General features: G+C 46.2%; 1 protein-coding gene and 2 pseudogenes across 1 annotated transcript; all 3 read right to left on the bottom strand.

Moving 5' to 3' along the window:
* Window positions 1–32,324: 32,324 nt before the first annotated feature.
* Window positions 32,325–32,443, bottom strand: LOC118611544 (annotated as a pseudogene).
* A 1,487-nt stretch (window positions 32,444–33,930) lies between these two features.
* Window positions 33,931–46,890, bottom strand: ARRDC4 (arrestin domain containing 4). The gene is made up of 8 exons (XM_016141832.2): window positions 46,485–46,890; window positions 42,287–42,353; window positions 41,897–42,044; window positions 39,905–40,007; window positions 38,668–38,924; window positions 37,990–38,152; window positions 37,155–37,309; window positions 33,931–36,785 (listed from the first exon to the last, which is right to left on the bottom strand). Exons 1-8 carry the CDS (start codon window positions 46,771–46,773, stop codon window positions 36,729–36,731), a joined length of 1,239 nt encoding a protein of 412 aa, XP_015997318.2. The 5' UTR covers window positions 46,774–46,890; the 3' UTR covers window positions 33,931–36,728.
* A 1,198-nt stretch (window positions 46,891–48,088) lies between these two features.
* Window positions 48,089–48,207, bottom strand: LOC118611555 (annotated as a pseudogene).
* Between the last annotated feature and the right edge of the window lie 23,411 nt (window positions 48,208–71,618).

Genomic DNA, 71,618 nt, shown 5'->3' with positions numbered 1-71,618 from the left:
AATCTACAGAGAACGGAAGGCGTCGCAGAGCCGAGAAATGGTTCCGTACCCCATGAAATCGAATTACAGCTGATATCAGAAAGTGACGCGGAGCGGGAGAACATGAGAAACGAAATGCAGGGCAGAGATTTTTGTCGCCTGGATCAGAGGCAGGCGGGCAATCCATGCTTCTTCCTGAGGGGCCACGCTCCAGATGAAGTCGGTGCTTGCCGGCGTGTGAGCTTTCTTGTTGGCGCGCTCTGATGTGTGAGATGCGGCAGGCCCCAAGGGTGAGCGTGAGAGCAGAAATAATAATTATTTTTTGCAGCCATGTCTTCTCGAGCTTCAAAGACAGGGGCCTCTCTCCTCGCACGCACGTGCAAACATCAGTTTGGGAGCCGAGAAAGGTAATTTTCACATGCAAATGCAGATGAGCTGAGGCGAGCGGAAGGGACGGGCGAGCAGACTGCTAAAGAGACATCGGCCTCCTCCTGGACCCACACAAAGGAGCAGGGGCTGGAGGGAAGCAACAGTCCCTGGGAGGGAGAGAGGGAGAAGCCCAACGAGTGTCTCTGCTCGCACGCTTCGAACACGTCTCTGCTGCTGTGGCTGTCTCTGTTGTCAGAGTCACCTCGGCAAGAAGAAAGGCCATCGACTGCGGTGAGGAGAAGCATGTGGGCGTGGAGTCCCGTGTGACCGCGGAGCCGCCTCCTCCACCTCCTGGCGATGTGGCCTCGTCCCAGGGTGCCATCAGGATAAACAGGAGGTACACTGAGAGGTCCCCCGGGGTTCCCAGTAAACCACAGGCCACAAACCCAGAGGAGAAACAGCAAATACCACTGCATTTCAAAAGCAACAACAACAACAAAAACCCCTGTGATCTTTGCGCTAATCCCTCCTCCATGCATCTTTTAAGGCTCTCCTTCCCCAAGTGGCACCACGACTCCGGAACCCATTATTAGCACAGAGCTGTCTGCCACCAGCTCTGCAGAGCATGCCTGGCCCAGCGCCTCTTCCACTCCAAGTCGCCCTCGGAGCACTGGCGCCTGTCCAGGGTGCCTAGGCCCTGTGTGCCCAGAGGAACGCCCAGCCATTCTTTTTTTTAGCCCGTGCTGTTTATAAACCAAATGATCTCTCCCTCTCCCCTCCCCCTTGCACCAGTTTCCAGAAACTTCTCCTTCTGGTAAGGACACTGCTATTTCCGAATGCCCCAAACTCCCTTGGGGACACATCCCAGGCCACCCACCACAAAGTGCTGCCTGTGCCCTCCTCAGTTCCTCCTGGGAGATATGACCTTAGCCTGGTTGTCCGCTGAGTCAGGAGAGTGACAGGAATGGCAAGAAACATTTAAGCCTCGCCATCGTTAGCAGTTTACCATGACTTCACTCGTCTTCCCGCAGTGTGACGAGACCTGGTCACACACATCACTGGATACTGTCCCTCCCTTCCCTCCCCCACCACTGGTAGTTAAAAAGTTACCCCCAGCCCCACCCGCTCAACTCTGTGATTCTCTGCGTCTGTAAAGAAGGAAGATCATTACATTGCTATTTCGACCTCCTGAACCTTTGTCCCCTCTGCTATGGGGGGGGGGCCGGGGGGGACAATTGCTTTGCATCTGCATAAGTTTTGGTATTGCCCTTTTGCATGGATTAACACAGAGAGGATTTAAAGTGTGCATTTCACCAAAATGTCATGGCAAGATTAGGAGGGGCTGTTGAGAAATATTCACTCTGCAACATTTCCCACATCTTCTGCATGTGGTTGGCCCAAAAATAGCCAAGAGGATTTCTCTAGAATATGGAAAACTCTGACCACAGCAGAAGGAACAGAAATTGCATGAGAAAATCTCTAATCCCTGTGCAGGGCCAGGAGGTCACTCTGATTTTCTGCTTTTGTCACCTGTGACCCATAAAGTGATTACCAGGCGTGGCGAGAACACACAGAACGAGTTGAAGCAAATTTTCTCTTGCCCAAGATAAAGAAACAATTTTGTTTTGTTTTTTTTTTCCTTCAAAGTTCTTCAAACTTGAGACCCTTCTGGTAATGCTCAAGGCCACCGGGTCACTACTCACCCTCCTGGCTCCACACCTGTTGCCTTCAGTACTGGGTACACCCTCTGAAGAAAGGGGGAGCTTGTCTTATTCCCCACTGTATCCTCTAAAACAAACTCTGTGCTCATCACATAGCAGATGCTCAACAAACATTAGTTTCTTGAATAAATAAAATGAACTTGCGCCATCTCTTTTTCAGATTTTGTGCTTTGCCCGAATCCCGATTATCCGTTGAACTGGCCTCACTCTCTCTCCCATTCCTGCCCACACCTGACACCCCGTGTCTGTATCACATTCCACACTTAGGCTAAAAACCAATCTAACCAGCGTCACCTGGCGGTCGGAGGAGGGGCAGTAAAATATGTCCAGTTCGTTGACATTCAATCTTGGTCCTCCCAAACAGGCAAGATGATCTGGTAAGCGATGGAGGAAGTCGTGGGTAAATGAAAACTCACCGAACCCCGGCCGTGTGTTGGGTGGCACATCGGATTTCTATTTCAATTCCCTTAAGGTCTTCCTGCCTCATCGGTCTGTAAGCACAATGAGCGTGCGCCGTCTTGTTCCTCTGCATGGGGACAAGACGGCACACGCGTGTCCATTTTCAGCAAGAAGGAGCCTTAGAGCCATGAAGACGAGCTCCTTCCCAAGGCCACTCAGCAAGGGCAGGCCCCAGGGGCCCTAATTCGGAGTTACCTAATCCCAGGAGGAGATTGCTGGAATATCTCTTAGAACTTTTCCTGACGATAATTTTAGCTCTAGAGAAAGACTAAGACACTGTTTTTTTGACCTTTCCAATGATCTGAGAAGCCCGCTATTTATCAGCGGAGTCAGAATTGAGGACCTCAGGACTGCTTATGCCCCGGACCATCTCCTGATAAAATGCTAAAACCAGACTGTAGCCTTATGAACAAGACTGAAGACGTTACAGTGAGTGCCAACGATGCCTTTGCATCTGGCCCATCCTGCACCTTTCGCAAATCAGAAAGGAACTAATTTGCAAAACCCTCGATGCTGTGACTCAGCAGAGAGAGTCACTGACACGTATGATTAGCGTAAAATGAATTCTTGTTGGGGAAGCGTTATCACAGCCCCTCGTGAGGTTGAAGGGACCGTATGTGAAGGAAGGCGGATGCTGTTCCTGGAACACCAGATGAAGTTTGGGTTGGGGGGCGGGGGATGCAGTTGTCAATGCAAAGATTTATGCGCAGAGATCAGGTGCTCCTGGCTACCGGTGCGAGGCAGGTTTGAGACTGGGAACAATTTCGGACAGTGTCAATGGGTCTCTCTAGTATATTTCCATGTTTTCCTTCCATGGGAAATTCTGTGTGGAAGGGACAGTTATGACAACTTAACCCTTTAAGGGAGGTGTCCTTAACTGAGCTGTAATTTGTATCGTCGGTTCTATGTATAAATTTAAATGGAAAAGAAAAAAGAAAGTCACGTATGGAAATCATTTTTTTCAATCACAGAAAATTAGCCACCTATAACCCTTTTACCTGTGGGTAAAGAGAGTTAACTGAGTTATGTATTTACTTTTAAACTTCTTTTATGCTTATAGCTTTGTTATTTGGCAAAATCACAAAATAAGTGGAAATTTGCATTTTGTTTTCCCATATATATAATAATAATAATAATACAAATATTTTTCTTACTAAAAATTCTTCAAAGGCATCATTTAAATGTTGCCACAATATTGCATTTTATTGATGTGCCATCATTTACTTAACCATAGCCTTAATGTCAGATTTTATGCTTGTTTCCAATCTTTCACTATTATGAAAGATACATTCTGTATACATTCTGCTTTATTTTAATTTTAACTTATTTCTCTTTCTTCTCTACACATGGAATAGCTTAGTCAAAGGAAGTTTTGGATACAGTTTAGGTCCCAATAAATATTGCTAAAGAGATTTTACAAATATAACTGCCAGCCTAGAATTCTAAAGAGGAAAAACATCCTTTAAAAATAAAGAAAAGATAAAGACATTTTCAGAAGAACTGAAACAATTTGTTACTTCAGTCACACACTACAAGGAGTATTGAAGCATTTTCTAAGAGAGAATGCATGGAAACATGGAAATGTAAGAAGAAATAAAGAGAAATGGAAAGTATAAATATGTAGGTAAATTTAAATGAATATTGACTCTACAGAATGATAACAATTTAAAGTATATAAAGAACAGATACATAAAACAACACACACAAAAGATGGGATTGAGGTAATGGAGATAAAATTTGTATAAAGTTCTTGCATTACCTGAGAAGTGATCCAAATACGTTTTATGTTAGACTCTAATAAATCAAGGATGTTTGTTCTAATCACTGTGTAATCATGAAAGGAAAATGAAAGGTGTTATAATTAATGAAGTAAGAGAGAAGGACCTGAAAAATAATTTTTAAATGCTTTATTCAAAAAATTGCGAGAGAGAAATAAAGGAACATAGAACAGGCGTAGTAAGTAATAGACAACAGATAAAACCCCAAATATATCAGCAATTCTATTTTAATGTATAATTATAATACAATATAATGTAGATGAACCGAATCCATTAAAAACAAAAGCTCTCACACTGAATAAATAAAACAAAGAAACACCTTAGATATAAAGACACAAAAGAACCGAAAGTACAAACCCTAATAAAAAAGAACATGGCATAAATATATAAAACAAAATAGACTTGGCAGCAACAGGCTTTCCTGGAGATAAAGATATCATTCATAATGATAATAGCTCAATCTGCCAGAAAGTTTTAATACTTCTCCATTGTATGTACTTAGTAATATAGCATCACAATGTATAAAGTAAAAACTGCAATTTGAAAGAAAAAGAATAAAATTCACGACCATATTGGCTGATTTCAGCATGTTCTCTATCACTAATGGGACAACAAACGAAAACAAATCATTCAAGATCTATAAAATTTGAGCAATGCGATTTACCAACCGTACGGCCAACTTCAGAATTTGCATTATTTTTAGGAGGACGCGGAATATTCAGCAAAATTGATCATGTGTTGGGCCATAAATCAAATCTTAACAAAATTCCGTGTATTAAAATTATACCGCAAAATAAAACTGCAAATCAATAATAAAGTTTACCAGACAACCACTAAATGTTTGGGAATTAAACAATACATGTCTAAATAATCCATGAACAAAAATTAAATCATGGACATTTCAAGTTATTTCAGTTATATAAAAATAAAAATATGGTACATAAAATGTGTGAGAGGCAGTTAGAGTCATCCTTAAAAGGATACATTTATACCTATCAGAAAAGAAGATAAGTTAAATTTAATCATTTATTGATTTTATTGATTGGACCCACAGGAGGAAGTTAAAAAGAATATCAAGTTAAATCCAAAGAAGAAGAAAAGTTATAAGAATAATCATGATAGAAGAAATTAGTCAAATATAAAACAAATATATTTTTGTTTTATATTTTTATAATGTATATTTATATATGAAGCTCAAAGTTCTTTGAGAAATGAAACTCTTAGAAGAATGATAAGAGATAAAAGACACACTAATATCAGAAATGTGAATTACCACAGACCCTACAGACATTTGAAAAACAAGAGGATAATCTGAATAACCTTATTTTAATAAGGTTATGAGAAATTTTAATAAGGACATGAGAAATTTTCTTGGAAAACACAATTTACCAAAATGGAAATGAGGAAAATTTTAAAAATCTAAATAGTTCCATATCGATTGGATAAATAGAATCTGTAATTAACAAAATTCCCACAATTCTCCAGGGACAGGTGATTTCACTGGTAAATTCTTCCAGATATTAAAGAAGAAATAACACCAATCTTATATGACTGCCCAAAAATAAAATAAGGGGGGGAAAAATGAAACCTGGAACAGAGCAGAGAACACGTATTGTCTTGTTTATTTGAGGCCAGTATTACCTTAAAACCACAACGTGCGTGAACAGGTCAGTTCCTGGTGGGAGTTCGGTTATTTTGGCTTGCAGAAGTCCACCTTCTTGCTCTGTCCCCATGTTGGGAAGAGAGGGAGGGAGGGAGGAAGGGGGAGAGAGAGAGAGAGAAAGAGGGAGAGAGAGAGAGAGAGAGAGAGGGAGGAGACAGGTTTCAGTTTCTTTCAGTTGCCTCTCATAAGGACACTAATCCTGTTAGGATTAGGCCTCCACCCTTATGACTTACTTCTTTACTGTAAATACAGTTACACTGGTGGTTAGGCTTTACACATGGATTTTGGAGGGACACAATTCAGTCTGGAGCAATATCTCCCCCACAGCCCGCGTGGGGTCAAGTCCTCTGTGAAGGACCATCCAGGTACACACAGGTGTTCCCTCAAACCATTCGGCCACATGGCTTCACTTAAACTGGTTGTTTTTAAGTCAGAAGTAACACAGAGATGTCCATCTAGGGACTCTGCAGGGCCAGGGGTGAGGAGATGACCCCTCAGAGGACTACGCATGCGAAGAACTAGGGAACGCCCCAAGAAAGAACCCACACCTCGGCTGTAGTGAATAACACCACCGTGAACATCAGGTGCAGAGATCTTTATGAATAAGTGTTTTCAGTTCTTTTTTTTTTCAGGTAGAGACCCAGAAGTGGGATTGCTGGGTCACATGGTGCCTCTACTCTTAGTTTTTTGAGGACCCGCCATACTGTTTTCCACCACGGCCACGTCGGTGTCCATCCCCAGCGGCAGTGCACGAGGGGCCTCTTGCCTGCACCCTCTCTGACGCTGGTGGCTTCTCGTCTCGTAGGTGACAGCCGATCTAACAGGCATGCGACCTCGCTCACAAGTGCAAGGTGGCATCTCACTGAGGCTGTGTTTCGCATGGCCCTGATAGCTAGTGACATTGAGCATCTTTTCATGTGTCTCCTGGCCATCCAGATATCTTCTTGGAGAAAATGTCTGTTCAGGTCGTCTGTTGAGCATTTTTAACTGACTTTCGTTGTTGTCGTCGTCGTTGAGTTGTATGAGTGCTTTTAACATTTGGGATATCAACCCCTTTTCGGAGGTGTCGTTTGCAAATTCCTTCTCCCATTCGGTTGGTTGCCTTCTTGTTTCGTTGATGGGTTTTCTTTCGCTGTGCAGAAGCACACAATGCAGTGTAGAGATGACGCACCATAAAACCGTACACCGAAATTTATAGAATGGTATCAACCAACGTTAGCCCAACGCATTTAACTTAGAAAGAAAAGAAAGAACCCGTAATACAAGAGCATGAGTGGAGAGGGATGGAGTAACTGACTGGAGGACACAGGTCGGGGGCTCAGGGGCGTGGGTGGGGGAAGGAGTCTGAGCTGGGAGCACCCCGCAGCATTTGGGGACCGGGGCCGTGTGAAGAGAGAGAGAGAAGGTGAAGGAGGGGATTTAACAAGTTCCTAAAGCCCTAGGGGCCAAGAGGACTTGCTTGCGGTACTAGTCCCAGAGAGAACAGATGCCCCCTGGGGCCAGTCCCTGGCCCGCCCTCACTGTGAGGCCCAGCGACACTCTGGGCCTCCGGACAAACCAGCCGGGCTTGCCGCTGGGGGTGGGGGGCATCCCTCGTCTGTGCCAGCACAGAATCCATCCCAGGGAGGTGTGGGGGGAGCCTGGAGGCCTCGGTCACCCCTGCTGAGACGCATCCTGGTTGGGAAGAATCTGGAAGGGTGACCCGCTCATGCCCCGCGGGCTGCCGTGGCGGCCTGGGTGGGGGAGGGGAGGGTGTGGGCACCAGCCCTGCACAGCCCCTCTCTTTTCTGCACCACCTGGGCCTATATGGATCGCCCCTGCGATGGCAGCGTTGCCATGGTGATTGCGTCAGGCATAAGGTGTCCTGGACCATTTTCCTCAGTCGTATTTTCCTTTATTGGAGTCGGTGAGATTAAGCTGGCTCGCCTATGAGCACCCATGAGTGAAAAGCACCCTGTGACCTCTGCGGGGCAGGGGATAACACCCTGAGTGTAATTAGCATCCTCCGTTCACCTAAGCAAAGGCTTCCTCCCCCTCTCCCGGGGCCCCCGAGGAAGCCGGGGTGGTGATGGGCTGGTTTTATGAAGCCTCCCCCGGCCCCAGGGCCCTGGCTCTCCCAGTGACACTCAGCGCCCACTCAGATTTAGAAATTCAGCTTGATGAGAGGCTGGCCCTGTGCCGACTCTACTTAGAAAGGGGAGTAGTTATAAAAGGCATTGGGTGACACCTCGTCCCAGTGTGGGCCGCGGAAAGGCTGCGTTGGGTTGTGGGGACGGGGTGCAGGAATGGTCCAGAGAAGGCGCCCAGTGCCCGGTAAGGACAGAAGGAAGGGCCCATCAAGACACCCGTCCTGCTAGTGGTGGCACAGGAGCCCCGAGCACCCAAGGGTGATGGGACAGTGAGTACAGAGGGTGTGTGTTGTCACTGTGCATCAGACCTGCACTCTGGCCCCTGTCAGAGAGCTGGTTCCCTGCTGTGGACCCAGTGTTGTCCCTGGAGTGTCCAGGTGTGGCCTGGAGAGGCTGCGACCACCAGGCGGGGGAGGGCCGCCCATTCTCCTGCGACCACACGGCGTCTGCAGCGGCTCCGCAGGGCACGTGAGGCTCAGTGTGCAGCAGGCAGGTGAAGGAGGCACAGGGCCAGGTCTGGACTGGGGACATCCTCAGAGAGGTTGGGGCTGACACACCGGAGTCAGCGGGGTCACCGAAGCAGCGGGTCAGAGCAGAAGTGGCATTTTGGAGAAGCTGCGACTCTCAACCAGGAACGCGGTTGGGAGCCGGGCAGGTCTGGCTGTGACTGTGGCTGATCCATTAGCTCAGTGTCCCTGGCCGAGTCCTTAAGAGCGGCCTCGGTGTCCACACCCGCAGAAGTATCCCTTAGCACAGTGCCTGGTGCACGGCGATACTTGTCAATATTCATAGGCAATGCTACCGAATCGAAGAAGGAAGACGAACAGATGAAAATACAGAGACAGATCAGGAAAGCAAAGTGTCAGCCACACTGAAAGAAGGTCTTTTGTGATTTAAAACAACAACAACAACAACAACAACAACAACAACAACAACAAAAGCTGCAACCTCTAAAGTTTCACCCGAATGGGCTTTCTAAACCTGCAGCTCTGTCCTCAACCTGGATGCGAACCCGTACAAACCCTCTGTAGCACGACTCCCCTCCAGGGAGCGAAGGCAGTGGGCTGTGCCCCTGACACCAGGCATCAGCAGAAGAGGGGACGTTCCCGCGTGCCCGACCGAGACACTTCCAGGGCTCTTTGGGGCTTCGCTTGACCCCACGGCCTCTCAGTCGCTACTGGCGTCCAGGAGTGGGGTGGGGGACGCACTTCCCTTCATATGGCTCAGGTGCCCCTGGGTCCACGAATTGTTTCTCTAGATGTCATACCAGTGATCGGGCCCTGCCACTCATGTACAAATCCTGTGTTATCCCTATTCCAATTCATATACATTATTAAAATTAAGAAGGGAAAAACACCCCACATCTCTTCACAGCAGCCTTATACCCACTGGGTCTTAGTTTATGACTTGCTCAGCTGTTGGGGTCGCATCTTCTAGATGTTTTGGCTCTTGGACCAAGGTCTGTTTCGAGGAAATGGTATGCGGCCCCATCAAGTCCAAACCAAAGATTTCACGGGGAAGTGGCCGCACCGAGCTCTGGGACTCTTTCAGTCCACGTGATGGGCGGTTTTCAAAGCTGGAAGATGAGAATCAGATTTTAATTGAATTGCTGCAGTGTACTAGTAAGGCTAGTTAAGCATATAATTAATTGTTGTAACTATAGCAACAGGATTAGCTGGTGCTGTTAGGGCGACACCAGGGGTTTGATGAGAGACTCTTAAAAAGACAAGTGGCAGAGACCGCAGAAAATAACTTGTTCTCCTCCAGCGGTCCTCCAGAGGGGCCCACACTCTTTAGCGGCCCCAAATAAATCTATTTAATAACATTTTCTTAGATTCATGCAGCCTCTCTCACCCCCAAAGGGCCCCGAGGTGCTTCCTAAGCCATGAACATAAATATAGATTTGGAATAATAATGTATGGAGACAGATTTTCCTATCGCTTACGCAACTCTCTGGCGGCTTGTTCTGTGCATCTTCAGAAGCCCCATTACCTTCAGGATCCATGGACGCAGTGATTCACTAAGTGGCATCCCGTAGGCCGGGAGCCTGAAGTACCAACAGAGTGTGATCTCAGGGAGGGGCAGATGGGCTCCGGAGAGAGTACTTGTATTTATTTCTCCCCTACCCCATTCCAAACGGTGTCGAGGAGGCTTACAAAACACACACAATTCATCAGGATCGGATACACACAGGATTTTTCAGAAACGTTCGTACAGGAAACACATACAGCAATCTCCTGTAGTCCTATAGAAGTGGGCAGGACTACCGGTTTCAGACCAAACAAAGAGGAAGACAGGACACCGCTGGAAAATGATGCCGCGGCCTCATAGAAACCCTCCATGGGCCTTTCAGACTCTGCCTCTCAGACGGACATGCTCCGGCACGTCTCCCCTGGGAGGAGGGGTACGAGAGCCTTGTCACAGTGAGCTTCTATCAGAGGGGCCACTTGCCCATCCATTCAGCTGACAGCTGTTGAGTGACCATCTAATTTTGTTCCAAGAATCTGTCCTCGTGGGGGAGAATAATTCAGCTTTAAATGCTTTGTGGTGTTCTGGCTTAATTTATAGTTAAAATTTAGTCTTTGAAGCAGAGGTACCAAATTGGTGGCCCACGGGACGGACAATTGCCTACAGATATGTTTTGTCCTGCCCATTCGAGGAGCTTTGCTTTCAAATCAAGGTTTCTAGTTTCTCTTGAAAAATCGGGAGACCTGCAGCAGTGGCCCCCCATCCCATTGACACTGACCCCCAAGACGGGATGCCATTCCACAGTGCCCGCCCGTCTCCACCAGGCACAATGACAGGCAACTTATGCCATCAGCTTATGTCATAGTGGCTTCTTTATTTTATGTGATCTTCCCAGTCTCTCAAGGCATCTAAGTTCATAATCTCTGATCGAGAGCCTGATCCACCAAAGGCTCGTACTGTTTGTCACTGTGAAGTCTGTGTTAAGAATGACACAGTCAAAGGGTATGGCCCTGGATATTTACAAACACTGTTTTTCAAACGTCTTCTCTCAGGACACCCATTCAGAGTTTTCGCTCCATCTGTGTCTTCCGGTAGAATGTCTCCCCAAGTTTTCTGTGCTTGTCGAAATCTCACCCATCATCCAAGCTCGACTCAGGACTCCATCCTGCAACTTCTAGCTCCCTGATCCTTCCACAGGGGCTACTACATCAGGGCACGGTTTTGGTTTATCGTTTCTCCTGTTTGAGTTTTCATCATGCTGTTATGCACTCTGTGTCTTCGATTCATTATGTGATGCCTTTATCTCTGGCCTCCGCACTTAACCAGAGCCCTGGAGTCCTGTCAATCACCAGCTAACCAGCACTTTCAGGCATCTCCTCTGTCCAGGACAGTAGAGAACACAAAAATATAGTCTATAATTTTTTCTGCTGAAGAACATCTATTTTATTTAAGTAAAGATGGCAAGTAAGAGCGAAATTGCAGTAAAAACTGTATTTAAAAGACAGTTAGATACCGTGTGTTTAGAGGTTATTTCTCCAATACAAGTCAGAGCAAGACCAAAAAAAAAATTCTGACCAGATCAGGTTGAAAATAGAGGTGAAACCCATAGGAGAAAAACAAGAACAAAAAGCAAGCCTTTACGCAAAGCTTATCTATCCACAGTTTAAAAATAATATTAACGAGTTCTCTCTCTGTTATCACAATCAAGGCAATACTAGAAGTAGAGAATTATAAAGGAGACAAGAAATTAACATCTCTCTGTAGAAAATGCCTTCTTAACAGCGAGGAAGGAGATTAAAACGGAAAAGAAGCGAGGGCAAAGCATTCGGGGCTGCGCGGGGCAAGGCTGGATGCGACATGATCATCCCTTGGAGCAGAGCAAGCTCGTTAGAATTAGCGTTCATCAAAATAAACTCACGAGATTGTGTTTGCTCTGTTTACCAAGGCAGAAAAGTGTGAAATGCTTTTAGAAAGACGCCCCTCAAAAATTTATTTTAATTTGAAATTAAAACTGGGACGAATGATGGAAGTTAAAGTCTAATTGGAAAATCCTGACAATGGAACACGTTCCCATATGGTCCCCAGGCTCATTTGCATGTAATTCCCAGGTAAACAGTGTACTTTAGGCTGGTGGTCCCCAATTTTTTGGCACCAGGGACTGGTGCTCCCGTGAGAATCCAGTGCCTGAGGATCTGAAGTGGAGCTGAGGCGGCGATGCTGGCGCTGGGGAGCGGCTGCAGATACAGGTGAAGCATTGATGGCTCAAAGCCTCTCACCTCCTGCTGTGCAGCCCGGTTCCTAACAGGCCACAGATGGCCGGGAGGTTGGGGACCCATTTCCCTGCCCCACCTGGTCCAGGCCTGTTCGAACCATCAGCCGGCAGCTTATGGGCTGCTGAATCCTTTGAAAGCACCTTGCTACTATCTGCAGTGGCCGAATAAATTAAGTGGGCTGTCCCTGTCTGCACCTGATGTGGTGTGTGCCAGCAGTGGCCCTTGTGATTTCTGCTAGTGATGACGAGATTACAAGTCCTTGAGCAATCGCCCAGGGGCAGACAGGTCACCTAGCCCAGAGTCCAGGCAAAAGGGATTTTCCAGAGAGGCCGGCAAATAGGGAGATAAGCATCTCTGCACGTCAAAGAAAAGGAAATGAAGCATCTTTAAAAAGTGTTAAATGATAGAAAAAATGTGGAATGCAAATAAAGTTAGCAGAAATCATATGTAATGGTGAACACTTGACGTTTTGCTGTGTGGCCTTTACCAGTTTTTTTTCTTCTTCTTTTTCTTTATTTATGTAGTTTCTACTAGTTTCTGTGTGTGTGTGTGTGTGTGTGTGTGTGTGTGTGTGTTTGTGTGTATGAGAGAGAGAGAGAGAGAGTGTGTGTGTGTTAAATGTTGACCTGATTTCTACCGCGTTTGCTTCATGAGCAATTTCCTTGTAAACATTATAATGGGGAAAATAGTTCCTCAGAATGTTAAACATAGAATGACCATGTGACCAATTTAACTCTTTGGTAATACTCAGTTCGGAAAGGTTAAAAGCAGGATCTTGAATGTTTTTCTTCGTGTGCCCATGTTCATAGCAGCATTATTCACAATGGCCAAAAGGTGGAAAAACCCTAATGCCCATCAGTGAATGAAGGGATGGGTGAAGAAAATGTGGTATAAACATACAGTGGAATAGTATTCAGCCATAAAATGGAACGAAGTGCTGCCATAGGCTACTACGTGGGTGAACCTTACGCACGTGCTCAGGGAAAGATGCCAAGGATAAAGGCGCACGTGTGGCATGATTCCCCTCCTACGAACTTATCCAGAATAGGCAAATCTATACAGAGAGAACGAGTCTTAATGGTTGCCAGGGGCTAGGTGGGGAGAGAAGCGGGGAACGCCTGCTTAATAGTGTAGAATTACCTTTTTTGGGTGATGAAGATGTTTTGGAACTGGCTAGACATTCTTGTTGCATGACATTGTGAGTGTCCTAAATGCCACCGAATTGTATACTTCGAATGGTTAGTTTTACATTATGTGGATTTGACCTCAATTAAAAAAAAAATCTATGGTGGTATTTCAAGCACCCAAGCACAGGTTTTAAAAACAGTTCCGAAGAATACATTTCTGAAATGCTGTACACGCACGTTCAGACACATACAGATGTAGACAGAGAAGTCCCAGCAAGGAATGCTAACATGCATTGGCCACATGTGATGGTTAATTTTATGTCAGCTTGACCGGGCCATGGGATGCCCAGATAATTGCTCGGGCACTATACTGGATACTTGAGAGTGTTTCAGATGAGATTAACATTTAAATCAGTAGATTGAATAAAGCAAGTTTTCTCTCTAATGTAGGTGGGCCTCATCCAATCAGTTGAAGGTCTGCATAGAACAATAATGAATCTATTTTTGTCTCTGTCTCTGTATCTGTCTCTCTCTTTCCACCCCCTCACCCCACCCCACCCTCTCTCTCTCTTTCTCTCTCTCATTGGTTCTCTTTCTCTAGGGAACTTTAATAGACCAGTTTACCTGGCTTCTGATACAATTATTTCTCTTTTCATTTTCTGTGTGAGCTTTTTTTCTCTTTACCTTTTTATCCTTTTTATATAACACTGTTTCTTTTGTCTACAAGATTTGACTCCAAGTAGTCTCACACTTAACGGCAGACACAATTGCTTACCCAACGGGAAATAAAAACTTAGTCAGAAAATAAAGCTAATAACCCCATTGTTCTTTCGATAGAAAGCTAATTCTCCCACGTGTGAAAATTCCATCAAATTATGTTTCATTGGCTTTTTCTTCATAAGAGGAAAGGTTTTGTTTAGTTGTGCCTTTGCCGGCATGCCAGTTTTATAATGAGGTGTCCGGGTTCACCTCCAATTATACTGCCCGTTGGAATGTTATGAAATGGTTTATGACCCTCATTAACTTTGATGGTTATAATTAAATGAAGCTGTGAAATTCATCCAGGGCCAGCCCTCTGGAGTGTTCCTGATTCAGTTTCCATAGACACCCAAGAGATGACGAGTCTAGGATAGTGTGACTTAAATATCTATTGTCCAAAAATGAGTTGTTCTCAAAAAGAAAAAAAAAAAAAGCCCAGAAACCTATAAAAGTCTACTTGGAGAGGTTATTGTGGGTCAGCACAGTGCCTGTCTTGGACAAAGAAGAGGTGTTGCTTCATCTGGGCGTCGGCCTCATTTAGGGGAGAAGGAAATGTAAGAGGTGTCTATTGAGCTCTTACACTGAGCCCTCATTAATTCTCAGGAAAGCCTCGTCAAGACCCTAGAATTATCCCATTGTAGAGATGAATAAAGGGGTGCTTTTGTCCCTGTAAACCTGTGGCGTAAAGCAGACATCTCGGGTATGAGATCCGAAGCTCTGCAAGTTCTAGATTGCTAGGTCTTCGTGGGGTGGGGGCATCAGCGGCCGTCTGCTGGACGGTGGTCTAGGGCTGCAGGAGTGTCTCATTGTGATTATCCTTCTAAGCATCTTGTGCCGGCTTCCCATCCCCTTGTGTCTAATTCTAACGGAGACAGTGCCGCAGACAGGAGTGAGCGAACACTACGCGGGCTCAGTCACCGAGCCCCCCAGAAGACATTCAGTGCGTGAGGCAACATTCTAGAAGGAGAAAGGGCTGTGGGCGCCGAGGGGTGTGGGTGGCGGGTGGAGAAATGGCCGCATTGCGTTAGCTTCCTGGAAGCGCCACCGGGCACCTCGTAGGGATGGATGGTAAAGCAGGAGTAGATGGATGCGGATGTCTCCGAAAGCCAAAGACGGCTCTCTGGCAGCAGCGGGGGGTATTCTTCACGGGCGCTGAGAATGCTGAGCAGAGGAGTCAGGGGAAGGATGAGCCCAGGGCCCGCCTCCATGGGTGCGGGCTGCATCAGTACCTGGTGCAGACATCGTCACGACCGTGACTTCACCCTTGCCGGCTGTGGCTTGGAAAACACACAATAATGCGTGTAACATTCTTCATGCGGTGCTCTCAGCGAAAGGGAGCGATATGGGAGTCTAATAAATATACTACGAAAAGGAAAACCAGACAAATAGATTAATTCTGCAGGTCACAATTCAGAAAGTAACCAGTGAATTTGACAACTTTAGCATATGGCAAAGGTGGCCTCTCAAACCAGTGTAATGAGAGATGCTCAGTGAATGGCTTTGAAAGAATTTGTTATCCACATCGAATTAATCAAATCAGTTTGGGAAAAAGTAAAGTGAGTTCACTACCTCATGCCACGAACACAAAAATTTTGACAAATGAAGTGCTTAAACAATTAAAACATTATAAAAGCATTGGGGGAAATGTGGAATATATTCGTAAACTGGAGATCAGGAAAACTATTATGTAAAAAAAACCCGCAAAGGCATTTTTCAAAACGCAAAAGCTTGCGGAAAAAGATGCTACATATCATCAAGTCAAGGACACGTACCAAGCTCTCAAAATTGTCTCCTTGAAGCCTTTTCTTTGGTCTGAGTTGAAAAGAGACACGTCACTTCTCCCTACCCCCATGGAGGTGGGGCTGACAGCTTCCATCCAGAACTTTCTCTCACCACCTAATATCATTCTCCAAATCCTTTCATTTATGCCCTAGACAAGGTCTATGGACAAAAACCATTGGTGTCCTTCATAATGATCTTGTATCTTACTTTGGAACAGAGCATCTGTTATCTTAGGGCCCCAGCCAAAACTGAGTAATTTCATCTTAATATCTGTGCGTGCGGTGTGTGCACACAAGTGCATGCACATGTGGGTGATAACACACGTCTTTTAACACACTTCAAACAACAGCAGGACTTCCCAGGGAGGGGAAATGGGTAGAGTTAGAGTAATGAGTGATCCAGAGGACCGCAAATTTATCTGTATTGTTTCCATTTTTACAGTGACAATATATTCATGTATTACTGTGTAATTAAAAATAGATGAAATTCAATAGACTCTAGCCGGTTCTGGTTGGGTTTCTGCTGCATAATTTCCATATGCCAATGAAATAAATCCGCAACCTTTCATTTAAGGCAATAGCCCAACTTCGTGTGTTGCTCTGTGGGAAGGAACCAAATTGTGAGGCAGTTTTTGGGGTTCCATGCTGTGGATTGCTCTGATGGTCTCGGCGTCTGTCACTTGCAGTCGGCCTTTTAGTACACGGGCTCGGTGTGCTGTGTTCATTTGTGCTGGTGTTCTGACTCCCTGGCCGACGCGAAGGGGTAGATGGCAAAGCCAGGTGCTTTCTCTCTTGCAGATGTGGGGGCACGCATCGCTATCTGGTTGGCTTCCGGCCACAGTCAAGGCACGGTGGGCGGGGTGTTTATCCCAGGAGCGCAAATGACATTGAAATAGGTATCTATTTGCTGTCCCCAAGGAAGCTGGATCGCCACTTCTCTGGTGCTCAGACAGCACCCTGGGGCTGTTTCTGTTAAGTGGCAGTCACGGGAGGAACAAGGCGGTCAGTTCTAAACGCATAAGGTGACTGACCGGAAACACACAGGCGTGGCAGTGTGCTTTCCCACCCTGCATTAATAATCCCTTACTGATACTGTTTAGGGTTATCCAGACATTCCGAAACGCGTCTCATCGTCACTGGCCCGTTTTATATCTAAGGAGTGCCCACGGTAGTTGGTCCCAGGACTGAGAGAGAAAGAGCTGTGTTTTCCTCCTGGAAAAAAAGCTCAGAGTGGATAGTTCAGTGGGGGCAGACAGTTCAGCCAGTATTATGATGTGAAAAGTGGCGTGAGAAATGGGGTGTAAATTATGAAACAGCTGGACAGGGGATTACTACATAGCCATTAAAAACAGGGTGGCAAAATGCTTGGATCTCTCAGTTACATTGTTAGATTAAAACACACACACACACACACACACACACACACACACAGAAGATATAGAGCAATCATATCATGTCCCATCATTTGTCACAGGAGCAACATAGAGGTAAAAATAAGCACCCAGCCATACAGGCAGTAAGGCGTCTCTGAGGCTGCATGTAAAGCCCAAAGGGGAGGATTAGCCACAAAACACAGAAAAGATGAGGACACACGAGCCTTGGCAGTTGGAGAGAAGCCCTGAATCAGGCCCTGCAGAGACAGTAGCTGAAAAGTTATAGGAAAGTCTTCTATTCTCTTTTTTTTTTTTTCCGGAGAAGCCAGCCAGCTTCCACCTTACTCATCAGCCAGGGCTAGGATTCTCCTAACTTGGGGTGTTTACAGGAATAGAATGGTACTTTCCGAACTGAGAGAGGTTATTTATTGACCAGTGCTGATGAGAAGACTGGGAAGGCATGCCACTAATGTGAGACATGCCACACATCCCTGCTAAGTCGAGTGTTAAAAAGATAACAATTAGATAGTAAGAATAAACTGCTGTTAGTTACAGATCATTTATAACTGCTTAAAGAAATCTTTTAGTGCTTAGCTACATTAAAGAGTGTTTAGTGTTTAGCTACCTTATTAGGAAGTCCTAATAGGTTTTCAATAGAAAGTTTTGAGCTTTTTTTAAAAAAAATATCTATACTCGGTGTTGGAAAAAATGAGAAAACAAATATACACATTTTTTATTCAAGAAATACACACCTCTTTCTCTTTCTCTTTCTCTTTCTCTTTCTGTTTCTCTTTCTTTCCCTCTCTCCTCTTTCACACATGCACTGTGAAATATATTGATGGGTTAAATATGTAATTATAAAAGCCAAAACTATAAAATAATTAGAAGAAAGCTTGGAAGAATACTTTTATAATCATCATTTCAGGAGCCACAAGGGAGAAAATTGGTAGATTGACTATAAAAATACTGAATACATCCATAATAGATAAAGAATGTTTATAAATCAACAACATGGCAAACAACCGAGTAGACCGCTTAATATATTCTGTGTATGCCTCTCGATTTTAAAACATCGGTAACTTTTGCTTACTAATCTTATACATATTTATACAAACAATAAACTTACATAAGTGGAAATATATTATCATCATCATAAGAAAATGGCTGGGTGGAATCTCAAGAAATTTGGTATTTGGGACATACATTTATTTAAAATATAGGCTATCCTAGTGAGCAGGAAATTACACTTGGGGAAGATGGGCTTCATGCGAGAGCAGCTGAAACTGAAGAGAAGATCTTACCTAATTTGGAGGTTGGTTTTTGAGACACTCTGCCTGAAAATATAGCCTTTGGAACATAAACGGAATTTCTGTCAGGTTTTGTAAGGAGCCCCTCAAAAGAACAGCTTCATCTCCCCAGGGATGCTGATGCCGAGAGACAGACGTGTGTGGCTGCTGAGCTGGGCCCCATTGTCCATCGGCCGAGGAGACACGATGGTTTCACGTTATAATCACGTATGGGAAGTCGTGGTGGCAGAAGCCATGGGGAGCAGGCAGTGGTTGGTGGCCCAACGGTGTGGCAGCTGGGATTTAGCTACTCGATGATTGAACTGGGCACCCTGGGAAGGCTGGCTGAAAACAGGAGTAATGACAGCTAACACACATCCTGGCCGCTGTGCCATGCCCCTTGTGTGTGTGACCTCCTCTGATCCTGACATCCGGCCAACGACGTAGATGTAATTATCCAGTTAGCCTAGAGTGGTAGAGCCCTTTCCCCCAGGTGGCACTTGGAGAATGGTGGAGGCGGCAGACTAACCAAGAGCCGCCCAAGGATGTGCTTTGTGCTCTTAATGATACAATTCCGAGCATGTTTCACCCCGTCTACGTCTACGTGTGTGGTCTCGGCAACTTCCGTCACTCAGTTTCCTTGTCCATGAAATGGGCAAAATAACAGTATCGTTTTTGCAGGGCTGTGAAGAGGGTTAAATGACTTAATAAATATAAACCCCTGGATGATGTTCGGCACTGGGCAAGCCCAGAAAACGTCAGCTGTTCTTACTGCGAGTGTGATTTTTCACAGCGCCTCTTGGCTGCTACTCCACGTAGCCACGAGAAGACACTGGATGCCCCCAAAAGAGAGGGTGCGATTGGGTTTTCTAATTATATACTGACTTAAAAAAAAAAAATTCCATAAAGCGCTGTGCCCAAGATCTCATCCCGGGTAACACCTGTCACTCCCTTCCGAGTCCCTGATACCAGCATCCGAAGGGGGCACGACAAAGCTCCGAGTGAGGGCGCAGCTGGCGGGCAGGAAGCGGCAACTCAGCCGTGACGGCAGGACACTTCCTGCAGGATTGCGAACGGTGGCGTGGCGGGGGACCGATGCGGCCGCTCCCACCCTGCCGCGGGCGTCTCTCCTCTGTGCAGGCCGTCATGGTCAGGGCTTTGGGTCACAGTCAGGGCTTTGGGACTTCTGACGGAGTCACCGAGGCATCATGACAAAGAGGAACATTTCCGCTAAGCAGGGAGGCGCGGGCCATGTACCTCCGGCACTTCTTCCTTGCAGTAGACTGATGGGTGAGTCAGGTAACTTTTTAGCTCAGGCAAACGACTGTCGTGATTGTTTTTGTCGTCGTTGGAATGAGAGAGGAGACTTTTAGATGGAGAGCCTTCGTCCTCTCGTGGTGGTATCCCCTTTTGCTTTCTCAAGTTGACCAAAGGCTAGAGTTTTTCTTGTGTCCTGTTGACCGGCTGAGATGACTAGAAAATGCTTATTCCTTGTTATGTAATCATTTTCCACTGAAATCAGTTTGGGAAGGGACAAAAACTGGCCTCCTTTTTGACTGAGTGGGAAGACCAGAAAGATAAGGTCAGTATTCCAGAGGGAAAAAAGTAATTGGGGTTCGTGAAATAATAGAGAATGTATGTTGGCCTCTGCACCCCCAGACCTGGCATGGACATCGCGATTCCCTTGTCGTTTCCTGGGTGGTAGGAGTGTCTTTTGTTCTTAATGACTCTCGGCGGGCTGCGGGATGGCTGGGGTTTGGTCACCAGGAAGACCAAGCGATGATTAGAAGCTTGGACCTTTCAGCTCTGCTCACTGTCCTCTGGGACGGGGGAAGAAGCTGACGACCCATTGGTGACTGATCCCACCTCCGTGATGAAGTCCCTAAGACACCGAGCGTACAGCGTTCAGAGCGTTCCTGGGTCCGCCCCACCTCCATGGGGACAGAAGCTCCCGCACTAGGTACCTCTTCATCTGGCTGTCTGTCCATCCATGTCCTTTCTTATGCCCTTTCTAACACACTAGGAAACACAAGGAAGAGTTTCTCTGAGTTCTCTGAGCCATTCCATCCAGTTCTTGAACCCAAGAAGGGCTCATGAGGGCTCTGATCAATAGTCAGTTGGTCAGAAGCGCAGGTGACAACCTGGGATTTGCATCTGGCATTTGAAGTGGGTTCGGTCTCATGGGACTGAGCCCTTAAGCTGTGGGGGCTGACACTCTGCAGGGAGACAGTGTCGGAACTGAACGATGGGACACCCGGCCGGCGTCGCAGAGACTTGCTTGACGTGTGGAAAAACCCACCGGCATTTGGTGACCAGAAGTGACAGACGTGGAGCGAACGAGACGCGCTCAGGGAGGTCTTTCCTAGCACAGGGTTTCAGGGTCATTTCTGAGCCTAAAATAAAACCAATTGAAGTGAAGGGCTTAGAATAATGGCGCCCCAAGTAGCTCGTGGACGCCTCGTTGCTTATCACACTTTATGCATCAAGGTCAACACTCAGGCATCTGTAAGTGAGAGGAGGGTGGGCAGATGGAGGAAGAAAAAAAAGAAGGAAAAACTTCTGCTTTAGTTTTTCCGAAAGCGTGGTTTGGGTAGCTGATCATCAGCCCATCAAAGGGTCCTTTGACTCCTCGCTTTGTGGAAATATCATTATGTCTGTGAACCCCGATCGGCTCTCTCCCCATGTCAGCCTTGACTCCTTGACGCCTGTCCTGAATGCGAGTGATGCCTTTGCTGGTTTTGTGGGTTAATTATCAACAGCCCTTCCTATGAGCGAATCATTCTCTCCCACCTATGAGTCGAACCAGCCTTTGCGGGTGAGTCTTGGAGGGAGGAGGCTGAATTCTGTACTATTAGAACAAGGCAGCAGGCTCACCCCCCCCCCCCACACTTGATCCTTTATCCTATAAACATCTACATGTCAATCCTTGTCGCTTAAAGCCCCACCGAAAATGGTTTGCTACCTTTGTCGTCTAGGATGATCATGTTGTTCCCTGCCTGGTCTTTTGCTTCTGATAAACCCCTCTGTTACAAGTCAGTCCCAACAGCACCCCGAACTGCCAGTCGGACCAGGCGCCCTGTTCTGCCGACCGCCCCGGTTCCGTAGTTCTCTCCCTCAATCCTCTAACCTCCCTCGAAGCCGAGCTGCCTGCCTTTGCCGCAGGTTCTCAGCCCTTCCTTTCCTGCCTCTCCCGGGCCTGCTCCTCCCACTCGTCATCACCTGGCCAGGTTCTTACTCATCCCCCAGGTATGCGCTCGGGAATGACAGGCTCTGGGAAGCGTTCCTCCTCCAAGAGCACCTGGGTTTACCCCGAGCGCCCCGGGCATTCTCCGTGGCAGCACTGAAGGCGGGATGTCAGGGTTGCTGGCGCATCTTCCCGGATGCGATTGTGAAATCCGCTGGGCAGGGCCTGACGCTCAGCAGACACTGAACGTCTGCGAGACCGAACTGGTTTCTGAACTGGTTCCCTGCTGCTTGACCTTATGATGAGATCAAGTGGAACAGGACCTGTAAGTTCATGGGCCGTGTCCCTTCAGAACACAGCGCCTGTCCCGAGTGTGGGGAAGGGACGCTAACCTTCTGGCATTTCGAGAGCAGGTGGTTCTCTCTTACCGCATTCAGGTGCTCCAGGTCTCCTGTGCCTTGCGGCCACACGGGGGGCTTGCTACGAGCTGGCTGGCACCTGCGCCTGGCACAGGACACAGAGCCTTCCAGGGGTTTCCGCGCAGGCGCGGGAAGCAGCCTTGGAGTGTGGGCTTCATCCGGGGTGTTTCAGAGACTGCGCCTGAGGAAGGACAGTGATAACACAGACCTTTGTCGCTCTGGTTGTCCCCCGCCTCCCCGTCTCTCCTTCTGCCTTATGCTTCCCTGCTGATTGAAATCGGGGGCTTGGCGGGCACCCAGGGACTTGCACCTGGGTGTGCAGATCTCATGAGCAAGCGGACATTGGAGCAGCGACCTCCCCCCTTACCAGCCCAGAGGACGCCCTGAAAAGTCGCAAGGAAGCCACACGCGTGTGCCCTGGTGCCTCTTACACACGGACGCCGTGCGCACGTGCACACACACATGCGTTTTTAATCCGTTGGCGTCTCTGCTCCCCTGTGGACCATGTCCTTGGGGCCATGATGGAGGACAGACCCGCACTCACGACCGGCCCCCCAGGCAGTGGAGAGAGTCATTTTCATCTTCGATGCCTCCTTTGGCGTAGACGGTCACAGCGCAGGGGGCGCTGGGCGTGGGAGTAATTTCCAAAGTGACTTTTCTGCCGGGAGGAGTGTGTGGCCCTCACATCCTGAAGTCAGTTTGGTCTTTGAACAGCAAGGCGATTAGCCGGGCGGGGAGGCGGGGAGGACAGCGCGTGCGATGGTCATTTGCGGCAGAAGCGAAGCCTCTTCACGGGTTGTGCGACTTCACGGCGTGCGGCACACGGATCCCGAAGGGTATTCGTTTGCAGCGTTGGTCGGAATAAACCCCCATGTCCCTGGTTTGGGCCGTTTGGGCCGAGACTCTCGTCACGTACATACGGGGCATTCCCAGGAAAAGCCAGAGGAAGCTGCCGTTTTTGTTTCTTCTGCATTTGGGTGTGGATCTGGACCCCCCGTGGGTTTTAAAGTCCACAGCGTGACCACCCGTGGCCACACATGGCCCTGAGTTTACGGCGCGTCTGCAGACCGCGGTCGCTGCGAGACGTCCCCTTTACGATGGGGTGGCGGGTGGGTAGCACCCCGGCAAATGCTAATCGTGGCGTCCGCGCCTCAGAGCCGGCTCTGAGACAGGAGCGTGTTGAATTTCATCGCCCGCCCGTGCCGTCGAGAGTAGCCGGTCCTTAAATTCTTCCTTGCCTATGATTTCGTTGAAGACTTTGTTTTTTCTCGAAAGCAAGGAAGCTTAAATCAGAGAGGCAGAGGCATTTTCTGCCAGGACGAAGCACTAAGAGGCCCCTTTGGTCAGAGTCGCTCTTTTCCCGGGCCGAGTGTGATCGTAGCGTCTTATTTCAAAGACGACGTGATCGCCCGTTACGTTCTGTTTCCCTTCATGGAGTGAACGGGCGAGGCTCTGAGTTATTTTAGGGACAGTAGAAATTGATTTTTAAGTCGCAGGCGAATCACGTGTGTTCTATGGGATGGAAGTGGTCACCAGTCACTTCCAGTCTCTTCCAGACACATAGGCTCTGACCCCTCCCTGGCAGATCGGCTGTGAAATTCCACATTAATCCAGCGCTCAGGGCATTTTGGGAATTTGCAGAAATCCATACCGCAGAGTAATTCACGTGCCAGCAAGTTCCTAACCTTGAGCTTATAGAAACCAGCAGTCGTAGTGCAGAGTTAAATCGGGGAGGAACGTGGGATTAAACTAAGTAAAAACAGTCAAAATGAAGGTTCTGCGGAGAGAGTCATCACATTCATCCTCCTGTGCCGTCCGTAATCTGGCTCTGAAAACGATGACTAGACAGGGGTTGCAAAACCGCGACCGTGGCATGAGGCCTGCAGGACTGTGTAAGCACCGAAGGTCATGGCGCTCACTGCGCTGACAAGGTGTTTCTTGTTCAAACACACGCTTGGCAAACAAAGGGTGACCAAAACATTCTTTGAGGACCTGCCCCGGGCCCAGATTTATGCGGAGTGCTGGGAAAAACAAAAAGGAGTTTGGCATTTTTAGTTTTAAGCGACGGACATGAGAACATATTGTTCCGTCCACGGTGCCACACACGCCACCTCAGGGGCACAGCCTGCGAGGGGCAGAGGGGAGCGGGAGGAGCTACTGCTCTCCGACTAATTCAGCTGTGTGCCGGTCTCGGCGGCAGCCCTTCTGCAGATAGATACTTCTACTTCTAGCCCTGCTGAGTCTCCAAGATCTCCGAACTAAGGCCGAGTCCATTCGGCTGCTGAGTGACAGCTGCGTGGCCAGTGCCTCAGGGCCGTGTTTTCCAGATGGGAATCGGCGAGGCTGGGTGGACTTCGGGCCAGGAGAGAGGAGGCCTCGAGCTGAGCGCGCCCCCTCCCCACCCCGCTGCCGGTGCAGATCCTGGGTCAGGTTGCCTTGCCCTGGACCCCTCCTCCCACCCTTCATCCCGTTTGAGTCCGAGGGTTCCAGTGCCTGTAGGGACAACGGCCCTGGCTTGGTCTCAGAGAAGAAAAGGCAAAGACCACTGTCCCCAGTGAGCGGAGCACTCGGTGGGCGGCCATCGGGGCAGTGAGCGGCCTTCTGCATGACGAGGCTGGTGGACCATGTCCCGGGTCCTTTAGGCACGTGATCTTTCATAGCGTGTACCTTCTCTGTTCCGCCTCTTCCTCCTGCCTATACTTCAGGTGAAGCTGAAAGAGCAAGGGCCACAGGAAAATCAGAAACCATCTGGAACAGGGCCTTGGTTAAATGAATTCTTGTACACAGCCTGGACTGTCATGGCGCCGTAAAAGATTACGCTGATGAAGAACCTTGTAGCTTTCGGGAGAGTGATTTAAAAAGGCAGGTGACGTGACTGAGTACCCAGTGAGATCTCAATTTTGTCCAAACTCATGGTTTAAACAAAAGGTGGAAATACCAATTTTTGAGTGTTGAATTACTGACTTTTCCTGTTTAGGTTTTTTTTTTTGTTTTTTGTTTTTTTTTTTGGTACTTTCTGAATTATATATAAACAATGGAAGCTATTTGGTCGTTTTGTTTTGTTTTCTTTTTAATTAACAAATCCTTTAAACCAAGCATCAAAAGATGCTTGGCCCAGTGGATAATCTCTCCGGTTAGATCTCATACAGGGCAAAGATTTCTGTCTTTCCTCCTTCTCCCCAGTGCCGCTCCCACCAGTCACTCCCCGGCTATTTCTTAAACCACAAACCAAACTGACTGGGAGCGAGCCCAGCGGACCCGTCCGGGGCCCTTTTCCAGCCCTTCCCGTCAGGGGTGCGGGCCTTTTAAACGCCCGTCGCACAAGTACTTCCCGAGCAAAGGCTCTATTCCAGGCCTAGCTCTGGGCTCAGACGATGTCCCCGTCCTCGTTTCTCTCTTTTCTCTCTTTGCCGACGATGTCTGTCTTCTCTTTACAGTTTACTCTCCCGTAGTCTCACGTCGGCTGAACCTGCACCGTGATGGCGTGTAACCCTCCCAGCTCTTCCGTGAAGTTCTGACATGAACGAGGTTGGAGAACTTCAAAAAAAAAAAAAAAATGTCCTAACCTCCCTGAACCTTGGGTTTGTCACGTAGGCAGACAGTGGTCACAATGACCTGGCAGTTGTCTTAAGGCTAAAATGAGAGAAAATACGTACAGTGTTGGCTCAAAATGTAGCTCGATATTTGCTCATGGAACCTCCTCCTGCTAGATGTCCCCAGCCCTATTGATTTCAGGCACCAACCTGCCCAAAGTATCAACCTAGGCTCAGATGTTTATTTCCAGAATGTCCCAGCAGTAATCTCAAAAGGAATATGTGGCAGGTAGGGATTTGGTTGACTGATACACAATCACACCTGAAACGATGTTTGAAATCCAGATATATTACTAAAAACATGATTTAAAAAGCTTTAATTTTTGCTGCGGTTATACTTTCTCACATAAGATGACCATCCTGTTATTTTTCTCTTGTTTTTTTTTTTTTTTTTTTTTTTTTTTTTTACCCAGCACTCATAGCTTATCAACTGCCGATGTGCTGTGACCTTGAGTGCTGAGTGCTAAAGCTAAAAAGCAACTCTCCCAAGGTCACCCCTCCCCCCACTTCTCTCCTGGGTGTTTCTGCCGTAGGCGCTTGGTCGAAGTTGACCACAGGCCCCTTTGCGGTGGCCACGGTGGCCCCCAGAACTGCTGCGGGAGAAGAAAAGAGGCCTAGTTTGGCGACTGTTGGGTGGCGGGGGAGTGGGGGAGTCCACTCAGGTTAGGGCAGAGAAGGGTCTGGATGGTCAATCTCCCCCGAGTCAAACTTAAACTCAGCTCATCATCGAAGCGCGTGGGTGGCATCTCATTCCCGCATTCACCTGACGTTTGTTGAGCATCCATTCTGGCTTTCACTTTACGAACGCCTTGAGGTTCCGCTGTGAGCTCACCGTTACCCCGCGCAGCCCGTGAGACTGTGTCGCTGTGCCCGTCGTCAGATAGGGACACTGAGGCCCCGGGGTGGGGGCGAGCGACTTGGCTAGCTAAGGCTGTGTGGCTGGGGCCCAGCAGTGAAAACTCAGCCTCTGATCTGTGTGGCGTCGCCGCTCTCCCAGAGAGCTCTCTGTCTTGACCTGCTTCCCTCTGATAAAGGACGAACCCTCCTCTCTCCTTCCAGGAAAGGCCCCTTTGTTCTCTGTAAACACACGTCTTGAGACCAGCGTCGCACTTTCCCTATAGCCTCTCACTTGATAATCTCAGTGGACTCGAGCGAGGAGAGAGACTCCTTTTGATCACTTCTCAAGTGAAGCGGGCAGAGACCGGCCGTCAGAGCCAGGCTTCATGTCATTCACGATGAGGGTTTTAGTCAGGGACGAGCAGGAGAGAGCCATCAGAAGTTTACTTTTAGAGGAGAATAACACATTTATGTTCTTTCAAAAATATCTGGCAGCTTATGGGGTGCCGAATGCTTTGTAACGTTTCCTGGGGATCTGAGATAAATTACGTCTTCTTGATGTTTGCTTTCACGATCTGTTTATTCATAGCTGAGTAGCTCGGAGAGATTCTTCTTGGAGTCTTGCGTCTGCTCCCCTTTTTGAAGGTCTCAGTCATCAGAGATGGGCAGCTCGTGCCCAGATGTCTGGGACAGCAGAGGACCGAGAGGCTGAGGAGGGAGAGTGTCGAGGATGGAGCAGCACCCCATTACAGGCGTGCTGAGCTAGGGCAAGGTGAGGATCCTCTCTGCCAGCCCTCTCGTCATGCCCTGGGGACAAGAGGTTCCTGCCTGCTCAAGTTTTAAAGGGACCATCCAGGAAGGCCTCGAGGGAAGGACCAGGGCCGAGCATGAATGCTGAAGCTGTTTCTTAGAATGGCGCCCCACTTCTCAACACCAGTGGGGTGATGTCCCCTGAGCTGTCATGTCACACATCGCCTCTCATGCCGTAAAAGCCAAACGAGAGGCTTTTCAATGATTCCCCTCGCCTAGGAAAGAGAAGTATTATCCGTGGTGGCAAAATCATCAAATTTTACGATGCACAAGTCAGTGCTATATATTTCGGAGTTTTGCTTTAGAGGGTATCATTTCGGAAAATGGGACAGATTTTCAGTGGCTTGAAAGTTTCTATCGTCAAACGAAATTGCCAAGAAAGTACACTGCATTGTAAAATTACAAGGAACTACGATTCAGCCCCATTTTGACTTTATTTATAAAAAACAAATTAATAGCAAATGAATAAAACTTTTAAACCATTATCTGAGTAATAATACTAAACAGAACAATTAATGGGACAGCCGCATTCAAACAGCTGTTTAAGAAAACCCGATGATGTTCCATTCATTGTCAGACTTGGCATTTGGGCAGAATAAAAACCAAAGTAAATAGTTATTGATTCATGGGAGAACACTGAAAATTCCTTCTCAATAAGTAGAATAAGCAAATAAACCGTGATTTATAAAAACCCCAGCTAACTAAATCAGCTAATGGGCCTATTCAAAAAATTCTTGTCATGTATACTGTGAACTGACAATTATAATTGAAAATTACCAGTTTCTCTATGAATTTAATATACATATAGTTAACCACCTGCTTGACTGTTATATAGAGCCATTTAAACATGAAAATGGGTGTATGAATGTTTGAAGGCTTTTGAACCAAACACATTAATTGCCAGTCTGTGTTAATGGAAATAGGCAGAATGGATGCTTGGTTGTCTCTCTCTGTAATAAATATAAAAATTCCCTGGGCATCAGAGCCTGTGTGAAGGACATGTGGAGGCCTTTTGTAGAAGCTCGCCGGCAAGCTCGAGCCCCTCAGCCCCAACCAAACAGGCGAAAAGGAGACAGGGGAAAAGTTCCGTCAGCCGGGTTTATTACGAGTGTCACATTCCCGAGCGGTCCCGTCCGAGCTGGGGACTGAGGGCCCCCTGGACGAGGCAGACAGCCGTGGAACAGGCAGTGGGAACCAAGGCGAAGTGCAGAGCATGGCTGTGAGCGCGTTGGTGGCCAGGTCCTTTCTGCTCACACCTGGGCGAGGGACCCCGTGCTTTCCCTTCCTGGCACAGGCACCCCTGCACCTGACCTCGTAGGCAGCGACCCCTGTGGCCAGAAGCTCTTCCTCCGCTGGAAGAGATCAGTCGTCTGTCCCCTGGCCACCCACGAGGTCTGGGTGTCTCGGGTGGATGGGTTGAGGGGACTCTAACGCTAGCCTGATGTGCTGCTCTGCCCAGTGTCTCCTCGAAGCGGTCTTGCTCATCTGGCGGCCTCTCTGGGGGCTGGGTGTTAGGTCCCTCCTGCTGTCACACTCCGGCACTCCCTGCTTTTTTCTGACTCTGCCCATCATGGTGCGCGTGGCAGGACCTGGCTTGGCCTGGCTTGGAGCTCACCGATGGATGTAGATACCTGGGAAGTGGTTTGGGACTGTCTGGCAGTGGGGAAGGTGTCCAGTGCTACGTGTGGGCCATGCAGCCAGTGGGGGGCGGGGCAGTGACGGAGCAAGGCAGGTGCTCAGATGCTCGGGTGTCCAGGTTCAGATCTGACCTGGGGCCATGAGACACCTTCTGGCTCCCGCCAGCGGTCACCTTGGAGCCTGCTGAGGGACCGTTTACCCTGAATAGTCCAGCTAACGCTGGAGGGTCAGAGACCCGGCATCTGTGACAGGCGAGGCTGGAGAAAGAAGAAGGTTCGTGCAGATTGCCGGGCTCCATCTCACTTCTTCCTGTGATCGGGGCCCAGTCAGAGAGCGGCAGAGATCCCCGTTCCACACGGATACCGTTTAAACCATCTCCCCGTTGCCGGTGGGGTGTGATTGTGTTTTGTTTCTGGGAGGACAGTGCAGGAGCGGGTCGTTTGAAGATGGCTTTGAGTACGATGCAATTAACTTTCTCAAAAACATCCCATTTATCTGATGTGATTCCGCCCTTCTCTGAGAGGAACGGCTGTTGGTGTTCGCAGCCATAACCGTTTGAGATGTTATTTTTGAGCGTTTTTACCCGTTTCTTTTTTTTTTGTTGTTATTGTTATGTCAGATAAGATAAAAATAAGTATTTATTGCTGCAGTTTCTTCTGGTACCAGCATTCTGCATTTATCTAAAAGGGCCAGCTGTCGACTTAAGGATGGAATAACGAATTTGAGATTTGCTTTAAATCCACCTCTGCACAAGTAGGTTCTCTTAAGAGGTTTACCAGGAATCTTTAACTTTATCCTTTCTTAAGGAAGGTACAGGAGATGAGAGACGTTTTCTTAATATTAGAGTCCTATTTACATACACACATACTTCTTAAACTTATTTTAATTTAGGCAGGAGAAAGAAAAATTATAGAAGTGCGTGGTTTCCTGAACTGTGTTTTTTCATAATCTCAATTTTCTTGGAACTATTAAACCCGATCTGTAGCAAAGCTCTCAAATAGAGAATATTCAGCGTAGTTTTTCATACATGCTCACTATGCCATGCACTACTGTGGTTCAGCATCAGAGTTTCACCTTTAAATTTCTGTACTGCAACGATTCACGGGATTTACCAAAAACAGGATTATTTTGTTGAAAGCCTATCCCTTATCTGTTCACGGCCTACCAGTATATCAGCTACTGAAAATCAGGCTTATGCTTTGTGGGTTGTTTTTTTTCTAGTAGTGGAGCGAATCGGTGATGATAACGTGTGCTCTCCTGAGTTTCCAGGTGTAGCAACAAAGCAGTTTTCGATGAGCTGTCTTGCTTGTGGTGTTAAGTCTCCAGTCAAGAAACAATGTGTGTTTGTCTGTGTGTGTGTGTGCGCATTCACCATATTTTGAAGGAAGCTAATTATCGACGTAAACCTTTATACTTTACTTGAATCAACTCCAAAACCAGTCCAGGCATCCGAATATTTGCAGCTATAGCTAATGCAAAAGCTATCACACGTTAAATGCTTATCATGTGGACTCTCAGATGGATTTGGCGTCAAAGATTAAAAGACAAAATTAAAAAAAAAAACCCAACGTCTTTAAGTTTTGGTAAAGTGAGTTTGTATGCATGAGGAGCACAGGAAACGCCATGTGTGTGAGCGGTGTTATTTTGTTTTGCAACACTTCATGTGCTTTTGTCACGAGATAGATCTGGGGCCGGGGACAGAGTGGGGAAATGGCTATTGTACAATGCCATCACCCCCTTTTTTTTTTTTTTTTTTTAAGAAAAAGACAAATGGCTGGCATCTGCTCATCTCAGTTTGCTCATTTAATCATATTTCCCTGACACCTCTGCTTGTCTCGTTCTGTCTCGGGGAAGACAGGTGAGAAGCTAGAGAAAAATGGTGTTTTTTCCCCCCAGCCAATTCCTGTGGAAATAGGAACTTATTAAGTTTCTCCCTTTTGTAACAGAACTACCTTCTTACCTGGATAATAAATATCCCGAGTTCCGCAGGTAAAAGTGTAGATGGAAGGGTGAGGTGTCAGGGTATCTGCGTGTGCATGAGTGTGCACGTGTGTGAGTGCACATGCTTGTGGGGGCATTTGCCCATATGAGGGGAGCAGCTATGTTTTTTCTTATTTTCGCTGGGAGATGCTGCCTAAAGCATGTCTCTCTCCTTGTTCATGAGTAGCATCTTAGTTCTTAGGAAATGTGAGCAGGGCTGAAAATCGTCCATCAGTGAACACAGAAACAGCCCCATCAAAGAAATAGTTCATTGCGAATTCAGTTATAGTGACATCCTGGAAATTGGCACTTGTCACCACTTTCTGTCTGCTCTCACGGCTGTTTCTGTTCTTTGTAGCATCACTGACAGATTCCTGGGGTTGTTTTAGGGAAAAGTTCCTTAGGTTTGTATGTGATGTCTAGAAATACTAATAGTCTTCACGAATAAGTTCATATTTTATCATATGGTTTCATTAATGAGTATGTATTTTATAGTTCCGTTTTTGCAGCTTCCAGGAGAGCTTTTCATCTTAGATCCTAGGAAGTAGAACTACAAAGAAGGGAATTAAAGAGACAGAAAAACAAAAGTTTAATACCAGAACACACAGGCACGTGTAGGAGTTCCTCTCCTGAATAATTTATATGAATTAGCAGATTCGGAAGCTGATAGGCTAATCTGCGACTGTTTCCCCTTGGCTTATTCTTCTATCCCAGGTGTGTCTTGCTCATTTATAATGCAATAGCTTGCTATTTAAAGAAAAAAAAAAAACTTTAAGTACTCTGGCAAGCTAAAAATGAGCCCCTGAACGTTTATGTAAACCTGCCTTTACATATTTTCAACATAAAAAGTAGTTTTCAAATTCAGAACCAAAATATTTACCAAGGTATCATGTGCACTTAAATGTTACACATTTTCCTTGCAAGTTGCAAAATGAAAATTTTAAATCATCAATTTGTTTCTTTTAAAATGTCTAAGTTGAAACATAAAGGTACCAACTATTGATACATGACTTGCGTGGATCTTAAGGGTGTCATGCTGAATGAAAATAGAAATACAAAAGGTACCTACCAAATGATTCCTTTTTTCTAGCATTCTTTTTATTTTTCATTTAATTAATTTGTTTTTTTAGGCTAGGCCACCCTTGGTTGGCCTCACAGATTGCAAGGACCTCGTCAATTTACAATCCCTTATTTTTTATGCTTACAGCACCTGGTCTTCCTAGGTGGTCTCCCATCTAAGTACTAACCAGGCCCGACCCTGCTGAGCTTCCGAGATCAGATGGGATCAGGCTTGCTCAGGGTGGCGTGGCCATAGGCTCCTAGCATTCTTCAAATAATAGAATTATAAGGATGGAGACAAATCAGCCAGGGATTGGTGGGGGGGGGGGGGGGGCGTGACTGCACTGGGGCAGCTGGAGAGAGTCACTTGGTGGTGATGGGGCATCTTTGATTGTGGTGACAATGATATGAATCTAGACCTGCGAACTATGCACAGAAGCATCAACACGGATGATGAGTGCGTTCAGAAACGGACAAAACCCAGGTGGGCCTGGACTCTGGTCAGTTGCATGCACTGTGTTAAACTCAGTTTTCTGCCTCTAAGCACATAGCGAAGTGACGGTAAGGTGTTACCTCAGGGGAGACTGACGGAGACTTAGGGTCTCTGTACTGTTATTAAAATTCCTTGAGAATCTCTAATTATTTCAAAAGGTGAAGTTAGAAACATGGTTCTGCTGAAGAAAGGATTCCAGCTACTAATTAAACACACTTAGGAAACAATTTCGTTGAAGTCTCGCATCCTCCAGGGAGGGAGGACTTTTACGTATCACCACCGCAGACTCTTGATTTAGCGTATGCTTCGAGTCCAGGTCTGCGAGTCATGAGCTGTGTAATTTAAAGCAATTGCCATTTCCATAACTTCAGAGAACGTTGAGGTCGGCAGGGGTCTTACGGGCCACGTAGGTCTACCTCCCAGCTTCCCACTGTGTTTTGGCGCCCTCGTTTGTAACACGAAGCCTATGTCCTAGATTCTTTGCAATGCCCTGCCTAGCTGTGGATTTTATAATCTGCGATTTTATAATAGAAACTACAGAAATTTTACTAGCAGTCTTATCAATTTTGCCTCAATATTTATTGCATGAGATGAATATTTGTTGATTGCACATGTGGACATAGATATGAACAGATACTATTTAACACCATCTCACATATTATAAACAGTTGGAGAGTAAATTACCTTGGCTAGTTTGTACTACTTAACTACGGTTGACACTTTCTCAGGACAGAGGGTCTGGGCCATTTTCTTGAGCTTCTATACCATTACCTAGATCCTATGTAAGACATATGCCTTCTTTCCATTGGGGTATTCACGGTGAAAGGGGGGTTGAAGTGACTTAGGTCAGTGGCTCCAGGTGTGGGTCTAGCCACTGCCTGCAGGACCTACCAAATCAGTACTGGTGAGACTCTGGCCAAACATGAAAACTCAGAAAGGAGGCTTCACAAAGTGGACGCTATCACTTGGAACAAATGCACATCAGACGCTCCCAACGACCAAGGCGGCTGAAGCTTATTTGTTACTCATCTCAACTACTTTCCTTCATGGAATGCTAAAAACCGATTATGTTGGGGGAACTGTAGAAACAGGCTCAGAACCCCCCGGGCCATGCCTGGCCTCGTGACAGAGGGCGTATACAGAAGGATCTCGACGGCAGTGGCATTTTGTTTCCTGGTATTGATTTCCCCCAATTTCTATAACAGTTTCAGGCACAGTCTCACAAAAACAAAACAGAACAGAAACAGCAATCCACAGTGTTAGTGTAATCATTTTATTAACAAAGAGAACCCATAGGGTTCAAACAAGAGTACAAAATACAATATTTTTATCCCCTGTGGGCTAAATCATCATGTTTTCTTTCAATAGTAAAAATAAAAAGGCCCGCATAGTTAACTTATCAAAAACAAAACCCCCGACTACTGAATTTCTCATTGTGCAAAACAACAGGAAAACATGAAAAGTAACGTTCTTCCCGTGGCAGGATTGTGTGCGCTAAAAGCTGCACATTTTCCATTTCAAAGTTTTGGCATCGAAAAGAAAATTCAAAGGCCACAGTTTCTTTTCAAACTAAAGAAGAAGGGGATATGCAAGCAAAGATAGATAGCAGCTAAAATTATTTCAGTCTTCGTTTCCACGTATTCTCTGTTCCGATGGAGAATTTTCCACATTCATAAAACGGTTATCGTGATCATAAAAACGTACGCGGTTTCAACCCGCTGTTCAAGCTCAGACGTACTGACACCTGTCCGGTAAGGCATGAGCGTGCTTTTCAAGCTCTTAAGTGCTACCGCGCCGGCTTTGCTTTCGCTTCGTGGGCAGGCTTCGTGATTCCTCCAACAAAGGTGAGCAAGCAATCTCGGTGAAGGATTCACCGCAAATAGTTGCTTTTCTACCTGGAGCCAAATAACGAGACTTTCAACTTCCTTCATTCTGTTTCATTTCTTCACTGTTTTGGCATCGTAGAGATGGATGAGGCATGTAAACTACAGCTTAGAAGTCAACAAAGAGTGGAGGATGGGCTCTTTTTAAGTAAAAATAAAACTATTTGGACAGCGCTTAAATACACACACCAGTTTAAAAACATGCACAGAAACACACACATACAAAAACGAGGCAAAATAAAAAAAACAAAGCAGGGAGTAGAGTTTTGTGACAATTTCAAAGACAGGTTTACATTGTGGTTTTAAACAGTGGCTTACATTGAAAGAAATGTGTACAATATTTAATGACGGCAGCATTCTGTCCAGATGGGTGGGAAGTATAAATTTACCTAATGTTTGTAGAAAAAAAATCCCTGATCAAATAGGTGACTTATTTTTAAATACGAAATTTAACCTTGGAAGAATTTTTCTGTTTCTCACTGGACATGCCAATTGAAAGAAAACTTAATTCTTCCGTGGAGTCAAGTGCAGTATTCTCCATCGGAAGCACTGGGGCTTCTAGATCGGTCCCTTAGAGCAGGGGTCCCCAACCCCTGGGCAACGGACTGGTACCGATCTGTGGCCTGTGGGAGCCGGGCCGCACAGCAGGAGGTGTGGGGCGGGGGAGCGAGCGAAGCTCCATCTGTATCTGCAGCCGCTCCCCAGTGCTGGCATCACCGCCTCAGCTCCGCCTCAGATCATCAGGCGTTAAGATGCTCATAGGAGCCCCTGTCCCTGGTGCCACAAAGGCTGGGGACCGCTGCCTTAGGACATGGAGGAGACCGAAGTCCTTGGCCTGTCCAAAATCTCCCTCATGGGAATTTCTGCTTCCCTTCACCTAACACCTGGAAATGCTCTCAGCTTCCAAAACCAACAGATTAGAGGAAAAGCACTGACCGTGTGACTGTGGATAAGGGGGCGGGGGGCAGTGAAAACACTCCTCAGACTTTTAGCAGCAACACAATCCTGTTGGTCTGAAAATCCTGAGGTTAAATGATAAGAACATATTGCACCAAAACAATAAACAAAATCACAGTTTAAGGAGAATCGCTAAAGACTTGGGAACAACAAGGTACAAAGGCAGTGACCACCATCAGTAGATCTGCATCTCCTGACAGGAATGAAGTTTGTGCCTTTTTAAAAAAACAGCATTTGTACCCTTTTTGATTTTGCATTTGTTTTGAAATACCCTTTGGTATACGTATATTAACTTCCACCGGACGCTGGCCGGGCCGGCTTTCCCCCGGGGCGGGTCCAGACGCAGCGACAGGGGAGGCGAGGTGCTATTGCACAGCAGCCAGTCCAGAGAGGACGTCTCAGGCCGAGCTGGCAGACGAGGCTGACCACGCGCGAGGGGAAGGATGCAGCCTTCTTCCCCCCCACTCCCTGTCCTGGGTGAATAAGACATGAGGAGAGTCAAACACGTATCCTGTTTTAGTACCTAAAGGGCGGGGGGGGGGAGGAAGCAGCCTTCGGCCAAGTATCTCCACCTTGAAGTTCCTTTTGCCCCTGTGAACTGGGCAAAAGGAACTTCTGGGGACTCTCTCTTGGCTTCGTAATACTGTACCGCCCATTTAGAAATGCCATTTTAAGCTATCGTTGAAAGAGTGAAATCCGAATCACCTCGTCGGGACCTCACGAGAGGGGGGGTCTCAGGACCCCCCGTTCGAGGGCTACGGCCCCGTGGGACCCGGGAGAAATCACGATGGCCACGGCGCCGAGGGCTGTCGCGTCGTGCGCAGTAGGCCTCGTCCCCTCTGCGTCCACCGCTGTGCTGCCTGCCACCTGCTCCGGCCGCCTCCCCGCGGGCCGTGCCGTCACCCCGAGGCCCTGCCCGCACGGGCTGCCCCCGGCCACTCCCTCGTGCCGGCGCAGGCTGCCTGTCCCCTACGCCGCCACATCGGGACTTCTGCCACGTTCTGGGACTTCTCATGTCGCCACTCCATCCTTTAAAGGGGACGTAATCTCGCGCGACAATCCTGTTCACCTACTGGAAAGTTCACGTGTTCTCTAATTTCTTGGTGCTGACGGTCATTCATGTTCTTAAGTGAATTTTCCCCAAAAAGGCAGGAGTGGGAAGAACTGACACTCGAATCTGACGACGATCACAGTGATTTCTGGAATATGTTCAGAGAATGAAGGAAACAGGCTGGGCCTCTTCTCCGCTACTAGGATGTGGATCCACCTGCAAGAAAACACACCGAGATTATCCTCGTGCCTTTCCTCAAAACGGCTCTAGTAGCCGTTGCTGATTACGTGATGGTTACAAGCCACGCTTAGAGCCGGGGATTACTGCTCAGTCCCAGGGGCCCGCTTCAATTCCATGGCCACGTCAAAGACCTTGGAGGCGATCCGTGGCACGCGACAGCACGCTGTCGACCACAGGGGACTCGCTGCAAGGGTGGGGGGACGTGGAGCGGCGGTGACCTGTCACGGCCGTAAACAAAAACGTTTCACCTGTATCCCCTGGCGATTAGGAAGCAGCCACGGACACCTAACCCAGGACTGCGGACGAGCGGCACAGTAAAGTCTCGTTTTCTTTGGGCTGTGTTACCTCTGAGTACAGAGGCGGTGGCTGGAACCAGAACTCCTGAGTGTAGGCAAACACAGGGCAGCAGGCCTCGCCCTCGCGGCCGGGGCGCTGCGGGTACGGGGGCACGTGTCTCGAGAATTCCTCCTCCGACACCACATCCGCGTACTTGGGTGGAGCTGAAACGAAACCAGAGTTGCATCTCAGAAAGTCCTGTGGCGTCTCATTACCAAACCTCTTGTGAACTCCGTTGTAAGCAAGAATTTACCAAAATTTAAATACAAAACAGGGTATTGTTCCCTCTAAATCAGCAAGTTGTTACGCCCGTTTCGACGGAAAAAATACTTAATATGTTCTGCTTTTATTAAATACTGGTTATATTTTACTCTTTTGCGATGTGTGTGTTATAGTCTAGGTAAAAAAAAATCATTGAAATGGGGCTACAGAGAACATATTAACACTCTCTACTTTCTCTTTTTTACTGTTTTACCATTCTGAATCAGGCACGTGGATTTTGTTTCTGGATCTGGCATTGGTAGCTTTGTGTTCTGGATAAGCTGAACTCTCAAAGTCCCTTCTAGGAATGATGCTTTATGGTTTTCAGAACTAGGAAGAGTAAAGACCGTTGTAGTGGCAGCATGTTTTGGGGGGACACTGAGTATTAAAATCATATGGATTTCAAGTGTCCAATTCAGGAATAGGTCGTATGTACATCGTATGTGTGCTCGCCGCCCGAAGTTAAATGACCTTGCATCAGCCGCGGTGTCAATTAACATCTGAGCACTGACCATCTCGTCTGTCCCGTTCCTGGGGACTTCGACGCCTCAAACTTTGTTCTGAAAGACCCCGGAACCTTTACCTTCAGGCTGTTCGGGCAGCGCCAGCGCCAGCCAGCTGAAGTCCACGCTGAACTGGCTGACCATGCTGGAGTTTCTGCTGACGAAACCGCTGTACGGGACGGTGCCGATCACCAGCGGCAGCTCGAGCATCAGCTTTTTAGCACCAGGAATGTGAATATAAACCTGTCATGCCAAAAAAGAAAAAAGAAAAAAGAGAATGAGAAAGGAAGGCACACAAATGGTGGCCCTCAGAGCAGAGAGCTGATTTATTTTTCTATAGAAACAAACGCCTCTGCCGCTTGCCACCACCTCTCCCAGTACAGTCGTCCATTGTCCTGATCAGATAAGATTTAGAATAAACAAAACAAAGAGCACACAAAATACAGCGGATGCTGTGTGACGGGGAACCGTGGCCTTAGTGAGCACAGCTTACGTGAGAAAGAACAGGAAAAACTAAGTCCACATCCTCGACACAACGAGCACCCTTGATGCACCGTAACTGTCTCAGGCCGTTCAGTTAAATTTCTCAGAGGGGTGGTTTTCGATTAAATGCGAAGGCCAGTTTTCACAGAGTCCACGATCTGTCGCAACCCTGCTGACCTCAGGACATTTTCCTAGGGACCGAATGCACGTGTTTACACGTGGTTCCGGGTCCCTCTCCCTTCTCCACCCCCTTGGCTCGGAAGGAGCTCGCTTACGGCCAAGGAGTAGTCGACTCTGATGATGCAGCAGTCTAGGATGGACGGGGTGACGGGCGGGATCTTGAGCATCTTCCCGTTCCAGGTGTCCGTGCTCCCGGACGCGATGTGGTTGCCACGCACGCTGGCCACCATGTGCCGGACGGTCTTCGTCTTCCCGCTGGCCAAGTACGTCTGGGTTTGGAAAATGGCAGCTTTGGGGACGACCAGACGAGAGGAACAGTTCTCTATTTCCGCGTAGATCGGAATCGCTTCTCCTACAGAGAGAAGAAAACACCTTCAGAGGCTTCCCAGAAAGTCCTCACCGTGGTGGAACAGAGCTGTTACCTACTGAAGCCGAAACGTTTGCAGCGTAAACTTTAACTAACCGAGGAGCCCCGACGGAAGGAACATTTAGACTGAAAATCTGAGTTGGAGAAATGAAAATTCAGGGCAGGCTGCGGGAGACACTGTTTTCTAGTGACTGCATTATTCTCTTTTTAATGAAGCAATACTAGGTTACCAGTTCTAAAGATATGTAAATGCCCGGTCTCTCTAAGCACGAAGATGAGATATAGAAATAAGCGATTGCATGCCATGTTAAGTCTGAAAGATCACTGACACGCTCATTAGCGTCCACCCAGTCACCATCTGCCCGACAGGAGAAGGAAGCCTTTGCCTTTAAGGATTGGGCGGTAAGGCGCAAACTCGGCCCTGGGTGGCGTGGGCGGCATGTACACCGCCCCCTTTCCAACAAGCCAGCACCCCAGAGGAGGGGCCAGGTCCGCTGCACAGGACGGGGCCCCTCACAAGTGGCAACCAGGGTATCGACCCGACTGTCAGGGCGCCCGATGGTCTGGATTGGGACCCCACGTGTCTGCATGGCCCGCAGGGACCCTAGGCGCCCGGCTCCGCCTTCCTGTCACACACAGCAGCTCTCTCCTGAGCCTGGACGTTCTCCTGCGACATTAGAATGAGATGCTGGCATTGCTACTCTACTCATCACTCTCCGAGTTTTGTGCTTTGCTACTAGAGTAACGGTATTGAAGTCAGAACACGAGGGTTTTAACTGGAATCTACCGACCCGCTTGAAAATATTTCAATCTCAATTATTTATATTGAAAACAGAAAATCTTATTATACCCGTTTCAAAACAGTACGTACTTCTTAAATTATATACCACATTATTTAAAATCGCTTAGTGTTAGCTAATAAAATTCGTAAATCTTTCATTTTAACTTTCAAACGTATTGCTTACCATTACAATATCCCTTTCTTTCAATTTTGGCACTCAGCGAGACTGGACCAGAAGTGAAAAACCAGCAGCCAACCATTTTCTCTTGAGTTTTCAATACGGGGGTCTTGAAAATGTCAAATAATAAAATGACTTTAATTAAACAAGGCTAGAAAATCCACAACACTTAAAATGATGTTATTCTTCATTAAGTAGTCCCAAAGAAGTGTCTTCCAGAAAAACAAATCGACCTTTCTTATCCTCATATGACATATTTGGTGAAACATAAACCATTCAAAATCATTCCCTGTTTAGGAAAAAGCCAGGGTGAATTTTTCAGGTTCAAATTAGGGAGACACTGTCCTATTTTACCCTATAGTAATGATGTTTCTGGGAAATGACTTGCAGTCCCTTGAAAGAGCAGTTGAAAAACTGTAGTGGGACCTATTTAATGTGACAGAACTACTTTTTAGAAAAGCCTTTATATATGTAGATCAGGCAAAAGGAGAAATGGCCTAAAAATCAATCATCAGAACGTCCTGTTTGTTCTGGCCTTTAAAATGTGGAACGAGCAAAAACAGCCTTTTTTTCCTTCCTTCAAAATGCGTTTCATGATTAGGCAGAACCTTCAGGTGTCCTTAACTTAGGACGGTTTTGGCATCGTGCGTAAGCGCAGCGAAACATACCCAAGTGTAACGGATCCAAGGGGTCACTGGACATACCTCCCGCCGCCCCCGCTCTGCTCTGTGGCATCACGAGAAATGGCACAAGCTTTGAAATGGCCATTTTTCCGAAGTGCACAAACCCCCAGCTCACTGTGAAACCTAACGTTACAATATTTCTTTATTTATAGAAAGGACAGTAAAGGATAAATAATAGCATCTCTGGCAAACAAAACAAAACAAAACAAACAAAAAAATAAAACTCTTTAAATTACTTGCCACAATGGCTCCATAAATAGTTTAGAAATAGTGAACCTCCCAATTCTAAGTAGTTTTTAAAAAATACAACACACAGGATTGTGGATTTTCGGAAAAGGTGCCAATTAAGCAGGCTAAATCCCAGCTATGAACCAATCGGCTGGGTACTATTTCATGATTTGGGCCACAAGGGACCACGCGAAGAGGGCATATCTGTTCCATTTTTACAATCTAAATGTGAACATTAGAATAAATTCTGGTTTATTTTCATGTGAAAACCGAGTTTAAAAACTTTTAACTCTCGGCTCCTTTCCTTCTCTTTAAAAACCCCGGCTAGAAAAGGAACCCTCCAGTACTAAAAATACATCTTTGTAACATCAGTATCGTGACGAAAAGTTTAAATTATCCCAGTATTTTCTATGAAATAAAGGGGGAAAAAAAACAACACATTCATTCATATTTAAATGAAGAGCCATTAGGTCCCAATAGCTATCATGAAACGTACAAGGTATAATTTTACATTATGTTGATAATATGGGTTCGGATAAAAGAATCTCGCTCATTAGTTCCCATCTCGCTCATGCTGTTGTTACTTACAGCCTAATCTTTCTCATCGGTCTGCAGTGTGTCGGGGGATTATGGGAAGTTCAACGCTTTAATGTGGCCAAATCTGTCACAAGGCGACGCGAAGTGAAAGGGTCCCCGCGACAGCTGCGTGCGCTTACTTAATGGAGGAAAATGACATGGAAGGACTCGTGGCACAGCTGACTAATGCTCCCCCGTGATTACTGCTCCTCAGCCTGCTATTACGTGGGTTGGGGGGGGCTGAGGGCCCTGCCGCCCCCGCGGCTGCACTGTTGGGGCGGCGCCTCATGCACGCATTTCCAGCCCGTGTGACTTTTTGGCAAAGGCAGGATGGGCGCAGTCAACAGTATTTGCACGCCTGCGATTTGTCATGTGCTTGACCTGGGATCGCATGTTTACAGCGGGTGCCTGTGGGCTCTGAGAGGCTCTCCGACAGTGACGGGACAGACTAGCGCTGGACTCCTGAAAGGCGGGCGGGCGAGCCGGAGGACGAAGGGAAGGGGGAACTCACCAGTAAGGTGGGCGTGTTGACATCAACGTGACTGACGACCTGGATGTCCCGCTGGACGCTCTGCTCGGGGACCTTGGGTCGGTCCAGAACCGCCCGCACGCAGTACTGAATGCTGCCGTATTTCCCAGTGAACGAGGTGACCAGCGGCCTGGGCAGGGGCCGGAGAAAGTGACATATCGGTCTACTTGTCAGTTAAGCAAAACCGGGAAGAGCTTGCAACGGACTGGTTTCGAGCGAAAGAAAAGTGTGTGTGGGCTTTTTGGCTAATATGAATGAGGGCCGTCTATTCAGGGGCTCTCCGCGGGGTGCGGGGGGACCAAGGACATCTGGTACCCATATGTGTGGCATGGCAGGAAAAAAAGTCACAGAAGTTATCATGGTTTCACTTACTCGGATGGAAGTCGAAAGCTGAATGGGAATTCGTGTTTTCCAGGCTGTAGCAGGAGGAGGCCTTCACCTAGAAGGGAGAGTACATTTTATCTATGGTTAGTATGGGATCGAGAAGATTCCTAGCTGTTAATATCCAGTATACGCCAAAAAAGTTCATTAAACTGTTTAGATAATTAATATTTAAGTTTATACCAAGTTTAATCAAGTTATATATATAGTTTATATGTATATGTGTGTGTATATATATACATATGCGTGTGTGTGTATGTCTGTGTATGTATATATATACAGCTTTTATCTTCATATAGACAATTACACAAGTAATTACCACAGTGTCGGGGCCCGGAGCTCCCATATACGTGTGTACGTACACATATACATACATATTTACACACGTACATATGTGTACATGCAGACATCTGTTTGAGCATTACTGACATTAGGATGCGATTACCTGAACATGAGAAACCAATAGTAAACTGGACTTAAAGCTAATTTAGCAAAACACGGATCTATATACTTTGGGTATAAAAATAAAAATCGGACGACGTATTCTTTGAGCAGAGATGGAAAAAGGGGACGAAAAGCTTTCTTCGAAAATCATGACTATTGACTGTAATACTAAACAGCCAAACCAATAGGACAACTTATTAGGCCAGAGTCACGTATCTATACTCAGGGTCTCCTGAATAATGGGGTGTTTCGGTGGTGACCTTGAGGCGTCCAGAGGCTGTGCCAGGCTGGGCAAGGACTCCTTCCTCCTGCTCGGAGTCCGCCCGCTCCACTTCATTTCATGCAGTGGCCAGAGGGACCGCTGGGGCGCTGAGGAATGCAGGGAAAACTGGTACCAGTACCGGTACCGCTGGGACCCAAAGCCAGCTGCAGGCGGTCAGCGTGGGTCGGGCGGCACTCCAGAGGTCCTTGTCGACTTCCCTTTTCGTCTTGGGCTGATAGATTCGAGTTTAGAACTAAATGCCCTCAAGGGTGGGAGGATGCAGATCAAGAAAGGCTCAAAACTTTCTCTGAGATTTGCCTGCTCACTGGAAACTAAAAGGAAGATGCTTGCTCTATCCATTTTTTTGCTTAAATACTAGAGTTCTCAGACCTCAGACGACTCAGTTAGCATTACGCCTTGTTGGCCCGTTGCGTTCTGTCTCCGGCCCCGGCGTTCCATGTGTAACATACTGGAGGGAAACGAAGGATCTGCCATTCAAGGTCATTTGCCCAGAACTGCTCCGCAGGTGGGTGACTTGCAGGCGGAATGAGACTAGGTTCAATGGCAGCGAGGGAGGGAGTCCCAGGGGCTCAGGGGGCCAGGGAGCTGTCCGAGGTGTCTCCACAGTGCCACAGCAGAGCTGCAGCTGCGGCAGGATGGAGGGCGGAGCAGGAGTCACCCCACTTTACCCAGCGAAAGGCCTACGGCAGCCCCAGGGCCGCTGCTCCTGACAGCTGCCTTGAAGTCCTCATTTATAACCATTAGGTTCCTAAGTACCACGATGAAAGTACTTTAAAATGTTTCAAATTGTGGTTTTCATTTGCCATGGAAATGCACATAAAGGTTAGACGGCAGGCCCTGTGGACATGAAGGTGAATACCTATGGTCCCCAAACAGACCTGGGGGAGTAAAGGGGGCTGGGCGTTTGTGCACAAGTAAGGACCAGGCTGCCAGGCCCTGTGTGTGTGCGGGGGGCGGGGCTGGCACCTGGAGGCCCCACCCACAGTGGACTGCAGGGTTGGCATGGAGATGAGTGGGGAGGGGCTTAGAGAAAGGGAAACCATGAAGCAGGGCATGACAGACCTGTGGGCAACAGAGTGGCCCAGGAGGCTGAGGGAGGAAGAGAGAGACAACAGTCCCTCTTCACAGAGAAAACAAATCAACATAGGGACCACAGCACTTGAAGTGAGACTTTCAATCACCCGAAAACTTAAGTGCGAAAAAAAAAAGATGGGTAGGTTAATAAATGTGGGTTATAATATTTGGAATCAAATCTTCCTTCCTTCCTGTCTGTCTGTCTGTCTCTCTTACTTATTTAGAATAAGAAGTTTCCCAGACTGAATCGTGTGCCCTTTCCCTTATGTTCTGGGGACTGCCACGTCACAGAGAAATGTTTCATTTGCTAAAGGTCTTACAGACAGAGCTCATACTCAGGCACTTGGGAGCTGTGGGAACTAGAAGACCCTTCCAGAGCTAGAGTTGAGGGCTCAAAAAGGTCGAGGGACTCGCACAAGGTTAGATTGCTGCTGGACGACCAGGAACTGAAGCCAGCTCTCTGGTCTGCCTCGTCTCTCTGCAATTCCTCAATATAAGTATGAAGAAAATCAGTCACCGTGATGGCGAGTACTGATTACATTAACAAGGAACGCGAAAGAGTGACCTGGGGAGATACTCTGAAAACAGAAGCCATAGCCACACATTCTGAGAATCTAATAATTCTAAACATGGCTTCAGGTGACTGAAACTCAGCTAGGTTTTGGAATTAAATGACCCGGAGAATCCCTGAAAGTTGCTAACTTCTTCCAAGCTATGTATATCAGGAGTGATCTCTTTTTCCTCTATGAAATCAACTAAAACAGACTGTGACTTTTAAGTAAAACGTATTTTTTTTTTTGGCCAATATTTGTTATGATACATTCTAAAACAAGCTAAAGATATTCCAATTGTCTGGGTTTAGAAATTCTGTTCCTTCAGAATGAAAACAACAAACTCTGGCTTGTGAATCAAAACACTATTTGGTAGCCCAGATTTTACCAAAGCAGATTTTTTCCCCCCCTAATTTGCTAAGCAGGTCTAACTGCTATTATTCTTACATGTGTTTACCCAGTAGTTTCGGGCCCAGAGAGTGTCCAAAGTTTTGGGGAAAAACCAATTTACTTCTTTTTTTCCCCCAGGGCCCTTTAATCCAGCCAGCCATCTTAAAACGGTGTCGTCTGCTACACTGGGGGGGGGGGGCACGTGGGCACTGGCTGATCCTGCAAACCCATGGGGGTGAAAGGGCACACAGGCGGGTGACAGCGGTCACCTAACCCGCTGCACGCGTCAACCCAAAAAGAGAACTTGGATTCCAAATTTGTTTTCCTTATTACACTTTTTGAGATCGCTGGATTCTCACACGGCGCAGGAGTTTAGGTTAACTGTGGACAGTCCACTTCTCCACAGGACAAGGCAAAACCACATGTCTGTTGACTTGGTATCAGATACAGCAAGGGTTAAACATAGCTGTCATGCATTTTGCTGGGGAGGGGGGGAAGGAAGGGGAGGGTCTGTCCCATTATTTTATAGATCAAAGCCGAAGCTGATGAGGCAGAAAGGAAAAAGAGCTTCTGCCTGCTGAAGGAAGGCTGACCCTATGTCCCTGCCCGGTAATTCCATGACTAATGGGAATCGGTCATTTGGAATCGTCACCATGCTGGGCTCCCACATGGGGACTTCTGGTAAAGCCTCCTCCGCTACTAACTGGACTTCCCGGGAGTGGACAGGGAGCGGGGTGCCCCTTTCTCCAGAGCCCTGCCATGCCCAGACCCCGAGGTCTCTCTAAAGGCCTAGGGGAGGTGGGGGGAGGGGTGAAGAGGAACCAAAACCGGCGAAGAATAAAGACAAAGCATGGAAGGAGAGGCAGAACTCCTCCGTTACCCAGCTCCCCAGAAGACGGAAAGCAAGTGCGGTCCACGGTGAAGAAACACTTCCTTTGAACTCCCACCCCTCAGGAACTACTTCCCTCTCCCCAGAAGTGAGGTTTTGCCAATTCATTATGAACCGAGAATCCAGCAAGACCCAAGAAGGACGGCAACACGGGGAGGCCCACAAAACGTGGGGTGCCGCAGCATGTGACCTCGTAGACTTGTTCTGCTCCCCATTCCTCAGGCCAAAAGGGACGGGACCTAGATCCTCATGCGCTTGATTCCTGACCGCTCATCTCAGGTTTCCATGACAACGGATCACTCCCAGCGCTGTCCTGGAAGGTCTCGGATGCCTGGTGGCAAGCGCCAGGTAGAGTATGCACCCGCCGCACACGATCGCCCCGGTGCTGACAGATGGGGGTGCTGGCATTGTTACCTGCGCGGCACTGGCGACCCAAACTGCTCGGGCCACGCTGCGGGGGGGACCCCACCCCCGGAAGCCCGGCCCCGCACACCTGGCAGGTGGGCATCGGCCGGCGCGCCCCCTCCCAGCCCCTCCCGGGGTCGGCGCGGCGCTCACCGGCCCGGGGCTCACGCAGGCTCAGGCGCACGTTCAGGTACTCCACCTCGGCGGCGGGGCCCGGGGCTGCGGCGCCCGCGCTCGGGCCCCAGGCGGCGGTGGCGCGGCCGTGGGCCTCCAGGCGCAGCGCGCGCACGGCCACCAGCTCGGCCACATCCAGCAGCACGTGCCCGGCCACCGTCTCGCCGCTCGAGTAGCAGCCCTTGCGCTCATCCTCGAACACCAGCCCCAGGCTCTTCACGCGACCCTCCGAGCCCAGGGCGGCCGCGGACCCCGCCTCGCCGCCCATCCCGCCGGCCGACGCGGCCGCGGCCCGGAACCGGGGTCACGGGCGGAGCGGCGCCGCTGTCACGGGCGCCAGCCGCACACCGAGGGTGGCAGCAGCTGCAGCGTGGTGCCCCGTGGAGCCCTGGCGCTCCACGGGCCGGGGCCTGTCGCTTTAACACACCCCACTGGGGCGGGAAAGGGGCCGGGACAGCCCACCCCCGGCGCGCGCCCATAGGCCCGCCGCGAGCCCCGCAGGGCGCGGATTGGTGGTAAATGACTACTGAGTCATTTCATTGGCGCCCCCGCGCCCCGGCTGGCGCAGGTAGGGCGTGCGTGATCGGGCCGTGATGACCTATCGGGATACGCAGGTGTGCACGTGCACAGGCCTCTCATTGGCTGCAGCAAGGCACAGTCCTGGGTCACTGACCAATAGCGAGATGGTGCGCCCATGTGGACAGATAGTGGGAAACAATGTTTGGGAGGGAGCGGGCGGAAAGCCGGCATCCCCGACTGGTGGCTTGTCCCCGTTCCTATGGTTACAAATAGGGGGCGGGGTTTCTGGCCGCGTGGGGACTGTTTGCAGGAGTCACCGGGTTCATACTAGAACTTGAAGTTGCGGCTGAACTGGCTGTGTCTGTGATTACATCTGCAGTACTCCAGAGGAAATAGATGCCCTGGAAGGTGGAACTCAGCAGCATTTCCTTATGAGATTCGGGCGCTGGCCCCCTCGAAACTTTAATGGGTATGTTGGCATCTACTCATTTCCAAGGTCCTGAGCCCTGCGTCACTGCGTTTCAGATTGTGCAGCCTACGAAAGTGCTTCAGGCAGGAAGAATTATGACTACGGTTCTCACCCTGGAACTCCTGGGCTCACAGCCTCTCCTGTCACGAATGTCACGAATCGGGTGGTTTCTAAACAGAAACCACCCAGAAGTATTCTCTGACTTCACTGGGGCAGTCCAAGACAATGTCCAATTGCTCTGATGGCTTGACCTCGCTTGCGGCTCCCCCGCCCCGTTTCATTTTCTTCTTTAATCTTCCATTCCTTCTCCAAACCTCCATGGTTTCCTCCACAGCTGCCACTAGCTGGCTACCATTTTCTAAAATTCTTCCCTTATAAAAATTCCAAGTTTGTGAGCTATCACAGATCGATTAATCTTATATTCAGATTTAAAATCTTTCCTGATGTTGCTATTGCTTTTCCTTTTTTAAAATTTATCATTATTATTATTTTAAGTGGGGCAACCCTTGGTTGACCTCACAGATTGCAAAGACCTTGTCAGCTTACAATCTATTATTATTATTATTATTATTATTATTATTATTATTATTATTTGCACCTACAGCACCTGGTCTTCCTAGGTGGTCTCCCAGCCAAGTACTAACCAGGCCCAACCCTGCTTAGCTTCTGATATCAGAAGGGATCAGGCTTGTTTAGGGCGGCATGGCCATAGACTATTTTTTGAAGATCCTAAGCTAAAGACTAACTACTGCCTGTCTTGAATTTAGGTTATTAGTGCAGAGATTTAATAAGGCCTTACCAGTCCAAAGTTTTCTTATCCCCTCTCAAAGAAAGTGGCAAAGGCCACAAACCAGCTCTGTATAAAATTCAGAAATAGCTGTTATCTTCAGAAAAAGGCATACCACTTTATCTAGAACAGCCCTTGACATGCTTTGACCCCGCTACTTTTCTTTATAATAAGAGCTGAGCTTATGTACCTAACTGCATATTGTCCATCACCTTCCTTTGACACAGAGAACCGGTTCTCATCACGACCGTTTCCTATAGTACCTGACTGGGAGTTTCGCATACAGTAAGCGCTCAATAAATGTTTATTGACTGACTGGATGACGCCGAGCCCATGTGGTATTTATGATCAGTCCTGCAGTCAATGAGTCCGGTGTGGCCTCTTACTCCACCACCCTTCATCCTCAACCCGCAGATGTCCTTCTCCATCCCTCTTCCACCAAATTAAGTGGCTGGGAGCGGGGGAGGGACAATGGCCCTCACAGTCGCCAGAAACAGAACTGCGCACGTGACCTGTGCTGAGAAAGACCAGGCTGTCTTTGCTCATTGGTCAATTAATAACACTTCGACTACAGGTAGCAGAATGCATGACCCGCCGTGGCTTACACGATAAGTGTGTTTCTTACTCACTTAACGTGAAGCCAACAGCAGGCGCCGTCGGGGGTGGTCCGTCAAACTCCTTCCATCTCTCTTCTCTGCCACACTCACCTCCCGTCCTGGTGGCTGTGCTCACCGCAGCTCTAAGTCTCTCAAAACGGAATTCGAAAACTAAAGCAAGAGAGTCCACGTCCACCAAAAAAGGGGGCCTTTAAAAAAAAATCTCCTCCTCTCTCCTTTCAGAGAGAAAATATATTTCCTAGCTGCCTCCAAGAGACTTTTTTACATGTTGTTGGCCCAAACTGAGTCACGTGTACACACGTAAGTCATTGAGTGGCAAAAAAGAAAAAAGAAAGAAAAAAAAAAGAAAAAGATTTTTACAATTCACTCAGACCAGCGATTCCTCTCTATCGGCTGGACAAAAATCAAAACTCTGTTTAAAAGAAAGAGAAGCCAGTGGCTGTCGAAGCATCAGCCTAGTGCCACTTCGCAGGTGCCCGCGGGGTGTGCGTGCACGTGCTCTGGAGCCCAGACCTTGAAAACGGAAGCTGTTCGTACAATCAGAAACCCTCCTACAACCAGACGGAAGCAGTTTACACGGCGGAGCACGTCGTTCACAGATAAGGCTCAGGATGGTGGGGCTGTTGGCCTTTAGCGTCGGCTGCGCGTTGCTGAGTAGGGCTCACCGCGTGACATTCGGTGGCACGTGGAGAGCAGCTCCCTGCCTCGTGGCAAGGTTTCTGTTCCTAGGTGCCACCCTTCCATCGAGCACGCGCTGTTTAAAACTGGGAGAGGGACTAGGCTCTCTAAGCTTCGGGTGCCAATGCCTTTCCTTGCCGTGTCTGTCATTTTAAATGGGATATTCCGCGAAGGTGCCTGGTACCCGACAGGGGCCCAGGAAAAGGTGGGCTTGTTGGTGATAAGACAATGGTGGTGGAGATTGTTTTTGAGTCTAACAGGCCGGGTTTTGAGCCCCAGCTCTACCACTTCCTGTTGGCATGACTGCAGACAATTTGGGATTCCATAAACCTCATTTTTTCTCAAAGTTGGTCTATTCATAATTCTAGGATTCAGTGAGAACATGTATATTTCAGTATTCTGAACTGTGATGTTTCGTGTAACTACAGCTGGTCATTTCTGTCAATCTGCCTTCTACAGGCAAGAAAGAACATGTTTATGTTGAAATGTAGAGAAGAAATATATTTTCATAGCTCGCATTAAAAGCATGTTCATAATTGCAATATTTAAAGGGAGCTTTGACTATCACTTGTGTCCTGGGAAGAATTTCCTGATTTTGAATGACTGGATATGCGTGTGTGTGTGAAGACATTCTCCACTAGGCCATTTTCCATAAAAATATGTAATTAAGATCACAGGTAATCATCCAAGCTGGTTGCTCAAAACCTAATCTCTATCTTCAGTCATAAAACTAAGCATCACAGGACATTGCTTTTCATAGATGTATGAGAGTGATTTTTTTGTGCCGCCAGCCATAATCCATGCATGACTTGGGGAAAAGATGAAAACATCTCAGTTTCATGGGGTCCAATATTCTTCCACTCTTTTTAGTAGAGAAGAAATAATCCCTTTCATTTATTCCTAAACTTTAGGCTGGTATAAGAGAGAGGCATTTCCATTATTATTAATAAAGAGGATGACCAGATTATCACAAATTTTGAATCCAATGCAAAAGTTCCTTAAAATCAGACACAATGTGTTGTGGTGAGAACTGACATTCTATTGAAGGAAGCCTTCTTGGTAAGATGCTTTTTTTTTTTTTTTTCTCCAAAGTATCAAATCCAGATAGATTCTGCAACCAAGCAGTGGCTGATATGAACATTCTAGGAGACACCAGATCCTAACCACCCACCAAGATGTGGCAACTATTTCAGAAAAGCCATTCGAAGTAATGGCATTTTCCACGTTGAGTTTTAAGACTGTCAAATAATTCATCCTATGTGTTGCCCGTACCCACGAGCTTTGAATTTATCGCTCAGTGATTTTCAAAGGTGTAACTTGCTTTAAGGGTCAATGGAAGAATCCGCATCTTCAAACGTATGTGGCAGTGGGACCAGAGGTGGAGCTCCAGGCAGGCATTTCTGGGATCCTGATGCTTGTTTACCAGACACAGAGTGTGACTACCTGAAGTTTCACAACCACAGGTGGTGAGAAACTTAATGAGAGAGCTCCCAGGCCCGTCCCGCCCTGCTTATAAAAAGCCCTCGTCCCTGATGGGCAGGTGTTGGTGGCAGCGAGTCACAGCTCTTGGACGAGTGTTTGGCAAACTTGGGTTTTATTAGTGGTTTTTTTTTTTTTTTCTTCAGGTTTCATGTTTAGGATGGGAACAGAATGGGATAGGAACAGAATCTCTTCTCCAGCTCAGGTGGCTCAGGCTTGGCCACAACTGCTTCCTGTATGAGGGGGCAGGGATGAGAGGGGCAGGAGCAGGTGGAATAGTGCTTATTGCTTAGAATATTGCAGTTCAGGGCAAAAGCATCATAGAGCACTTTAGAATCATCTGCGAAGCTTTCAAAACACGGATGCTTGGGCTCCACCTGGAGCCCTGAGTCACAGCTCCTGGGCCGGGCGCTGGCATTTATCGTAGGCTCCTGGGTATGCAGGCCAGAGGGTGACTTGGGTGGAGTGATGGAAGGATCAGATATGTCATACAGCTCGGGTCTCCAACCAAATGTGCTGGCCTTCTCATGTCTGCCAGTGAGCCTCTTGCAGGCCCAGCTCACAGCAAGGGTCATTTGGCAGTGGGAGCTAAAGGACAAGCAGGCCACTAACAGACTCTGTGACCCTGGGCAAGTGCCGTCTCCGTAGCGTCATTACTACACTCGTAGTTTTGCAGAGTAACAACACCTTCACGGCCTCTTGGTTCCCAACAGGGGCTATGAGGCCCTCCTGAGCCAGAGCTAAACACAACTTGGAAGATGCTTTGAAAAGCATCTGCTTGGAATGGCCTGTCTTCCCTTAAAGATCTAGGGGTGACACAGCCTTTTAAAAATTAAAACCATCATATATATATATATATATATATATATATATATATATATATATATACACTTATATTCAAAAGCATCCTCTTTGAATGTCCTGTTTCAGTAGAATGTCCGAAGCGAGGACCACGGCCCTGGACACTCATTAGTTGAAGGCTGAGTGAGTCCTCACTGACCTCACTCAATGGAAAAGAACCTGGCAATCCTGATTCATTTAGCAACAATGGTAGCGTCAGGGTTTAAAGTTACAGATTCAAAGAATAAAACCACATGGAAGGTGCCAGGAATGTGCTTATAACGTGAGAGTCACGAGCTCGTACGGGCCCCCCAAGCTGTGTGTCAAGTTGGAGCTTACGTGGGTCTCTGTGTTCGGGGGACTGGGAGAGAGGGGTAGAGTTCTTCCATTTCAAGGGACTGTCAAAGAAAGTCACAGTCAGCAGATCTTTTAGGACCTACTGGGGGAACAAGCCCCTTCGGGAAATTCACATCCACCCAGCGCACACATAGATTTTAGGAAAGAAAGCCTGCAGGTGGGGGGTCCTGAGTGTGTCCCCAAATTCCAGTTTTTTCCTGTTGTTCCCACACTCTCTAAGCACGTTGGCCACCAACGTGGTCCCCAGGAGACCGCGGAGGCTCCCACCGACACTCCTCACCCAGAGACAGCCACGTCAGCACAGCCATGACTGTCTTCCCACAATTACAAATGTCGAAGCGGAACAGGTAGCCACGATGAGCCAACCGTGAAGGAAACAATGCCAAGAGACGTCTAAAACAGCTCAGAGGGAGAGTCTGCTAATTCTCACTGTGCTGCAGACTTCCGTTTCATTTCCCATGTAGCTTTAACCGGCCTTCTCCCAACCCGTTATCTTCACTTGGCTGGGACCTCCTCAGTTCTGGCTGCAGAGGAGGATTCTCACGAGGCAGAAGCCTCTGGCGGACCAATTGGAGACTCTTACTTAGAGTTTCTGAAATGAGGGACACGCTTCATGCCCTCAGCACCCCTCAACTTCAGTCTTCTTTTCAAAGCAGGGGGGGGGGAACAAATTGGCCTTGAACCCACACGCTATAAATCTCACCAACTGAGAAGTGTATCCTAACAGAACTTCTTGAACAGAAATGTGCACATGGACCCCATGGCATCTTGCTAAGATGCAGCTTCTGATCTCTGAGATCCATTGTGAGTTGCAAGGTGCTAGAAAGTTCTGCTGAGAATGACTCTGAGGCTGGGGTTTTTCGGCTGCGTCCTATGCACCCCCAGCTGGGGAAGGAAGGGTGGCCTCACCCCGAGGGGCCCCCTGCTTGGCATTCCGGATGACAGCTCCTGGGTCAGGCTGTCAGCTGTAGAGGTGCTCGGGTCTGTGCTCTGTCTTTCATTCCCGATTCTGTTCTTCCCTTTAACTCAGTGACAGAGGTCGTGGCATCCCCACAGTCAAGGAATGGTCACATTCCAGGCTTCCTTTGGTCCCCGGGAGTGCTCAGTCCTGGTAGCACGGTGTGAGCTCAGTCCCTTCCGCTGACTGGATGGGTCTGGAGAGTTCCCATGGCCCAAGCCAGTGTGACCAGAGAGCCTTGGGTGTCTGTCCCATGAGCTCCAATCCGCGGTCCTTTGGCTGTTTTGCCTTTTGTCCCTGTCCAGGCACCGGCTCCTGCTCTCTGCTGGGCCTGGAGCCCAGCCTCGTGCTTGCCTTCTGCCTTTCTGAGGTCTGGCTCGGCTTTTGATATTGCTGGTGTGACTCAGAATGGAGTTTGAAGGTGAGAGGCCGATGGCATCACCTTAAACCCTACGCAGCAGCACCTTGCCTCACCCTCCCAGATGTCGGCCCTTGCCCGCTGATGCTGATGCTGGTGCTGATGCCGATGCTGATGCTGATGCTGATGCTGACGCTGATGGTGATGCTGACACCTGGGCCAGCATTAGCTCAGCTGCTGTGACTGGTGAGTCGGATTTGCTGGGCTTTGCTGTTCCAGCCCTAGAAGCCACGGGCATGATCAATCACTACCAGTGGTAGTAAAAGCAGTAACAGTTACATTCATTGTTGCAAAGTCTAGAGGAAGCGCATTACATATATCGTTACATTTCTTTCTTAGAAGAACCCTGGTAGATCGTTTCAGTGTGAGGCCGGATATTCCTAATGAGGCCCAGAAAGGTCAAGTCCTTGTTCAAGACCACTCAGGGGCTCGATTTTCAGGCTAAAAATGTCATGCTCCTAACCACGATGTCTCACCGTCTTCCTCTGCCAAGTACCCGAGCTCGTTCCTGCTAGAACTTCAATCTGAAAAACCACTAATGAGTTTCTTGCAGAAGCTGCGGAGCGTCAATTGGGTAAATATCCTTGAGGAGGAGGCATCTGATTCTGTAGCATTTGCGTTCTGGGCTCCACGTAGGCAAAATTCTCGAAAGTTCTCTGGGCGCACTTCATGCATACAGATGACTGCTCACAGTTTAAATACCCAAGAAGGGAATTGGTACCTTCTGTCATCCCCGATTGGTGCAGCGAATTAGTTAGGAAACATGACCAGCAGAAAGTGGCTATCATCATGTATTTCATGCCCAGAGTGGTTGTAAACCATACTGCGATAGATGAGCAGATAGAGCAGGCCTGCGGCTGCCATATGTCAACAGAAAGCAGGCGGCAGGAGACAGTCGGCTTCAGAGCTCGAATAGGAATCTTTGGTCCAGTTGCCAAAACCTTTGGTCTCTCCTGGCTTATGCGAGGTCCCGGCAAATGGCAAACCTGCTGCCTGGCAGTGCCGCTGTAGGACATTCAGCCTTTGCAGCAAATAACATTGCAGGGTGGTTTCTGTAGAATTTGTGGCTCTTGCTTTGCGTTTGTCCTTAAGGATGCTTGATGAGTTTATTTTCAAAGTACTTTTAAATGCCGGTAGTCATCTGAGGGAGCTCTGAGTGCCTTATTTATGGCGTCTTCTGGGTTCACTCCTTTGTGAGGGACACCAGTGCTTGTGAAGGGGATTTCTAAGGGGAATGTACAGTCACAGTCATGAGCTGAACGCTGGCAAGGTCCCTGGAATCTCAGGTGATAATTGACCCAGGCTAACTTGCGTTGGAAAGAATGGGTGTTTATCAGAAAGCCCGCAGGAGTCTACACAAGGAAAAGCTACAGAACCAGACAGGATAGGAAGTCGGAAAGATCCAGAAATCTAGCTCTCAGGAACCAAGGCTCCACCTTCTCCAACTGCTCATTGTCGGGGCAAAGCCATTCATTTTGCGTCCTGAGTCACCCAGCCGGGAGCCCTGGCATGAGGAGCATTCGATTGTCCTGGCTTTGGTCAAGGGCGCAGGTGGAGGAGGGAGAATTCTAACCGACGATGCCGTGATGGCCGCTTGATTGTCAGAATGGCCCCATGTGTCCCCCTCCCCACCCCTCATCTACGCCCCTTTAATGGGACCTTGTCACGTTTTCCATCTAGTGGTGGTGTGTCATTTCCGATGGCAGGCCTCGGGTACCTGTAGGCTTCTCCTCACTTGCGTGGAACCTTGTCCAGCCACAAGAACAAGTCAGGACCGGCGTGATGGAAGATGACAGGCTATGTGAAATGGGGACAAGCTGTGACAGCTGAGGTCACACTTAGTGGCTTACAGCAACAAGTGACATTTATTACCTCACATTTTCCAGAGGTGGGGAGCACAAGAGCAGCTGAGATGGGGGGTTCTAAGGCTTGGGGTCTCCCTAGGGGTTTTGAACAAGGGCTTGGCTGGTCCTGTAAACATCTGAGGCCAGGATGTTCCCTTCCATGGTCACATGGCTGGCAAATGTGTGTTTCTCGCTGGCTGGAGGGCCTCTCTCCACAGGTCGCTTGGTGTCCTAAGGAGAAAGCTGTCCACCTTGGAGCAGACAGTCCAGGACAGGAAATCAGAAGTGGCCTTTTATGTCCCAGCCTCGAACTCCGCCTTCACTCGGCCACATTTCATTTATTAGAGTCACAATAGAGTTAAACATAAAAAGTGAGTTATACTAAAACTATACAGCGTAATATCATTTCTATGAATGTCACAGGCATTTAGCTATAAATAATATGTTATCTAAGGTTTTATACACTTTGACAGTAAGTAAGAAAATGATACATATTTTAGAAGACAAGTCACCCCTGAGAGGCCATGAAAGAGAGGTGGGTGGAGCTAGTACAGGGCAGAAAGGGGGTACAGCATATGGGGGAGCCTCCGGATGCAGTGCTAATGTTCTATTAACCTTTGTGGAAGTTTCATGAATATTTTACAATTATTTTTATATACTTTATCCATTTATATTTATTTTTTAAATGTATAAAATATTTCCTAATAATAAAAAATAAAATAAATTTTATATTCCTATTAGCTATGTAAGTAACAGGATTTTAATTGTATACATTACTCTTATTCAACCTTCTAAAAGTGCTGTCCTTAACATTATAATTTATTTAAAATGTATTATAAAGTAATTGAATTTTAAGATGGTGTTCAGATATCTCAAGTTCACGAAAATGATTGTGTCTTTTGAAAAGGCACCTATGAGTAACCAATTAAAATATTTAATTGAAAATATTAAACTTGCATTGGCAGAAAGTATAAATACAATCAACTTCTTTCAGAATCTGTTTGAAATAATTAATATAGCTTTTGGAAATAAAAATTAGTATCTTTATTAGTTTAAAGATAAATTCCTAACAGTTATAATTATAATTCAAATTGTTTCAATTAAGTTTGTTTTTAACTGTAACATTACATTAAAAAAAGGAAAATATTATAACTTCTCTGTTGTTAAAACTGAAGTATACTCATGCCAAAAAGTATACTTATATAATAATAAGATATATAATTAAAGAAATCTGGTGTGTGTGCGTGCTTGTGTGTGTGTGTGTGTGTGTGTGTGTGTGTGTGTGTGTGTGTATTCTGTGTGTATTTTATGCGTGATGTTCTCTCAAAGCTAACATCCTAAGGAAAACAAAATATCATTGTGAATCTAAGGTCTTGGTTTTGAATTGAGAGGAAGAACTCAATGGTCCAGTGTCCTACCCCCCAGGGCCTTTGCAGATATTGTCACCTTTTTCTAGAATGCTCCTCCCCTTTCCCAGGGATCCTTTTAGCTCTGTATTTTGGAGTAGGACGTTTTTAAGGTGGGCCTGGGAATTCCATTGTCAGACAAAGCAGAGAATACTTTTAAAGTTTTAGAGGTGCTATGAACGACTTTCAGAAACCATATGAAATGTGGCTTCTGTTGGAAGAGTTGGGATAATTTGGCCAACTTGAATAAATGTAAATGATAGATAAGGCAGCTTCCATTGTAGAAAGCAGGGCTCTGTAATGATATTGGAAATATGATAAGTGTGTACACTCTGTAAATAATCAGTATTAGTGCGATTATGATCAAATAGGAAAACTCTTTTCAGGTTTAGTTGTTTGTATCTACCTGTCTATACTCTTGTGCTACGGGGCCTGGCGTTGTGCGAACCACATTGTTTTTTGTTTGTTTGTTTTTTTGCCAGCTGCTTGTCACTGCCATTCAGAGAGCAGAAGTTTTTAATTTTAGTGAAATTCAACTTATTTCTATCATGGATTCTGCCTTTGGTATTGTGTCTAAAATGTCATCACCATATGTAAGATTATCTAGGTTTTCTCCTATATTGTCATCTTAGGAGTTTTATAGTTTTGGTTTTTTGCATTTAGGTCATTGATGTATTTTGAGTTAATTTTTGTGGCGGGTATAATATCTGTATCTAGATTTTTTTTTTTTTTTTTTGGCATGTAGATGTCCAGCATCATTTGTTGGAAAGACTGTCTCATTTGTCAAAGATTAGTTGACTATATTTTTGAGGGTCTGTTTCTGGGATCTCGATTATGTGACTTTGATCTATTTGACTTTTCTTTTGCCAATATTGCACTGTCTTGATTCCCTTAGGTTTGTTGAAAGTCTTGAAGTTGTGTAATGTCAATTTTCCAACTTTGTTCTTCTCTTTCAATATCGCGTTGGTTTTTCTGGGTCGTTTGCTTCTCTATATAAACCTTAGAATTCATCTGTCAGTGTCCACAAAGTAATTTTCTGTTGTTTTGGTTGGGATAGCATTGAATCTACAGTTCAAAGTGGGAAGAATTAACATCTTGACAATATTGAGTCTTCCCATCTGTGAACACGTGAACATGGAATATCTCCCCATTTATTCAGCTTTTTGATTTCATTTATTAGAGTTTTATAGTTTTCATCATATAGATCTTGTTCATAGTTTGTTGTATTTATACCTGTATATTTCATTTTGAGAGTGCTAATAAAATGGTGTTGTGTTTTTAATTCAAATTCCAAATGTCCATTTGGAATATTAAGAAAGAGAATGTTTTTTTTTTTTTGTATATAACTTTGTATTCTGCAACCTTACTATAATCCCTTTTTAGTTTCTAGAGTTTAAGATCAATTTTTAAAATGTTTCAATTACAGTATAACATACATATAGAAAATTGCTCAATTTAAAAGTATACAGCATGATGAATTTTCAAAAAGTGAGCACACAGTGTAATCAGCACCCAGAAAGTTGCTCGTTCTCTTTTAGTCACTTTTCTTCCCCAAAACATAATTCTAAGTTTTGGTGAGCATTTTTGATCCTGAGTTTTTCTGTCATATCAGCATCTATAATTTCTGAAGAAAATAAAATCTCTAGCATTTCTAAAATTTCCATTTGTCCTACTCTGCTCCCCAAAGTCAGGTTTCAATAATAGCAGTAAATTAAAAAAATAAATTGTTCTTTATTTTAGTTCCAGATTTTTTAAAAAATGTTTTTTTAAAGTTTCATTTAAGAAGTATCTTCTGAGTAGCTGCATTAAACTCTGGAAGTGCTTCTTTTTCTTATCTTATTTCACGGGCTAGGATTTCTAGTATAGTATTAGTCAGTGATGCCATTAGTGGGAATTCTTGCCTTTTTTTCCTGAATTTGTTGGGGTTTGTTACAAAGTTTAATGTTAAGAATGATGTTATCTTTGATTTTTTTTGTTTTTGACCCATTTTAATTATTAAATTACTTTTAGAATAAATTTCACATTTCACCTGTTTTCGAATGTATTGATGTAGTTTATAGTATTAACTTATAAGCTATCTATAGTTATCCATAAGTTGTAACTTCTATAACTTCTTTAAGTATAATTTACAACTTATCTATAGTTATGGTTCTTTTCTCTTGGTAATTATAGCAATTTGAGGCTTCTCTGTTTTTTCTTGATCAGTCTTGCTAGGGATTTATAAATAGTAGTCACCTTTTCAAGGAAATAGGTTTCGGTTCTGTCATTCACGTCTATTTCTTTTTAAGTATGAATTTTTGTTCTCACACTTATTCCCTTACTACTACCTTATTTTGACTTGTTCTCTTGCCCTTTTTCGTGTCTGTCTTGGTTGAATAGTTCCTTAATTTACTTTCAGTCTTTTAAAATGCTCATTAAGGCTGCAAAATTTCTTCCAAACACTCATTTAGCTCTAACCTACAAGTTTGTTATTTACTGTCATTTAGGTCTAAATATTTTAGAATGTCTCGTAACTGAGGCATGTTTTTTTTTTGTTTGTTTGTTTTTTGTTTTTTTTTTTTAGTCCCCATTGTCTGGCGGTATTCTAGGACTTTTACTGTGAATTTTAAATTTCATGGCATCATGATTAAATAATGTCTTTATTATATCAAACTTGGAGCTGTGTTAAGGCTTCCTGCGTAGCCCGTTTAAGTTAGAAGCATCTGTCTTGCATGTCACATGCTCCTTGGTGTGCCGGGGTGGTGTGCAGTGGAACTCAGGGGCTGGTAGGTTCAGAGATGCCTGAGGTATCAGCTCATCAAGGAACGGAGCCTGTGTACGTTTTTCAATAGTCTTTAGCTTTCTCATTTGTCAACCCATCAAACTTTATGATGCAGATTTTCATGGTAGACCGTCTTGCATTTTTATATTCTGTACCTTGGCATCAGGTATGTATTTTACTTAAGGACAATTTACAAATCAAAACAGAAACTTGCAATAAACCACCTTTACAGTTGTGGTTAGAAGAAGCGTTGGGTTCCCTTAGGGTTGATTGATAAAACATGGCATTTATCCTATTCCAATGATGATGTTTCACAAACTTTATGAGAGAGGGAAACAGCTGGCAAAGTGGGTTCATTGAAAGGTGAAGGTAATATAGCCATAAAAAAAAACCAAGACGATAACGATTTTAAAAGTGACAATAGTTGTAACAACACCATTAACCTTTTGCTTCAAATTATCGAGTGCGTGGTCTTTTTTAGAGGTCTCATCAAAGGTTTTAGTAACTGTAATGTGTGAAGAAGAAGAAGCAATATGGAATTTGCTATCATCCTTTTCTCTAATCCATTAAGAAATCAAGGCCATTGCTGGGGTTGGACTGATTCTGAAGGTTTATATAATTTGCTTTGTAGTGGAGAGAATTTTAAAAACCACAGACCTTCATAATACATATCCATGCAGTAAACCCGGATTCAAAAAACTGGTTGTAAGAACAGGTACCAGTGCTGAGAAGGGAAAGAATTTTTATGCAACTTGAACTTACTACAGCAGTTTCTAATCTAGCTTTATAAATCCATCGGAGAGTTTGCATGCCATTTGCCGATAGTTCACATTTAGTGGACATTGCAATCGATCTCCCTTTGGATTGTTTGCGTAGCTGATGGAAGGTACGTGTGTGCAGGAGACGAGATTAATTGCAGAGTGAGTGGGGTCAATGCAAACCAGGAAACTTAGACATTAGTGGGGCCAATGCAGGCAAAAACCGTGATGACAATTCCTGTCGAGGAAAAGGAGAATTAGCGGGACTGGTGGCTCTTAAACTGGAAACCAGGGCCACCTCGATGATGGTGGGTTTTCGTGAACCCCTTGAAATCAGATGCCCAATTCTCTAAGAAGACGCCTGTAGCAATTGTTTTTGGAGCACTTTCTGGAGTGTTCAGCAACTTCTTGAAGGTATGTGGGTTTGGGTTTGTGACACACCTCCCATAGTGGTTAAGGACAACTGATCTAGATTTTTCTTTCCATATTTACCTTGTTCTCTGGTCACTGGTCAAGCTACTGCTTATTTCTGTAGCTAGAGATTTGAGAATTAATGCTTTTCCACACTATCCTGGCCAACCCCTACCTCCCCCAATAGCTATTAAAAGCCTTCTTTGGCCACCTTCTCAGAGACTTGAATTTATAGGAAGTTGGCTTTTCAAACAAAACTTTGGGACTCAGGGTCCACCAAGTAAGAGAGCACTTGTAAGTTCAAGAAGATGGCAAGAAGATGGGATATTGAGGCAATCTGGTCCGTTTTGGAAAATCTATGGCAAGGCTGCTATACAAACATGAATTACTCAAGGTCGTGTGTGCGAAACACGAACCAAATCTACTTGGCCAATTGTTAAGACCTTTGATCATTTTTTGTTTGTTTGTTTAGAAATTGAATGCAAATACTGCATTTCAAATCCTATTTGTGTTTATGAGACTACTGTATAACTCTTACGTTTTCTCTGTCTGTCTCTGTCTGTCTGTCTCTCTTTTTCTCTTTCTCTCTCATTCCATTTTTGTGACCTGAAGTCACAGCAGACATTTTCACCTTTAGAATATTATCTTCCTTCTCATTCTGGGCTTCCTCAGGTACCCGGGGACCCACACAGGGCATCTCCTTAGAAACATGCTCATCCTCATATCGGGGACACAATTTAAGGGCTTTCACAAACCCTTCAAAAAGCATGGGCCCTAGAAGAAGTGCTCTCGAGTTGAGGCTCTTACCAGGTCTCACTGTCTCTGACTTGGTGACAACTTCCACAGCGCTCTTTCTCAAAGGCTACCATGATGACTTTGCGTCACTGCTGGAAAACCTTCTGGTGGCTTCCCAGTGCTCACAGGTTAAGTTCCACCGAGCCCCGCGGGGTCCAGGTGTGCCTGCAGGCTTTTTGTGGTTGTCTGCTTATCTGCCTCCCTTGCCGCCCCCCACCTCATCGTGCAGGCCCCAGTCACCTGCACACACCTGCTCAGCTTTTTCCGGGCCTGCCATGCTGTTCTGGGGCCCAATTCTGTTTAGTGCCTCTTGAGTGTGTTTGTGGTCACCCGCCTCCCCTGAGGGATCCGTCCATCTCTTCTTGTGTGAAGCAGCTCTGACATCCTCCTGGCTGACTCACACCTAGTTTGGTGGCCCGTGGCTCCCTGGGACCTCCATGCATCCTTGTATGGGCCAGTGCTATGGTTCTGAGCACACTGCGCTTCACTTGTCTACGCGTTTGAAAGCTTACCATAGTCAGAAGCTGATTTTTTATTCACGTCTCAAGCCCAGTTCCTAGTAGGCTTCCTCCTAGTCAGCTTTTTGTTTGAATTGTAGGTTTGTTGAATGAATGTGTCCTTTGGGCTCTTTCAGTTACCATGGGAAATTTATTAGCAGAAAAGACTCGAAAATTGAAGACAGATTCATCAGTAGATAATATATAATCATTTTGCCTTCTTCCTGTGTTTTCGTAGCACGTTGCACCAAGATATTTTAAAGATCCAAGAAAATCTGTTAAGAACAATTCCTTTCTTTTCTCTGTATCTTCTCTTTCTTTCCTTTCCTTTTCTTTCCTTTCCCCTCTCCTCTGCTTCCCTCACTCCCCTTTCCTCCTTTCTTTTGGAACAATATTATTCATTATCGTGCAGATGAGTTAAAGAAGCTCCTTGTTGCCAAATGGACACAATTCAAATTCTGTGTTTGCCATTTATATTACGTGACCTTATGGAAGCCTGTTATTCTACTTTAAACTTAACATCTTCATCACCAAATTAGGGATTATAAAAATAAGTTTTTTTTTTTTTTTTTTTTTTTTTAAATCTCTTAGGAAAGCTGTTGGGATGGAAATAGTCCCTGTACACATATGTCATTTGGGGTAATATGCCATCTTTTCTTAATGGTAGGATTTTGCCCGGGTACATGGTTCCTTAGAAGAGAAATGCAATATTCCGGCCCGTTCCTTGAGGCTGGATGTGGCTGTCGAGGGTATGTTTTCCCAACCGAGGTGGCCATGGCCGCATGTGTGGCAGTCTCTGGGAAGGGGTGGGGCACTTGATGCCAGCTCCTCGCTCCTCTGTCTCTTGGTCTCTTCCCGCATTTTGCTGCTGGGACTGTGGACTTGCCATGACAAGGGACAATGGAGCGGTGAGCCGGAGCAGCTCCTGTCCTTGAGGACATCATGGAGCAGGACCTCTGGACCAGCCGCAGACCAAATGTGTTGTTTAAGACACTGTCGACTAGTCGATGACCCATCTGGGCAACACACCTTCCCTGCAGTAAGAGGGCCAGGGGCAAGACTTCTGTATACCTCTCCAGGTTGGAAAAACATGCAATGTTGATGTCTGCCTGGGTGGCAGCCATTAGTGGCAGCAGAAATGTGACAACGTGGTAGATAGAGCTGCGGGGAGAGACATTGGGATGAGGAATTTTGGTCTGCCCCCCACCACACACACAGAGTTGTCTGAAATCGTCCTAAGTACTACATAAAACCTCGATTTTCCGTTTGTCTGAGGGGAAGGGGTAAGAAATCCGGGTTGAAAAGGAAGGGGCAAAGTACGAGGGTGCGAGGCCGGACTTTTCAAGTCCAAGACACCCCGCCATCGAACTGGGGGCTCACCTGTGAGCGGGCAGAGACCCGAGCCCAGGAGTTCGTGACAAGGGACAGTAGACAAGTGATGTGTCTGCATTATGACATTTCCGGATTCGTACACGTCGTCAGCGCACCTCGTACATTTTCAACGAGAAATAGTTTTGTTATTTACTGCTCGCTTCAAATTTCTATCGTGAAGACTCGCTTCCATGCTTGTCTTTCTGCACATTCTGTTTACGTTTGAACGTCTCTATTTGTACCGACTACAGTAAAATAAAAGTATATAATAAAGTCATTCGACATCAAGAACAGGTTTTTATCTGTTCTGTCAGAACATCCTTTACGTAGCTGTGTTCTCCTAATGCACGGTAGTTAAATAAACTCCAGGATTCTCAGTCTGCGGCAGCCCATTAAATCATCTTAAATACTCTGTCATAATGACAGCTTGATGCAGCCAGATGTGATATTTGGGGATTTAAAAGAAATACTTGTCTAAAGACACGGCTCCCTGCTTTCATGTTCCTGTGCCCATTTGCACAGCTGTTCAAATCCCACGGCTTCGATCCCTGCACGTTTCTGTCACACACATTCCGTGTCACGCCCCGCCTCAGTGAAGGGCCGACGAATGGTCTCGGGGCATCGCGAGATCTGTTCACTTTTATGAGATCCGCTCGGGCCACGGTTTAGTTCTCAAGGCGTGATTTTTCTCAGTCTGGGAATATGCAAATTAAATTAGCCTGGCCCCATGTTGACATGAGACCCTTATTGTCAGGCCTGGCCAGATGCCCCATGGTCCTGGAGTCACGATACGTCAGCAGGGCACAAAAGGACAGTAGTCATCGGACCCAGGTGAGCTAGGAAGTGGGTGGCCTGTGTGGCTTCCGGCTGAAATGTACTAACCCACATTCGAGTTAAGAATTCCCTCCCGATAGATTTTATTTATTTTTTTAAACACCATCAGAATCGAACTCTACCTCCTCCCATTTCTGCCTTGCATTGTCATTAATTACTTAGCAAAGGTGTAAGCTGTATAGTATCTGGAGTTTCCACGTCACGTGGCATTGAAAGTGAACTTTTGAACTTCTGATTTTTATCAGTTCAGGATAAAAGTTGGCACGATTCACAGTCGCGTCTGTGACGAAGCATCAGAGAGAGAGAACTCATCTGACTGACAACCATGCGAGACACACATTGCGCAGAGAGAGATAATGCCACCATTGAGCTAGCATCCTGGAAATTGGGCCATAACAGGGACCGCGAGCGGGCCCTAATGAACCCAGATTCCTGTCGGTGGTGAAATTATATGCCGGATAATGTCCTCGGAAATGTCGCCATGATCAGTCTGGAAGGAAGCCCATTGCTGATACAACAAATCAATTGATAAGAAGTGTCTTTATTGCACTCAATAAAAACACAGCGCAAACCCAGAAAAACATACACGGCTCGTAAAACAAATTGCTCACCTAAAATGAATTACGCTCCAAATTTTTTTTTCTTTTCTTTTTTTTAAGTAAATTACAGCACAGGATATTCAGGGATGTTTACATCCACTAAAGAGTAAGATTATAAACGGCACTAAAAGTGAATGTTTCCATGCTTCTTTCTAGTTTAGTTTTTTTGTTTTTTGTTTTTTTTTGTTTTTTTTTTTTCAATCTCTGGGATTACCAAGAGCGAAACGTAAAAGGAAAAAAAAATCGTAGAAATTGCCTGTTTTGTGAAATATAGGAAAAAATATACCATCTGTGATTTAGCCCAGTTCTCAATAGTCCATCTGTGGTGTAAACGCAGCTCTTCACAAAGACCGAATCCATTGTTGTTCGATATGATTTTTTTGAAAGTTTTCCTAAGAAGTCTACTTTTATAAGACTCTTATTCTTGGCATGGAGTTTCTTTCGAGAGATATCGTAGCTGTGGCCTTTACGACTGTGTTCAAAATTGCTGTTGCGTGTGAAGGCTTAAAATTCTGAAAAGCAAATAAACCAGAGGCTCCCGCCATCATCCCGTCTCCGGCTGACTTCCCTGTTGAGAGAATGACTTTCGCACGCTGTGCGGTGAGGTTTTGTTTCTTCGTTCACTGATTAAGCGAATGTTTATGATGGAGAATCTTGCCGGAGGGATTTCCGTGTATAATGGAGTCCAACAATATTGAGTGGCATTAGTATGTGCCACAGTCAATGCAGGTCGATCCCGTATTGATTAGAAGACACGATGGCGCATCCTGCAGTGACCACTGGTCTTTGCTCTAGATGATGCTCCATCCGCTCACTTCCCTCGGATGAAGCCATTTGGTGACAGGCAGCCACATGTGGGCAGCTCCACGGGTCACCGTCGAAGAAGGCAAAAGCAGGGGTTCTCAAACTCGGCATTCAGGATCCCTTCCACGTGGTCACTCTTTGCTGTGGGGACTGCCCTGTGGATGGCAGGCTACTGAGCTGGATCCTGGGCCACTACCCACTAGATGCCATGAGCACCCCATTCCCCGGAAATTGCCAAATATCCCGCAGGGGGAGAGTCACTTTGGGGTGAGAACCACTCACATAAAAAGGAATCCTTAAATTTTCATTTTCTCAATGATTGGAAATGATTGAGTTTTCCTTTTCTTTCCTTTTGCAGGGTAATAGCCAATGGTTTGTACCCCATTTTCTTGCTGTAAACGAATATGCCTTGGAGGCTGCTATGGGACATAGAAAGGAAGTGGTTTAGGAGAAGCTAAGGATGCAGGGGCCGTGCAGTGATGTGCGAGGGTCCAGCAGGGGCCACCATTGCCCCTCTCCAGCCACCAAGGACCATTCCAAATCTAACCACGTGGTCTCAGGCCACCTTTCCTTTCTTCCCACCTGGTCCTCAGTGTGGGTGGGGTCTGGCTCTCCTTGGCCTGGAAAAATTCTCTTTACTCTTCAGAGTCTGGCTCCAATATCTTATCCATTTTTTTTTTCCTTCTGTGCACGTTTTTCACTGGTGATGCAGTTTCCCTTTTTGCTCCTGTGTTGGACTCTTGCTTATTTCATTTAGTACGTTTCATCTTCTGCTCGATATTCTAGTTAATTGGTTAGACACCTGCCTCCCTCAAGGTGTTATACATGCTTTATGGCTAGGCTGTCATATTTACAGCCTGTGTCCTTGGGTCCAGGGGTTGCGTTTAGCTGTGAGCAGCAGGAATCTGGTTTACAGTAATTTAAATAGGGAGTTGGATTTTCTCATGTCACGAGAAGTCTCGAAGTAGGAGGCTAAAAAGCATGGGTTCAGCAGCTCAGCGCCAACCAGGTTACTCTCCAAGATTCTCTCTGCCTGGCCTTCTTGGTCGTGAGGTTGCACCTGATCAGTCCGCCTGTGTCTCCGCATTCTAGACAGGCAGGAGCCAGATTCCAAAGAGAAGCCTTTCCTTGCATCTTGTAGGACAGAACCGAGTCACGAGGAGATTCCTAACCATACGCAGAGGTAGAAAACGGCCAAAGAAAGAAGGTAAAGATTGATTTCGAACTAGTTCCGTCATCCAGCGGCTTAACAGCATGCTCAGGAGAGGGGATGCGGGCGAGACTGGGGCCAACCGGGGCATCACGTGGCCTTTGACGCAGGAGGGACAGACGCCGGTGCTTTACAAACGTCCTCGAGTGTGACAGGAAACTACAAATTGGGCCTTAGCATCGCCATCACTTTCAAATAAGAGCTTAATAAGCATGTTTGCATCCTCATCACGTTTCGCTCTGAGTCTTCATGGCGCGGGGTGAGGGGAACACCCTTGAAACCAGCGCTGTAGGAGAAGGCACAGAAGCCAGAGGAGGAAGCGTGGGGAAGGCAGAGAGAGACTCGAAACCCTGGAGCCACAGCATCTAGATGAAGCGGTCGCACGTAGGAACGCGATTTTAAGATTAACCCGCCGCTGCGATGCGACACTTAGGATTTCTTTTTCGGACCGCCGGAAACCACACATTTCATCGCTATTCAACGTTTTGCTCTATCGTTTCCTTTCCGTCTTCACACTCCCCCCGAATCGCCTGATATAAAGGCCAGAAACTAGTGTTGTAGGCTGTGCGCTTGCATTTTTTTTTTCTTCCCCGAATATGCATGTTGAGATCTTTTACCCTGAAACCACAGGGTTAAGCAGAATGTGTTCATTTTATTTTCTTTTTCGGTGGCTGCGACAATTTGAACAAGAATGGCCAAATGGCTTTCTTTTCTCTTCTCCAACTCCCCCCCACCCCCCTTAATAAAACACAGTCTATTCAGAAGAAGACCGCTTTGCATTTTCATTAAATGAAATAACACTTTCTGCTCGGGTATCTCTGCCTCATGTCTCTTGGCTTCATGACACGAGACCTCCCTGAAGGAACATTGTCCCCATCGAGGGGTTCGGGTAGGCACCTGTTTTCCTTTCCCCAGAGACTTTTGCTGCTCCGCGTATGATAAATGACATGGGACTTGTCATGGCCTCTGTGCACACTCAGAGAGAGAGACGAATGGGAGAAGGAAAAGGAGTATTCCCTTTCACTTATCTAAAATAATCAACTCGGATTCAATTGATCTGTGGGTCTTTTCTTGTGAAACAGTAGAAACCTGTTAGATAAGGGACAAGGTATTAAACTCTGGGGGATTTTTGCAGAGATTTGCCATTGGTTGGTAAGAATGGTATATTAGCATAAGAGTGATCACATCTGGCTGTTTCTTGATCTATGAAGTCCAATCACCTGCTATTGGCATCTGCTCCAAGAAGCACAATTAGTCATGATATTTCCATTAAATACAGCTTGTCCCTAACCATCCCAGTGGACAATTAATCCTGCAACACCTATGCATTGGGCTAATCTGCAAATTTATGTTTGTACTTTCTAAAACCTCTGGATGGAAATGATTATTGTTTTGTTAGTGTGAGCTATTATATTTTTCTTTATTATTCACTATTTTTGGTGTCTTGATGGTCGTCGCTTGCTTTAAGAGGTGACTTTACTGTTGTAGTCTTGGGTTTGGAAAAAACCATAATGTTTCTTTTATTCATACTGGTTTAGGAATTATTTTCTCTTATAAAAGCAATACAACATCCTAAAGAATACAGACTAGGGAAAAAGTACACAGAACTTCTCATGAGCACAGACAGGTATGCAGAAGGCCATGAGTCATACTGTTGATGGCGAGAGAGAAGGTTTGAGAATAATCTAAAAACCCATTAAGAAGAAAAGAGTTACATGAATTAGCTATTAACAAATCAGGTAGGTATCTGCGTACTGATAAAGTTCTTTTTCCAAGACCTATTTTTAATAGAAAAAAGAACCCCACTGCAGAACAACATACGAAGTCTGATAACATTTATATCTTTAAAAATAACAAACAATTACACATTTCTATAATCACGCGTGCATTTAAATTCTGGAAAGCTGCCCACCGTCTTGGAGAAGCTGGGGAATGGGGTGGGGTTACCACAACAATATATTCATTTTCAACTAGTACATTTAAAGATGAATATAAAATAATTATTTAAAATGAGGGGTTGGGGGAAAGACCCAGAACACCTTACGCTGACAAAGTACTGTCATAATTTTTGTGATTTTCCTTCTAATCAATATTCATTATAGGAATGTAACTCTATTCCCGAATAGCACAGTCATTTTCTATTTCTTATTGCTTTTTCGCTTTTATTGTTTTATTTATGTTTTCTCCCTCTGCTGGGGCCAACTTTGTACCTTTAATTTTTCTAGGCAGTATTGCATGTCCTTCTCATCTGTTCAGTTTTCTTTCATTTCTGCTCTTACCTTAGCTATTGTCTATTATTTTTTTTTCCTACAGATTTCATTGTTGGTTTTCTTAATTTATCGAATTGGATGTTTAAGTAATTCATTTTTCCTTGTTTAATTATGTAGGTTTTTGATGCCATGAATCTAGAAAAACACATTTCTCCCCTCCGATAGTCTGCATTTAAAAACACTAGGAGTAATTTAAGAGCTAGTTTAAAGCTTTCTAGATGGTTGACTTTTTCCTTCTAACTTACACTTCTTGCTCTGTATTTCTCTTGTTTCTGCCTTGCACTTATGTTATCGAGATTTCTAATATTTGCCTGTTCTATCCACATTCCCCAGAGTAATTTAATTTTAATTGTGTATTTAAATAAATTTAACACTCACACATAGTGCTTTGTACCCAGCGTTTAAAACGAAACATGATGATTTTGTTCTTTGTCATGTTTGGGAAAAGCAAGCGTAGTATTTATTTCACATATATCACAGTTTACGTGGCCATTCCTTCGTCGTTGGATGTTCCAATTGCCTCAGTTTTCCTCTCCTGCGTGTCATAGTGCAATCACTCTTTTTAAGGATGTATCCCTCACCTCATACTTTGTACTATTTCTGCAACGGGAGAACCCACTAAGTGGGATTCTGACTGTCGGTGGTTTTGAAGCCTTCAGTAATTTATACCTCTGAGCCGTGAGAGTCCCTGGCTCTTGCAGGCGTCGTGTTACACTGCCCTCTTGTGGCAGCCACTTTAATTGCAGTCTCATTTTGATGGGTCTCTGCTTCTCTACCTGGTCAACCTTAGTATTCACTAAGAGACAGCCCTCCTTGGAGTGGGTGGGTTTTCCCAGGACCTTCTTTCTTGATATTCAGCATATTTCATGCACCGAACCTAGAGCCTTTCCCTAAATCGTCCCTGAGTGTTGAGACTGGCAGCTTTGCTTTAAGAGAACTCTAGGATTTACACTCTAAGACAGAATGGGACCATTTCTCTACAAACAATATAGAAAGTATAAATTGTCCTGCGCTCATCTGTGTAAAAACCTAACTACCCCATTTTACTTTCACACAAAACTTTGAAAAATTTCTCTTCAAGGGATTACCCAGTGGGTATTGACTGCATATATAACACGTTGCCTTTTTGCCTGAAAAAAGGCTTTTTCTACCTATTTCCAGTAGTGATGGGCAGCTGCGCTGGGCTTGGATAACAATCTGTTGCTATGAAATAAGATTTTTCTCACCCTGGTGTCGGGCACAATGTGATGCAGATCAAGCTGGCGCGAAATGCATTTTGCTATAGGAAATTACGCCCCGATTCAAAGAAAGAAGGAGCCAGACAGACCGCGGCAGGTCACCCCACTCCTGCATGTCCGGTGCTGATTTCTGCTATTTCTAAAATGTCCCTCAGGAGACATTGACTTGGGCCCTTGGTAGTGGCAAGGGGGAAAGACTGGCATTTGAGTCTGTATGCAAATACGTCAATGAACTTGAACCGTCAAGTGACGTCAGTGAACTGGAACCATTGAGTGAAGGCAAGCTTTCAAATCATTCTGACTCCTTTTTAGGATTTTCCTCAGCATGTTTTTCCCTCTAATGTGAAGAATATGGCCTGTTTCTGGCCTCTATCCCTCCCGTCCACCTTTCTATTGTTTGGAATAATGTAGCTAAAAACTTTATTAGTTTAAAAAAAAATGCTTAGGCTTCCAGCTAATGAAATACACATCGTAAACTTTAATTTCATTCATTAGAACCTTAACTGTCAAGCAGCTGAAATGATTCTTATTGTTTATTCTAACTGTTACTGAGAAAGAGGCCCGGAATTATATGTAATTTATCAGCCACATAAAAATAATAAGGGACAAATAGTTATTTTCCCCGAAGTTATTTTCAAGGTATAGACAGGGGCACAGACTTCACCAATCGAAGCATACAGCTCCACAAATATGCACATAAATACACACACCCTTGTGTAGCCACACTCAAATCAAGAACTAGAACATTGCCGTGATTCTAGAAAGTTCCATTATGCTCCCCGCTCCCCCCCCCCCCAGGCATCAGCACTCCCAGAGGGAACCTTTGATGTGCCTTCTAGAAATGAAATTCTAGAGTAGTTAGCGTTTGGCGTCTGATTCCTTTCCCTTAACAGAAAGCCATGCCATTGCATGAATCAGCTCATCATCCCCTTTATCGCGAAGAGCGATCCCATCTTATGAGCACGCCACAGTGTTTTCATCCGTCCTCTCGTCGGTAGACATTTGGATTATTTCCAGCTTTGGGCTATGATGAACGAAGCTGCTTTGAGTATTCTGATTTCATCTACGTTTCATGAGCTCCATGCTCCTCCCCAGAGTGGGATTCCTGGCTCACAGGGTGGGCTGTTTAATTTCATTAGAAAGCATCTTATGAAATTCTAGGTGATTCTTTAAAAAAAATATATATATATATA

The sequence above is a fragment of the Rousettus aegyptiacus genome, unplaced genomic scaffold (assembly GCF_014176215.1).
Source record: "Rousettus aegyptiacus isolate mRouAeg1 unplaced genomic scaffold, mRouAeg1.p scaffold_m13_p_14, whole genome shotgun sequence".
NCBI lineage: Eukaryota > Metazoa > Chordata > Mammalia > Chiroptera > Pteropodidae > Rousettus > Rousettus aegyptiacus.
Note: the sequence above shows the minus strand (reverse complement) of the source record. Positions and strands in the feature narration are given on the sequence as shown.

Excerpts from the sequence above, each read along its gene's own strand:
- ARRDC4 (XM_016141832.2), bottom strand. The coding sequence starts at position 46,773 with ATGGGCGGCGAGGCGGGGTCCGCGGCCGCCCTGGGCTCGGAGGGTCGC. Across the intron at positions 38,153-38,667 it reads GAGTCGACTACTCCTTGGCC|GTTTATATTCACATTCCTGG; the intron begins GTAAGCGAGCTC and ends TTGGCATGACAG. Across the intron at positions 37,310-37,989 it reads GCTGCCCGAACAGCCTGAAG|CTCCACCCAAGTACGCGGAT; the intron begins GTAAAGGTTCCG and ends GTTTCGTTTCAG.